The 63,696-nt window shown below is 37.9% G+C and overlaps 2 protein-coding genes across 3 annotated transcripts; one reads left to right on the top strand and one right to left on the bottom strand.

Annotated features, from left to right (window-relative positions):
• Positions 1-23,119: 23,119 nt before the first annotated feature.
• lrpap1 (low density lipoprotein receptor-related protein associated protein 1) lies at positions 23,120-36,825 on the top strand. The gene is made up of 8 exons (XM_032563314.1): positions 23,120-23,400; positions 24,384-24,528; positions 26,811-26,941; positions 27,040-27,160; positions 28,537-28,692; positions 32,369-32,451; positions 32,791-32,967; positions 34,821-36,825. Exons 1-8 carry the CDS (start codon positions 23,239-23,241, stop codon positions 34,887-34,889), a joined length of 1,044 nt encoding a protein of 347 aa, XP_032419205.1. The 5' UTR covers positions 23,120-23,238; the 3' UTR covers positions 34,890-36,825.
• Positions 36,004-59,944, bottom strand: dok7b (docking protein 7b). Of its 2 annotated transcripts, XM_032563313.1 has the most exons (12): positions 59,582-59,722; positions 59,422-59,467; positions 58,678-58,763; positions 57,403-57,553; positions 56,039-56,239; positions 47,366-47,485; positions 44,283-44,393; positions 42,570-43,432; positions 38,855-38,909; positions 38,525-38,656; positions 37,142-37,351; positions 36,004-36,556 (listed from the first exon to the last, which is right to left on the bottom strand). In XM_032563313.1, the coding sequence occupies exons 1-12, from the start codon at positions 59,633-59,635 to the stop codon at positions 36,420-36,422; spliced, it is 2,166 nt and encodes a 721-aa protein (XP_032419204.1). In that variant the 5' UTR covers positions 59,636-59,722; the 3' UTR covers positions 36,004-36,419. The 2 variants fall into 2 exon arrangements, with proteins under 2 accessions (XP_032419204.1, XP_032419203.1); XM_032563312.1 differs by lacking the exon at positions 36,004-36,556 and having other exon boundaries at positions 37,044-37,351; positions 44,283-44,390; positions 59,582-59,944.
• Between the last annotated feature and the right edge of the window lie 3,752 nt (positions 59,945-63,696).

The raw sequence follows: 63,696 nt of genomic DNA on the forward strand, positions 1-63,696 counted from the left end.
ACCAGAGGAGAAAAGAAAAGAAATCTGTTGGACATTTCCTTTCCCTACTAAATTTTTCCACAAAACCCCTATATTTTCAGCAGTAGTATATAATGTGGCATTTCTTAATAAAAAGCATTTATTTGCCTGCTGAAAAGGTGGTCTCGAAGATCTTGGATCAGGGTAAAAATCAATAGAAATGTAACCTGAAACAAACATAATGAAAGTTAACAAAGCTTGTAATGGAGGACATAGCATGGACACAGAAAGACCTGAGGAAGGAACAGTAATGAGGCAGATAGGAGAACCGTACAGCGGGAATGACACGATTAATTACCCAGTATAACACGCTCTGACAATTACAAATGACCAAGAAACAACAGGAAGCAGAGCAAGAACAACACTTCAAAATAAAACAAGAAAAATAGTTAAGTGGACAAAGTTCATGAAATAATTAACCTCTAAAAATGTGACACTGTAATAATACGTGTAATTAATGTTTTAATTTCCTGGGTTCTTCGGAGTCAAATCAGCCCTCGGGGTCTAACCCAATAATTAATGTGCAGACATATTAATGATGTGACTTTTCATGTAACTATTATTTCAAACCTATAAAAGGTAACTGGTTAATTAAACCATCCTTTACAAAAGGTGACTACATAACATTCACAAGATGGTAATAATCTGTCTCCTGTAAGAAGAAAATACCAGGATATTATCTTGCTTGACATTCAAGGCATCTAGGGAGTGGACGAAGCAATAAAGAAATGCTGCCTCAATTAGTAGACATGGATCGTCTATATTTATGTAGATAACACAGCTTCTTTCCAAACATGTAAAATTACATTTGCGTAACATTTATTTGTCACTTTAGAATAACGCCTGGAGAAGCTGCAAGTGACAATCACTGCAGATTCAAATTGTATAGTCAGTGGCTACTGGGAGCCTTCCAGAGGTGGATTAAGTACCCAAAAATATTACTAATATTACTAAAATATACTATTCAACGTATGACTTACTCAAGTAGAAGCAGAAAAAAAAATTCTGTTACTCAGTGATCAGAACATCTAATCAAATAAATAAATCAGACAAAGCAAAATATAAAGTTTCATCCAAATTTGGTTATATTAAATAAAGAAATATGTTATATAAATAACATATTTAGGAAAACACTAATTTAGTCAAAGGCACACTTTTCCAAATCTAATTTAATTTGAGCTTATAAAACTAATGTAGTATTTGATCTCCTAATGATACAACAGATGGCGTATAAACCAGATGTCTCACTTTAACGTAAACTATAGGTTTCTGTTTCTGTCTTATGCATCTTCAGCTAAGATATGTTTGTTCTTCATTTTGCGAAGTTATTCACTCTGGAGTAGCAATACTTCATCACAGTAATGCTCAAGTAAAAGTAAAATATGCAAAGTAGTAAAACAACTTCAGAAATTATGTGTGGTTTTTCTTTTTCATTAAAAATGTTGTGTAGTTACTGCACACCTCAGGTTAATTCCTACAAAAATCAGGTTTGACCAAAATGCATGACTTGAAAAGTCTTCAAAGTAGTTAAACAATGCAGAAATAAAAGCAGCACAAATATTAAAGCTTACCGCATCGTGTGCTCATTAGATACAGATCCTTGCTACTTCACCCCCTCTGACTTTGACACTGAATATTAAATGAATGGCAGACCCTCATTAACCTGTCAGCGACCCTTTATTTCTAAGCACAGTCACACACATTGACCTTTTCACTCAATTAGCTCCTTCACTCCTCCTCCCCCTCTCAGCTTCCTGCTCATCTTCCTTTTGCTGCCACTGCTGCAGTCCCCACTCACGAAGAATCACAAAAAGCATGTACTATAATGCCAATATTAACTCTATGAAGGATATAAAAACCTTCTACAATTTTACTCCTTTCTTTTCTTTTTCATTGTAAAGGACATTCTGCCAAATCACAAAGCCTGACAAATCATTGCATCTCTTAAGCAAAATTTTACATCAGGTCGATTATGTATTTTTAGATAACTTTTCAATTTAAAGTGTAGCAATCTGAACCTTATTCTATCTCTCATTTGATTATTTATTTCCGCTTTGAGATCAATAAAGTATTTTTGAATTTCATACAAAGTCAAAAATGAAAGCTAATTGTTATGTTGCGCTTGTAGATTTAAGAGGTGCCAACAGAAGATGTTATGTGCATTGTAATTGAATAGCAAGAAGATAAATGTCAGATGTAGTGATGTGCATACATAGTAAATTGCTGTTCAATTCAGCTGAGAGTTGACAAAGGTAGGCAGAGGTGATTGCTGTAAATGAGATGAGCTTCAAAGGTGCCAAATTAAATTTGCTTTGTCTTACAACTCCAAGGTTATTGAGCAGAAATAAGCTAACGGCAGGAAAATTTAGTTAGACCGGGACCAGCCCAGGAATTAGCTGCCTTCTGTTTGCACACTTTGTTCTTTGTTTTCATCACATCTTGTTCTTTCTCAATTCTCTGGTGAGCATTTTATTTATTGAAATCATAAAATGTCTACAAAATTTGTCCACAAAATTTCTGGAAACTTGGCTAAATTTGATACGTATTTATATTAAAAGTTACATTTATTTTAGCATGTATAACTGCTTTTAGATTCTTGTTTATTAGATACCTAGACGTAGACTTGTTTTTGCTGAGATCTAATGGCTCAAAAATGAGGGTGCAATAGCCTCCAGTCTTGAAATCACCATAACTGATCCTGTGCTTTTCTAATACCTGACATGAGGGCTAACTATCCATATATAATGTATGAGTCCAGGACTTCGTAAATGTGCACTGTTCAGCTTTATCTTATTTCAATGGTTGCATCATTATTTTCTAAAATTCAAATTCAACTCAGTTCGTCGTCTGTCTCTGTGACATTCTGCCAAGCCGTGTCCTCTATGTGTTCTTCTATGTGAAATTTGGTATTCTTTCTGCATATCCAGCATTTTTTTATGGGACAAGCTGCTTGTGTCCTTCATCTTCTATTGTTTAAGCGGAAGGTAAAGGAAACATTTTCCTTTAAGTTCCTTTCATTTTCCTTTAAAATAAAATTTTCATTTTATTTTAATTGTTTTTTAAGAAAGGTGTGGCTTGCGTTTGTATGTAACACTCTATATTTTGCTACAGCTAAATTTAAGTCCAGTGTAAATAATTTATGTCATAAGTTACTGTGACCATTAACACTAGCATATAGTTGAAACCAAGGGCGTAGGAACAAGTTTATCATTAGGGGGACACATATCGGAAACCTGACAGATCCGTAAATAGCTTGAGGAGAAATGTCAAACAATGTTGTCATCAACGCATTACTCTAATCACACATCACATCCTTGTGATGCGTAATCTAACGTGTTACTATTTACAATCCAATAATCAAATTAAAGTTATGTATCCAACTTACTGTGTGTGACTATATTTGTAATTTTTTTTTAGTAAACACGTATTGTTGCTTTCTTCTTTTTCCTTGGGGAATTACGTGTAACACCAGCGACACAAACGTAAACGATGGAGGGAAAAGAGTGATGGACTCAAACCTGAATCCTCAGAGACACATAGATACAGTTGCAAAGTCAGCCTTTTATCACCTGAAGGACATTTCCAGGATTAAATGACTAATATCCCAGGAAGATTTAGGGAAACCCATACATATATTTATCTTTAATCTCAACAGTGTCTTCACAGGTTTGCCTAAAAAGTCAATCAGACATTTGTAGTTGATCCAGAACGCTGCTGCTCGCATTCTCACTAAAACCAGGAGGATAGAGCGCATCACCCCAGTTCTAAAATCTTTGTACTAGCTTCCTGTAGCTCATATACAGGCCTTAAAATACTGTCGTTGTCTCAACCCTCTAGACCTCTCAGGTCTTCTGGTTCTGGTCTACTCTGCGAACTAGTACTGGAAAGACTGCCTGCTCTGGGCCCTGAACCCCATTGACTGCTGAGACCCTGAACAGAATTAATCAGGTAAAGAAAATGGATGCACAGAGAAATGGACCAATCATGTTTTCTTCATCCTTACTTGTGTTGCATAATCCCTTATGTAAGCTGTTGTTTTCTTTTTGTCACATTCAGACTGCCTCTTTGTTTTCTTATATTTCATGACATCTTGACTATGCATTGACCTTGGTTCTATTTAAAAAAAAAAAAAAAACATTCTGTACGTTTGAAACTTTAGCTCCAACTGAACCCCTCACTACTGTCAAATTCATAACAGGTAAATGAATTTTCATCCCGACAAACTAAAATGACTGGTTGTGCCAAGAGTATAGGTTTATAAAAAAACAATCAGAAACTTTTGCAGAGAAAAGTGCTGTCAGCATAAGATTAGGAGTGACGATTGCTCTAAACCATTTTTCCAAAGGTCTTTGCCTAGAAGAACTTCATGATAATCAAATTCACTCACTCATTTCACTGAGAACCACGTGGTCATTATTGTTTTTGGTGGTCACATGACTTCTTGTGTATGAAAAAGGTTGCCTGTAAAAAGAAAGCTTCAGAAGATGTATTGAACAATAGTAGCATATAGTTCATTTTAACTGAACTACATGTCATGCAGAGCTCATTGAATAGGCTCAAAGGTTGAGAGTGAAGTTCTCAACCTTTGAGGAAGAGTGCTTTGCACAGGTATTCACATCCATTACATTTTAGCACATTACAGTTTCATATACTGACAACTGCAGCAGATGAGGAATATCCCACAAGATCAGTAGCTTACAAGATGCTCATCGTTTCACCGGCTCATTTTCTTTTTTCTAAAACAAACGTTCACATTGTGCCTAATATATCCATTTCCCCAAAACACTAGCAAAAATAATAAAAGTACACAGTTTTACTCCTTGTATGAAGCAGCATAAGGGGAGGGACGTTATTTTTGCAAGGCATTGTGGTAAGTAAAGTTTTAAAGGTTATTATTAGCTGCTCAGCATTACCAGTCACACAAAAAGCAACTAACTGCAATCAGATGCTGCAGACCACAAGTAGTGCAACTACAAATGAGGTGTTGTTGGTTATGCATGTGAGAATGCCAAAAACTTCTGGTGTAATGTGTTGTTCAGTAAAGAATCATTCCCATCGTTTTCATAAAGCAGGATGGACTGGAACGCTCATGAAACAGTTTTTGATCATGTAGGTTTTTGCATGGGCTCGGCCAGGTATCCACAGTCTCTTGGCAAAAACAAAGCAGATCGCCATGTTCTACCTGTAGAAACTAGAGCAACTAAACAGCAGGTACAGATGGCTGGTAGGAGTGCATGGCACCATGCTGCTTGCACACACACATCCATGCAGCCAAACTGAGAGTTTTAAGCTCCACTCTGTAATCTTTTTCCCCAATTAATCTACAAATTCCTGCTTCATTATTAGATTAATCACAGGGAAGCAGAACTAGAGGTAATAATTATGCAAACTATTTAATTATGAAGCACAGACTTCAACAGAAGCTTGACTGTACTTGGTTTCTTACACCCTATTAATCCTACAATGTGCAGAGCAGCAACAGCTTTCTGGGATAAAACATGAAATGTTCATTATAATAAAAGGGAAAGACAGTCATTAAATTAAAAAAGTGCTGAGTCATGTAACTGTAATATGGCACTATAACTAAGTAGATAATAGAAGACGATCATTAAGTTCTCAGAAGACCTTTAGCGTTACAAAACAGTGTCTCCCTTAAGGGCTTAAATGTCCATTCATTGAGTGTGTGGTGTAGAGGTGGGCAGTTCTGCTCATTTGGGGTCAGTGTCCTAGATGTTTGGGTTGTTTTCCTGCCCCAAACAAATTCAAATACTTTAATAATACACAATACTTAATATAATACTTTTAATTATCTCCTCACAACCTGCTGATGAGTTCAAAAAGAGAATTCTTTTGTTTACGGTAGTTCAGGACAAAGTTTTGAGAACCAAAATGCAACCAATCCAAAAGTCATTAAACTTCTAGGCTGCAAGGCAGGATGTGCAATGGCAAAAAACACTTTCTAAATATCAGCAGAGACAAAGTTTAGTTTTTGCTTTGACTAAATTACAAAAAAGTCAAGTTGTCTCTTGTTTAGCATTGCCAACCAGAAAGGAGCTTTCAAACAGCAGTAGGGCCTTTGTAAGTGAGATGTTCATAAGACAGAGAGACTGCTGACAGAATATCTCTGAGAAATGGAGCACTAGTTAACATGGTGACTGAGTTTATCAACTAGCAGCATCCAGGCATTTTGAAAAGTGGAACTGGAATATTATTATGTTGGTTCTGATGTCATTTAGTTTGACTTCAGAGATGCAGCATAATCAGCCATCAACACATGGTCCAAGCCCATTTTTGTTTGAGGTATTTCTGATGTAGCATTATCTTGAACAATGAATGTTTTTAGGAATTGGAGCTCATTGGCTCCTCCATCACAATTAATTTGGTAGTACTTATGTTGCAAATAACAATGAAAATGTTTTTCTGTGTACCACTACAGGCTGACTTTAATTAGTGGCCAGAATGACTCAACATCCCTAACAGCAAATGCTTTGAAATTACGTAAGTCAGCTCAGTTTTTTAAAGGATTTGTCTACGTTGATGCCAGTTTCAAAGCAAGTAAGATGACTGAAAAAATAAAACACATTATGCAACTTTCCCTATTTATAATTTCTCCGTACAGTTACTTTCGTTATAAGAAATACGAAAACATAAAAGCCTTCTTTAGTTTTGCGCATTAAGAGATTGCAATGCTTTGAAAATATTTCCATCAAGGCCTTCATTCAATGCTGTATCTCATTTTACAAATGTTGTAAAGCATCTGGAGTAAAGATTTTTAAAGCCTTCTTTTTAGGCCCAAGTGGAGCTGAACGCATATTAAAGTGCCTGGAGTAAGATCACCTTTTCCAGGCTGTACCCTGGTCTGAAGCTACTAATGAAGAAAGACATTGAGGTGTGGAGCTGGAGATAAGTGAGATTACCAGATCGTTGAAGCTGGATTTTTATCTGTATTTGAGGTGGCAGTCTGCCACTGCCAGCATATTGCCCTGACAAAGCAGTTGACTGATAAACCTTGTGAGTAATGTGTCCTGCTTTGACAGGGTTGAAATTGCATGTGTTGAAAATATCATTGGTTCTCCTGCTTTAACTTTAATCAGTTTGCATCTTTTTTCACTCTTTCATCATGGCTCTGACCTGTCAGTCCAGATAAGGGAAACTTTGTCTTTTTAATTCTTAGCTGCATAACTAACAGAAGTAGCAAACGCTTTTGCACTTTTGGATTTCTGTCTCTTTTTAAATTTATTTAGTTTGTGTTTTTTTATGTCCAAGCAATTGTAATTGATGTCTGAGAACTAAGAAGAATCCAACAGACTTATTCTCACAAGTGGAGCATTACAGCTTTTTGCTATAATATCCCACTTCACTGGGGTATTATTATTTTAAAAATGCTTAAGCATATCTGAGGTGTCCAGGGCTCTGAACCACTCAGGTGACTGTTTGCTTTGAGAATAAGTAATTGGTTTTTGGCAAGACCTTCATTATTATTGAAGCAACCCTTTCCATGAGTGACATGGGTACCAAGATCATCTTCCATTTCCTTAAAAAGTGGCTTATGGTTTAGTTTTGTTAAATATGTCAGTTTAATTTGAGTTGGCAAATCTAGGAGAGACATTGAAATCCAAATATGCAAATTATTTGCCTGCAGTAAGGAAATTGTGGAAAGAACAATTAATTGGAAGAGCTGTAGATTTTAACCAGTTTATAGAATAATCTAGAACTCTTAATAACAGCTTGTTAATAAATTACCTGAGAGAGAGAGAGAGAGTAGTCTGTGAGTGAATGATAGAGAAAAGTAGTACATCATCTGCATAACGACTAATTTGTTCTTGCATTTTATGTATTTAATATCTTTAGTTTTAGTTTTTTAGTTTGCCTAACTGCTGCTGCTAGTTGTACAATAAATGTATCAAATCATGAAGCGTAGAGTGGGCATACCAGCCTGCTGCCACTCTGAATACAAGAACTGGAGAATGTTTGATTATTTATTATGATGCATTCTGCTTTACCTGTAAGGATGAAAAAAATAACTATATGAAGTGTGGTTGAGCTTTTCCAGCTAGAAAGCAACTTTTGCAACTAAGCTGCTTGTGATCATAACAGATACTTGACATTAGTTATGTATTTTTAATTTGGGGTTGAATGCCTTTAATCTAACCCGCCTTAGTCTTTTTTAATTTGTGTCATCTGACGTGAGCTTTCTGCAGTCTCAGTCAGATAATGTGAGAGCATTAACTGGATGATATTAGCTTTTCTAAAGCCCTCGTCTCCTAACTGTCATGATTATTAACTTACAAATGTGACCATTAAACCATTTAATCAATGGCTCAGTGAATTAGTTAGAAATCTTAGATCTGCTCACATTATGTAGCTTAATGAGATGGTAATAACATCTCCTTTTGTTCAGTGTTAAAACTGGGCTGTTGGGATCCTTGCTTACGTTTCATTGCTTACTGAGAATATTAATCACATCAAGCTGCCAGGCAGCATATGGTCATCATGAGGTTGCAAACATTCACCGAGGGGAAGGACAGCATGATGAATCTGAGCATATCTGCAATCAGATAAGTGTATCTTATGACATGTATAAGCAGATCAGCAAGAGGAAAATGTTAATATTTGCATCTGTGTCTATTATTTATATGACTGAGTCAGTTAAGAAAATGATTATATAAACTGGGAAAAATAAACACTTACTACAGCAATGCTTTACAAAGTGAAGTTTTTGAATGAGGCTATTTGTAATGTTTTGATTTACAGAGCCAATATGCAGACAGACACTTTTTTAAGGTTTAATAAAAGAAACTTACAGGTTTTGCATGAGGTAAAATAGGTAAGGAGGTTGGACATGTATGCAGGCAAAGGAACAGAACAATAATTAAGCTGTAAAAAGTTCTGAATATTGAAAAATCAGGAGCTTAAACTCTGAGGCAGCTGGTTTGTAACGTGACAGGAAAACCAGATGAACTAGACAAGGGAAATTTGGTTTAGGGGGAAGAAGGGAAACTGAGGCAGGAGACTAAATAAAGGAAGCTGAACCAAAACCCTTTAGAAACCAAAAAGGAAAAAAAGCCCAACAAGAAACTAAAAAAAATAAATTCAAACACATAAGTAACAGAACAAAAGAACTAATTAAGGAAATAATACCAGAGAAATTAATAGAATTTGTCATAAAATCTAGTAACATGGGAATAAGTATTATTAACATGCTTACTGAAATGAATTCATCACTCAGAAAAGCTTTTTGTTGTTGTTGTTGTTGTTGTGGTAACAAAACACCCCATGTGGTTGCATTAGCTCAGGTGTGATTTTGGTCCATTCTTACACAAATAATGTCTTCCAGTCTGGAAGGTATGGACTTTGATCTTTAGATCTTATTATCATTTTTCAATTGGATTCACAACTGGGGATTGATTGTACAACTTTAGCAGCTTTACTTTCTTACTTTGAAACCAATGGAGACTCACTTGGCTTGTGTTTGACATCAAAAGCTTTCCCCTTTGTTTTACCTCATTGTCTCAGTATATATTTTTCTTTCTTCCTCTTTTAAATTATTTGGAGTCTGCCAGTACCATACCCAGAAAGATAGGCGCTCACCAAAATGTCCCCACCTCCAAACTTCACTGCTGTTTTAGTGATTTTGACCATGATGTCCAATGATTTTTCTCCTCAAGACATCAGCTGACTAAACTATTTTTTTCCAGTATTATATTGGCTTGTCAAAATCTTCTCTCCAGTGGTCTGTTAGCGGTGTTTGGCTCTAGGATAATAATGGTTAAAGCAGCTGGTCATGTCTGGCTTATGGTGAAGCTACTGGTGACCAGTAAAAGGAGACGTATCCACCAGACCCCCTGGCAATCCTGCAAGGACATAAGTGTTGGTTGGTTGGTTGGTTGGTTGGTTGGTTGGTTGGTTGGTTGGTTGGTTGGTTGGTTGGATGGATGGATGGATGGATGGATGGATGGATGGATGGATGGATGGATGGATGGATGGATGGATGGATGGATGGATGGATGGATGGATGGATGTTGATGTGTTCAATGCTTATTTTCTCTGTTGTGATTCTTCAGTCTGCTCTTAATAGGTTTGTACGTATTGTATTATTCGATCTTGTTAACTTTGATCTATAACATAAACACCAGAAGATACATTTAAAGTTATTCAACCCTTTGTAAAAATATATATGTTTTAATTGACACAGGGAAATAAATATGCAGCTCACACTGTTTCATAAATGTTGACAAGTAGAAATATTTTTCTACTTGTTTGCTTTGTGACTTTCTTTTCACCTTTGCAGTTTGTTTTTCTATTAAACTCTTAATTTGCACATGAAGGATGAAAAAAGCTCCAAAGTTAAATGAGCTAAAAAATAAAAAATAAATCCTTCAATGAAGAGATTTTAGACTTTTTGTTTCCTCTGAAGCAAATCTGGATAAAGGAATTGTGAAATGAGTTGCTTAATTTGGTTTATAATTATTCCACCTGCAACCGCAATGTTCTAAAAAGTATTAGAAACCCAAATTGATGAATTTGTTTAGATTTCTGACCAACTAGCAATCAATAGGTGACAGGTAACAAATTCTATTATGTGGATGTTATGGCTATTTATTTGTTTAACTCAGTTTTGAGAAACTGATTCCAATCACTTTGCCCATTGTGAGGGATTGGTAAATACACTTCACTTAGTGAAGTGGTAAATTCACTTAGTTTCTTCTTTTAAATAAATGTTTTCTTGTGCGAACATTGCTAAACTTTAACAAGATGGGGGAAGTGGCATTTTCTAATACATTTTGAAAGAAATAAAAATGTTTCATTTTGAAAAAAAAAACAACTTGACCCTGTAGATTATAAATCAAGCATTCGGCAATCACAAGATTTCTATGGTGTTCATTTTTATCTCAAGGACACAGAACAAAAAAATGCTCTGCTCAGTGCAGTGACTGCTAGATTAGAGATGTTCTTGTATGCTCTGGGTGCAGAAAGCGATTAAATTTCACTATTTCTGTTCAATTTACAAAAAACAAACAAATCAAAATCAGTCTTAATCAATCTTATGGCTAGATCAATTTTTGGTAAATAAATGCTCGTTTTAATTAATTTGATACTTCTTTGGCAATTCTGTCCGAGCTCCTTGTTTCTAGTTTGACAGTTTTGGTCGAGCCAGTGTTAGAATAGCTACTGCACTTATTGTAGCACAAATCAGTTAATTAGTATTGAACCTAAGATATAAACTAGCATGCTACTGATTACCGATTTTTTATGGATTTAATGAAAACATTACTTCTCAAACTTAACGTTGCATGCGGTATAACATAATTTAAATCAAATTTCTGTTGATTTCAGGATGTCGCCGTACTCATAAATTAACAGCAGAGGTGCTGCAAGGTACGGTGAATATAGATAGATTTTTGTGTTGCTTTATAGTAGGTAGCTGTTTGAGAACTTATTATATTAATCTAATGAAACATGAGCACAATAAGCCCAGAGTTTCATCTCTCTGGCAGCAATGCTATGACAATGTCTGCTGCATTTTTAAACAGGCATGAGATGTCATCCCACGGTGTGAGGGGATGAACGTCTGATAAAAGAAATCGGCTTTTTCTCTCAATGGTATTCTTTTTTTCTTCATCGTGACTCACATGCCACCATAAAAATGTAAATGTCATTGCGAGGGAGTTTTTCAGTTGGACATCAAGTAAGTAAAATTTTTGGCTTGTTTCCATTTTCTGGATGTCAAAATGGTTAATTAGTGATTCAAAATTAATGAGTAAATACAAAAAACACACAACAAATATAAAGCATAAAAAACTGCTTAAAAAGAAAAGAAATCCACACATCAAATACTACAATCCCCATTTCTTTTTGCATTAAGATGCTTTTTTCAGCTTGTCTAGTGCCATCCATACATTTCATTGCATAAATGTTCATAGCAAACGTTTCTTTAACATTCTCAAAGTCCCCGTTGCTCTAATCCTTGGAGCTGAAGTTCTGAGTAAATGTACTTTTTTATTACGGGAACTTTGAAAAAGATCCAATTGCCACTTAAAATTATTAAAGCTCACTCTGTGGTTTACAAAGAAAATTGACTCTACCGGCACGAATGCTGCCGGTAGGAAGCCTGCAAGGTCACCCAGTGCTGAGATTGTCCTTGTTTCCCTTTTCTCCAGTTATTTTTCCCTCTGGAGCTCTTTACCTTTTCAACATTGTTATGTTCAGAGATTCCCCCCCACCGCATTCCTGCTTATGAATTAAAAATGAGGTTTTTCAATGTGTCTTTGACTCTCAAAAATACATATCCATCTAATAAAAATGTAATTTTCTCTATACGTGTGCGTCCAAAGGAGAATTTCATCAGCCACAGCCTGCAGATGTAATGAAATTCCATCTAATTTTCTTCTATATGATATCTATGAGATAAACTTTTGAAAAAAAATGTTTGGATTTTTTTCCTGGTACAATTTGAAAACAGTGAAGCCAACAAATCAATGGAAGTGAGATCGAAGCCTGTGTGCTACCTGAATATAGATTAATTCTAAAGTTACTACATTGTATTTGTCTTCTAACATTTGACTTTTTTCAAGCTTCGTTTTACAAGCAATATTTTGCTCTGTGTGTTTAAGCGTGATGCTTTATGTCATGTTTGTGATGGACTGGGAAGCTCAACCTGTGCAGGGAGCATCCAGAATTAACAAGGCACCTTCTGGCAGAAGCTGAAACCAGATATCTGCATAATTTTTACTTTCATAAAAAGACTCAGTAGCTACCACTCTTTTCATACAGACTGAATTCACATCAAACTATTTTTATCCTGGGATTTTTAAGGCCACTTAAAAATGCTGAATTTATTTCTGCTTGATGAAAGCTAGAAAATTTTGAATTTCCATGTAAATTTAGATTTTGCACTTTTAAGTTGACACATGAAGAGGAATTGACAGGAAGCTTGTTAGTCTCTATAGCCAAATTAGTTATAAAGTGGCTTAATGCCAATGTTTTTAGATGTTCCATCACAAACTTTGAGGGCAGAGGTGAAAAGCTGAGTGGAAGCAGGCTGACTGATAAACCTGAATTGTTAACACCTGTCAGGACGAAAGGGACGAAATTCTATCCTAACCTGTAGAGAAAAGCTTCTGGAAGAAACTCAAAATGTCACACTGTTCAAAGAACGCTTTCTCCAAAAACTAGGGAAACATAATCAATCTATTGTTTTTATTTTGGCATTTGTACATAATGTTTGCAATGCTATCTGATCTTAAGCAGTTTAGTGTGACTTAATGTCTGACAGTAAGGAAATTAGATTAAATGTTTATTTCCAAATTGTATGTCAACATCTGGTTTCACCTGTACTTTGTACGGAAGTGTAAAATTTGTTTCCATGCCTGGGTGTCACTGTCTTCGCCTCTCAGTGACAGATCCTCCTGAGAAACTCTTCACAGCTCCCGTCTTTTGTTTATCGTGAACCAGGCGGTCTGTCTGGACCCCCAGGGGCTTTTATTTTGCATTCTCCTCCTTTCAGATTCCAAGGGCACAGTCTGCATTCATTCACTGAGTTTGCACTTGGCAGACACTATTTTGGGTGAATACTCTCACTAGCTGCTCCACGTGACTTTATGGTTTTATCATAATACCTCAGGATTTTGCCGCCACAAAGACACAAAAGGTCGTTCATGTGCAGTGGAACAAAGGTGGCACTGTTTCATTTCTCCCCGGATGCCTGGTCTTTTATTTGGTAAAACAGCCACCAATTCAAAAACAAAGCAAGGGGTTCATTAATTTTATTTATTTATCTTTTTTGTGCAGCTCTATACACTGAATCAATAACTTGCTGACTATTTTAATAGAGAAACATTTCACACGTGCCTCAAGCAGTCGAAGATCAGAACGCTTCCTAACATGATTTATTTATTGCTATGATTATATATACTTGATTTGGTCTTAATTGATAGTATTTTTTTCTTATTGGTTTATAATATAAAACACAAAAAATGACATTTATTTCAGGGTAATTTTAAAAACTATTACTAAGCAAATATTGTAACTGCTTGATAACATTAAAATGTGGAAAGCAGTCTAGACTATAGAATATAAGGAAATAATTTAATGAAAATTAATGTGAAAATCAGCTGTTTGTTGGCATTTTATATTAATCTTAGATTTTTATATGGTAGCCCTTTGACTTTTCATAAATTAACTTTCATGCCTAATTATGTTTAAATGCCATCAAAGAACAATATCCACAGGACACTCTTAAGGTAACTCTCATTATGTGTTGTGATGTTTAGTTAAGATTGTGCGTGAGGTCTATGGAAATGTTCACTATGTTTTTATGCACAGATATATTAACATAAAGCTGATTAAGATAAAGCTCACACACATACATGATTACCATTATTCATATGGAATGCAGATTGTGGCCTCTGGACTTTGTGACTTAGTCGAGTTCACTTCCTGACAGAGCAGTCTGCCAGAGGACATCTGAGTTTGCACTTGACAGACACTTGAAAGTGGAGTCAGGGTGACTGTAAATGTATGTGAGACAGGGAAAAATTGAATGAAAGGCAGAAAATGAGAAAAGGACTTGTGTACGATTGGAAAAAGATGTAGCAGAAGTTCCAGATGACTGCAGTCATGGAAGGGATTTTAAAAAAAGTGGTATTAAAGTTTCCATTATTCTTCAACATACAGTATGTAGTCCTTAGTGTTACTTTACTAGTTTACCTTTGTTCACTATTTTTATGAGTGATTTTATTCATATGTATTAAATTTTTTATCTGGCGTCCTGTCTGCAACACTTTTTGGGCGAGAGATAAGGTACCTCCTTTACAGGCATCCACAGGGAAACACAGACTCACACAATTCAAATGAACACTCAGTCAAACTTTATTCATAGATCCCTTTCTGTGCAGAAAAGCACAATGTTTTTACAGGATGTAAAACCTCCCATGTAGAGGGAATTTTGGAGGGATGAATTAACCAAACAAGAGTATTCTTAGATTGTGTTAGTAAGATGGAATACATGGAAAGACCGAACGCATGCACAGGGAGAACATTCAAAATGTATACAGAATATGGCTGGGGTTTACACTCAAGACCTTCTTAGTAAAAGGGAATAGTGCTAAACAAAATTTATTTTTTTGTTGTTGTAAAAAACGAATTAGTGCTGAAATCTTTGCTTTGTAACAATTTGTTTGGCCACACAAATGGTACAGGTAAAGAAGAGGTTACGGACCAGAGTATTCACAGTTTTTCTTTGTTTTTGTTTTTTTTCCTCAATTTTGTTTGCATAATTAAAGTAAAAGCGATGGATGTAAATATGTTCTTTAGAACTTGAGAAGTTGTGAAAAAGATCATATTGAACAGATTGGACAGCACATTTATTTTTAATGTAAATTTTAAAAAAAATTGAAAGTGACAGAGAAATTTGTGGATCAAATTTGCAAACATCCCTCGTTTTTCACCACCTCTCTGCCACCGTTTTTATTTATTCCATTTGTTTTGATTGTGATATGACAGGTTTTTATTATGTCGATTGTTACTGTGGAGCGCATTCTTCCCAACAAAGAGCTTTCTTCATATGAATCCGAACTTTCTGGGTGAGTCTGTTTGGCTTTCGGTCCAACACAAGCAGCAGGATCCACAATGTAGCAAGATAAACAAGACTCTCACTACCAGGTTTGTGCAGACTGCCCCACAGGGCTCAGAAAATAAATATTTCTGGACAAAGATGCTCCTTAGAGGCTAGAGGGACACTACATTTGTCGGTTCCTGTTTGCTCTGCTGTGGTAACTCTGATTCTAACCTTTTAATCTTTTTTTTAACTTGTGTCTTTTGCTGTGTTTTCCCATGTGCATTATCACAATGCTGTCTTCAGATCTGTAGTAGGCTGCTGTTTTTTTATCTGCTTGCTTTTACATCCCTGTTTTTTCTTTCTTATTGTGTCTGTTCTTTGCCCACTCACTTGCCCCTAGGGGATTTAAAAGAGTGATTATATTCTATTCTACCCACAGCAGTAAAGATATTTGGCTACATGTTAGTGGCCTAAGCTACAAAATTACACAAAGCCCAAGCTTTCTCAACAAATTATTATAATTTCCAACCTAGAAAATGAGCCATAAAGGGAACATATTATTTATAAACCTGCTTTTTCTTGTCAGCATCATCCATTACTTCCCAGTTGATCCTCAGTTACTCCTCCAGCACCGGCAAGAAATAAATCTCTAAACCGAGGTTTGCTTTAAAAAATTAATGTGTCTTATTGAATCCAATGAAGCATGGACTCTGTGAGACTGGAAGGAAAAGGTCAGCAGACTGATAACATTTAACAAAAGTTTAATACATAATTTTGTCTTCATTTTACTCAAACAGCCCCAATGAGCCTAGCAAATGGTTTAATCAGTGAATAACAACCTAATCTCATATGAAAGCTGAATATATACATGAAATCATGGAGATGTGAACATAAATGCTTTATTCTAGCCAATGGTTGATTTTGATACTTAACAGAACATTAAAAGAAGAATAAGAAGTGCCACTCAGTGCTGAAACAGCCGTCATTATTTCCTTGTCCCTACAGGAATACAATTAGTGCTAAATGCATGTGCACAAGTTGTTAGCATACCATGGAAACCATTTCTATGGTGTGGGTGAGAAAATTGTTACTTGCCACAACAAGGGACAAAGCTCCTGCTTGACGATCACTCTTCAGCTTTGAGCAGAGAAACGTTTCTCCCAAGGAAAGAATTAAGAAAAGGGTTAAACTAAAGGGACAAAAACAACACCAGAGCCCTCCGTGCAAACAGAACTAACTAAAAATGAACTGTAATGTTTCTGTGTGTTTTCTGCGTTGTTCGTTAAATGAGCGACTGTTTATTCCAGCATATTGGAAGCAATTATTAATTTAATCAGTTTTTAAAAAGTACTCTTCTTAGACCAGGGCTCAGCAACTTTTATAAAACCCAAGCGCCATCTTTGCATTTGGTCCCGCTAAACAAAAATCTTTTAGAGCCACAAAATCAACACAACACTTCGAAACAAAATAACTTGTTTTTATGATGCCTACATTTATTTTTAAAGTAAGAGAACAAGTATTTTACTTTTGTTTTCAGATTTAATAAATTTTGTCCTATTAAATATGTAATCTTTAGAAAAAATCACATAATAGTTTGCAACTTATTGTTAAACAGGTATAAAATAGCAGGTCTGCTACTGTGAATAGTTTAAAATTAATTCATCCTTCAATTTACTAATGTAATCTGCCTCAAGCCATCTTTTTTTATAAATCCTATTCATGCGAGTGCATTTTTATTGTATAATAACATTTTTTACTTAATGATGAATCCCACAGATTATTGGCTATAAGGTCTGTATCCCACTCAGTTTTGCCACTAGGATCACACTTTTACCCACCTCACAATCATATTAGCATTTTGTTTCTGCACCCCTGGAAGACATGATGCAAAAGGGGAATAACATTCCTGCAAAACCTACACACATAGGTTTTTTTATTATTTACAAGTTTTTCAAAATTGTAGCACATCAAAAGCAACACACAGCTTAAAGACACAGCAGGACTTGATGTTCCATAATCCCCTTTTTTCTTTTTTGCTCATGATTAGATCCACATGACATGTTTTTCAAAATGATACCATACATACAAGATATGAAACAGCATGACACGCACTTAAGTCTCCTCTTAGAGCATTTCACTAAATTGGTGCATACAGAAAGATGAATCTTTGCACATTTTTCTTAGCATAATCTCTATTGTCTCTCCAGAGTCCTAGGTTTCCTCCAAACAAAGAATTTAGTTTAACATACTGAAATTGAAAAGTTCTGTACCTATTTCTTTACATTTTTCATAGTATTGAATGTATTGCAGGGTTTCTCTTCTATTAAGAAGTCGATTTAGTAGTCTCTGCAGAATCAATGAGAGACAAGCAGAAAATAAAAAGAAGTAAATGTATAATTTATCATAATGGTTTCCTGCAGCAAGATCCATAAGAAATAAACTGCTGTTTACATTTATCAGCTGACACAGCAAGAGGATCAGTGGGTGGTCGGATCGGTTTGGACACTTGCATCCACTCATACAGCCTGAAGTAATTACCGTACATTAAAAATCAAGAGTAACAATATGAGGGAGTTAGAGCTTTGTTCTGTTTGGTTCAGAAATTACAGCTAAAAGTCGGGATACATAACTAACAGAAAAATCTCTGAAGGGTAATTTCTTTACATTTCATTCTACATAATATCCTCACACTGTTCCAGGGTTAATGTGCGAAGCACAACTTGTCTCACCAGGATCTCATTAGGTTTAATGAAAGAGAAGAAACTCACAGCAAGCTGCAGTGTGACATTTAACTGGCAGAACATTGGACACAAATAGGTCCATCTTCCAGGAATTAATCAATTGCAGTTCACTTCACACGTTTTAGATTTTGCTATAAACTTTTGTAAACGTGTCAACTGTCCAAACTTTTGTTCTTTTTCATCCTCCCAAAAGGTCTTTATCAATTGCTATGAGGAAAAAAATTGAAGAGAATAGAAACGAAAAAGAAACAAAGACCCAACTGTGATAGAATCATTGAGTAAAATTTGAGACATTTGTCTCCATTTGTGTCTTTTTAATCAGTAAAAAGACACAAAACAGCCTAATAACAACATAATCTCATATGAAATTAGGTTGTTATTGTTAACAACCTAATTCATAGTTATTGAAATTAGGTGTTTCTGGAAGTGTACATTTCCAGAAACACTTGAATTGAAATCCCTTCTTGCCAATTTGACGCCTCTGAGCCGCCAATCATGATGGTCGACTTTCAAGACGTTAATCTTGCTTTGCTCAAGGATTTGAGCCACAAAGCAAGTCTAAATTGCTTAACATATGTTCCCTGTAAGTCCACATTCAGCAGGCTTCACTATTTTCCAGGACTGAATAAACAAAACTTCTCGAGTTAAAAAGTCCCTACAGCCTTACTTAGGAGGCATTGATAGAATTAAATTACACAAGCTCTCTCTGATAATAAAAAAAGAAAGAAAATAAGCTACTTTCCTTATTCAGTTTTAGATTCATGAAAAATAAATAAATTGATGCTTTTTGCTACATTCTGAAATGATGTGATTAGAGATCGTCATTGAAACATTAACAATTTTGAAAAAAAACAACATTTTTACCATTTTGATATTGATAGTAATACGATTACAGTGTCTGCAGCTGGAACTAAAATTCAGGACATTGGAGGCAGGATGAAAGAATAATAGCATTTTAATGAAAAATATAGAGAAAGGTACAAAAACAGAATCAAACAGGAGAATCCAGAAGGAAGCTAATGCAAGTGAGGAGCTTATGTACTTGATTACAGGTGGCTGATGAACAGCTGAGAATGGAGACCAGGCAGGCAGACTGAGGGAGAGAGAGTAATGACACAAAGGACCAGATAAGGCATAAACACTTAAAAAGCACTGATCTAGCAGGAAGTGCAAGAATAGCTAAGCAAAGTATAACTAATAAACAAGCAGAAAATAACAGTCTGAACTAATGAGATCAAGACTGAGCATCAATTAAAAATACAAACACACAAAAAATAAACTCCACCCCCTGGATATGAGAGATGTACTCGATAATATTAAAAGCTTATATGTCAAAAGCTTATACTGACTGGTCTCCTTAACCAGTCAGTATGGGTCCAAGCTGGGTTAATTTTCACCCTGCTACCACTGCTTCCACTCCCTGCAACACCTTCTGCACAGTCATTGTCTAGTAAGAGCTGATAAGAGTCAGATAAGAGGGAATCATTTCCCATTTCTTTAGAGGAAACCTTAATGGCTCCGTTTGGTTGGTTATGTTCTGCTGCAATTGAGTATTGGGACAAAAATGTCCATACAATGTCATTTTCCTTTATATAACCATGCTCTGTAATGACATTATTTTGCTTTCTTCTTTGTTCCTATCATAATTACTGTGCCCATACACTGTCCTGAAAGCCTTTTATGAAAAACAACTATTTGAAGTATAACTGCAGTGGAAATATAATAAGCCCTTAGATTTACCAGCATATTAGACCAGACATCCCAAAGTGTTTATGCCCCTTGAACTTTTCCAATTTTATCAAATTACAAACACAGACTTGGATGCATTTTTTGGGGATTTTATGTAATAGTCCAACCCAAGGTAGTGTGTTAATATGAAGTGGAAGGAAAAAGAAAAATTATATTTTTAATTACAATAAAATCTCAAAAGAGAGGTATACATTTGTAAATAATATCCAACAACCAATTGCCTTCAGAAGAAGCATATTTATCTCTTTAAATAATCTCCATTTGAATGTAATCTAATCATAATTTAAAACAAAATGCATTTCTTCAAACGCAGAAGTTTGTAAGAGAATTTTATTAAACAAACTGCATCATGGATATCAAACAGCACAGGAGACAGGTCTAAGATAAAGTTTTTGTAGTGTTTTAAAGCATAGTTAGGGTACAAAAATATAACCCAAAATTTGAACATCTCAGGGACCAACCATGGAGCACTGTCCTGTCTGTCTTCCCAAAGTAGAAAAAGTGTGGGACAATTTCAAACCTAGAGACATGGCTGTCCATCTAAACTGACAGGGTGGGCAAGCAGAGTCTTCATCAGAAAAGCAGGCATTGGTAGCTCTGGGTGAGCTGCAGATATCCACACCTCAAGTAGAAGGATCAGTTGCACACCATGGTCTTTAAATACCAGAACATTTTAAATTAAAACCTGGTGTTTTCTGACACAAACCTGACTATAAACATCAGCAGTCAATATTAGGTCATTTAGAAGGACAACGATTCAAAATATAAGGCTAAATTAATAAGGAAATGGTCCAACATCAACTCTTCTTTAATGGACAGCACAAATCTTCACACTACAGAAACTTTTAGGTTGAGCTCAATACAAAGGGATGCAGGAAAACAAACAAGACTCTGGATAGTCTTCAGACACACAAAGAGTGAGTAATGTGGGAATTTCTTCTTCAATCAATAAATGTACTTAGACATTAGATTAAAAAATTAATGCGATAGTTTTATATGAATGACCATACGTTTATTTTAAACATACTGATGTGTTGTTATCAGTTGTATTAATTGTTAATCAAATTAATTATATAATAGTGTCAAAACTAACCTGAAAATTTCTTCCCCTGACTGCTGGCTGTTTGTAATTTCTTTTGCCATTAAGACAGCTGAGCAGGGGATTAATAAAAAAATTAAAATAAAAACTAAAGGCCAGTGTATATGTACATATAAATTACATGTGTGCCAGAACCAGGGACACTTCCTTGTTTTTTCTGACCAAATCCCAGTGTTTTTGACGAGGTTACGTTGACCTTTAATGCTCGCCTGCTGTCCTCGTTGGCAGACAGACACATTCATTAGGCACGGCTCCATCAGCCGCAGATCTCTGGCCGACGCTGCTGCTCAATAAAGCAGAAAGCTGCTTTCACGAAGGAGCCATAAACAGAGACGGAACAAAGACAAAGGCTGGTAGGAAGGATGTGGGGTTGGAAAGATCAAGAAAGCTGAGATAGCATCTGGAGCTGTTTGCACATTGAATTGAATATCGCTATTAAACCTGGGTGATAAAAACCAACAGGGACAGGGCTGAACACGAGGAAACTTTTTTTCTAAAATAAAATCCTTATACTATTTTATAGCCCTGGCTGCTGTTTGTCTTTGCTCCCTCTTTTTATGAAGTCGCAAATTTGATGTCGTCTTTCTGTATTGACAGTAATATCCGTAAACAGCCCATGTTAAGGTGACTTTCTTTTCAACAAAGTCATTAAATCTTTTATATCAAGTAGATCTTGAGAAAAAGCTTTATGATAAATGATGGACTGCTGATTTAAAATTACTAAAGAAGATGATGTGGTTTGTTTTGGTCCTATAAGTGATTTATGTGAATTTGTGCAACATAGAATCCCACCAATCCACTGATCGCCTTCTGCTTTGTTCTTCCTCGCACACACTTCAGTTCGATTCAGCTTGAGCTGAATTTAATTTATTGGTATTACAATTTCATTGAGACAGAGAATAACAATATAACATCTTTTCCTCAGCCTGTTTCTTATCCCTACTCTCATTTTTTCAAATTTAATGTTAGGTTTAACTGGGTTTAGGTTGAGTCTTGTGGTGTATTGTCATGGATGCTGCACAAACAACTCCGTCGGATTAAATATTATAAATATATATAAATATTTCTCCTATTTTGTGTCTAAGAAAATGTAATTACCCTGGTTTTCAGATGAGAAATGAATGATATCAATCATAAGAGAGAGTATTGCGTTATCTACTCCATGTGGCCTTTCCAGATTTATGATAGCTTAGCATTTCTTCATCCTAGCTCATCTTTGTTTCAGCGCTCCAAAGTCTTTTTTATGTGACAACGATAAAATATTTAAAGACAAGAGATGAATAGTGCTCATAATGCAAATGGAAAACCACTTTGCTCCATTTAAAATTACATCTGCTACAATATGGAGGAAAATTATGCACTTAAACAGATATTAGATTAAAAAATTAATATGATAGTTCAACAGGAATGACCACTAAACCCTGTTTGTTGTTGTTGTTGTTGGTGGTGGTGGTGGTGTTTATATTTATGAGGAAGGTATGGAAATTTAAAACAAGTACATTCAAAAAAATACAATAGACAACAAATAGCATGTAATTTACGTAACAAAAATGCTAAATAAATTATATTAATTAATCATCACCCTTACTCTTTCACAAGTTATATCTGGAAATGATGTTCATCAATGTTCAAAGCAATACAACATAAAAGTTGTATTGCTTTGTAACATTGCTTTGTGCACTCAGTTAGACTTCATAGTTTACTTCTCTTTTAAAAATAATTTTTAAAAAAACTGTCATTTTGTAGTTTCTTGGAAGATGTGAACAGCATCCAGCGGTGTACACGCGTGGAGGCTTACTATTCGCTCACAGGATTTAAGCTGCTTCGTTGCTTGGCAACTGGACCCCGCGGCATCTTGGAAGTTGTAGTTAATACAGGGCTTGGTCCGTCTTACCAGTCCCAGGAAGCGGGAAAGATAAAACTACATATCCCAGAGTTCTACTGTTCAAGACAAATCCCAGCCCTATTTGAACACATGACTGTGTGCTGGAGTGAGCTACAATAACACTCTGTTGTGCTTCCAGGTTTAGCCTCGTTTGTTGTTCTTTTTTGGCGCGTAGCTGCTCTTAAAAATGAGGCTGCAGTGTTTGGTGGCGGCGCTTTGGCTCGGCGTGGGTGTCATGGCAGGGAAATACTCTCGGGAGGTGAATGAGCCCACGCAGAGTGACGGCGGTGGGCAGACAGCGGAGTTCAGGATAGCTAAACTCAACCAGGTGTGGGAGAAAGCTAAACGGGTACGTACCGCAAGACAGAATAATATGTCGCTATCTGCAGTCATGATAAAGCAACAAATTTCTGCGCTCTGGTGGAAATTAATAAACATTGAAAGGGCTTTAACCTGACGTGTTATTTTTGCCCGTGGATCTCATAGCTGAGAGTATAGCGGTCTCAAGAATCACAAACTCTTTAATAATAATGAATAGTGAAAAGACTTCAACGCTAATTTTAGCGTTGTGACAAAGGGGGGGGGTCAGAATGACATTCCCAGCCAAATTAGCACAGTCTTTAATTTTAGGCTTTTTAATCGTCATAAACGGCTTAGTTTGACACTGACATGGTGTTAAATGTTTAAGGAGCATCCACAGAGGAGTTGTACTGTTCAGTGGTGTTATTAAAGTTGACTGTCATCTGTCTTACATCGTTCACAGACAGACTGTTGTTGACTTTGCATCAGACTTATCACCTGCACTTCCTCTCTATATGCTGATCTGTCAATCTTACGGATGAGATCCGCCGTAGTGTGTCGTCATCAGCGACCCTGATGATGCGGTTTAAGCATCACCAGGTTTAAGCAGTGTATGGTCATGATCAGCAGGAGACCGAGTACACAACCATGAGGCGCTCCAGTTCTCATTGTGCTGGAGACGCAGTCTGGGCTGACGTCTTCCGGTGGGAAAGTATGGCATCCTGTTGGGGAGGGGAGATTGCACAGCTTTCCAAGCCTGTTGTTCATATTCTCAAAGCTGCAGTGAAACGGATCCAGAAGTGGGATGATGGCGTAGTTTGTTGACTAATTGGTTCTAAAGGCAATGTGTATTTAGCAGGAAGGACAATACAACCAAACTGTATCTGTCATACACTTCGTCTGTTTTTTTTATTGCTACTTTCACAGTTTCTTTCTGGACTGATGGAACATTAAAAATAGTAACCAAGCAAACACACTTCTCCTCTTCCTATCAGAGTAATCCTTCATTTTCTGCTCCTTTTGTGTTGACAGATGCAGCTGACACCAGTGCGACAGGCCGAGCTGCACAGTGACCTAAAGATTCAGGAAAAAGATGAGCTGCAGTGGAAAAAAATGAAGGTGGAAGGCTTGGATGAGAACGGGGAGAAAGAAGCCCAGCTCAGGCGCAACTTTAACGGTGAGAACAGCCTAAAGTGAGAAAATAAGTCTGTTCTTTTTTTATTTTGGTTTTAAGAAATTTAAATGTGTATTTATAGTTCAACACCATTGACAGTATTTAACACCAATAATAAATATGGACAGTTCAAGCTGACATAATCCTGTGCAGGGGAGTTGAGCGTAGGGCAGATTTAAATTTACTAAGAAATGCTTAATCAAGTTAGGATGGAAACAGGAGGTGATATACAAGCACATGAAAGGATGTTCTCCTGCTAAACTGCAGGTGATGAAGCAGCCGCCCACATAAGTATCTGATGCTTTCTGCCACAAGCAGCAGGTGGACGCCCTCTTCCCTGTAGCACCTCTGGCAGCAGCTCAGAAACAAGACGCCGTACCCTCTCCAGTGATCCCATTTAAGTCGATTTTCACACGCAACAAATCACTGAAACACTCTTGCTATAAATGTTGGTCTTCGGAGACCAAAAAACATACAAAATTTAGAGATTAATTTTTCATTTTTGTAAGGAATTTGGCCTGTGTTGAGAGGGAAATCTGATTAAGGTTAATCAGTGACTCCTTGGGCTGGGTTTGAATTTCAGTCGGTCGACAAGCATTGTTGGTCAAAACCCTGTTTAGAATCACTGCTATTTGTTCCTAAGCTAATTTTGCATCCCATCCACCTTGGCTTCATTGAACCCATGTGTTACATAAACCAAAAAAAAAAACGGGATATGCTGTGAAATGTTAAGACGGGGTAAAAGGTAGCTGTTCACTAATAGAAAGAAAAACAGAGCTTCGCAGTGTAAAGCAAAAATATCCTCATCACAATATTGTTTTATAATAATGTACATAATTGTTTGCCATGCAACATTTTTTGGCTATTTTCAAAAAATATATTGTTGATGGGGATTTCTGTATTTCTGCTGAGATTTGATTAAACTCTCAGTCTCAGCATCTCTGTGTTTTAGGACTTGATTAGTGCAGTACATTGTGCCTTCATATAAAGTTGATTTTGTCTCTTTTTTGTGGACGATCTCTCTCTTCCTTTCCTCTGTGAACCTCTCTCTGGCCTCCCTTTCTCATCCACACTTTTTTTCCAACTACTTTCAATTGTAAGAGTCTTTTGCTTATACATGAAATGCAAATATTACAGGTTTTGTCAGCTTGTGCAATACATTCTTATTTTTATTGTGTAAGCACTTTAATTTCTCCACATTTTATACAACTATTATAGATCAAAATGTCTAAAGATTGTTATCTAAGCTCCTCATTACTCTCAGTGATAGAGTAGCATTTCTGCACCAGCTCCAGCCACCAACTCTCTGTTCTTGCTGGCCAACATTTTTTTTTTTAACAAAGAGCTCCTGTAAACATTCATCTAAGCCATGACTTCTTTAGCTCTTTTTTAAATTTAAAAATATTTATTTGTCTCATTATGCAACACCTCTCGTAAAACTCACTGCAAGAATAAAATCTTGCTTTACTGTTTGAACTCGTCGATTGAGTCAAAAACAGCATCTCAAAGAAGTACAGAAGTCCATCAGCGCCATAAAATATTATACTACTGCTTCTATTCTGTTTATTGAAAAGATAAAACAACCCTGTGTCCCAGCTTGATGCATTATGGGTTAATATGTCACATATTGTTGCGAATATGTTGCTGAATAAGCTGCTGAAACCCATTTTACTGGAATAGAAAAGTGAGCACAGACTTTCTGAGGGACTAAAGTTCAACTTTATACACTGCAGGAGTATAAAATTGGTGGCAACACTATTTGTTACATTCAGAGCAGAAGAAAACATAATGTTCCATGATCAGATTTTTTATGGATTATTAGTTTGCAAGTAAGGTTTTGATTGTGAATATTCAAGTAAATGGGTTTTCTTTCTCTCCATCATGTTGAATTTTAAGCTGTTTTTTTAATGTTCCATGAAACGCAAGCATTTTTTTTTTTAAACGCCCACCTCAAGGCGTTGTCAATATAATGACAAAAGTTTATTATGCTTCATCTGCCTTCATTACTACTGATTCTTCTTTGCTGTTATTTTAAAAATGTTCGCTGTCTTTGTTTGGACTAAATGACTTTATCTCAAAAGGTTCATTAATCCATCCATCCATTTTCTAACACTCTTGTCCCTAGTGGGGTCGGGAGGGGTCAAAAGGTTAATTAATGGACATGCAAATCAGATTCATTTTATGCTGCTACCAACAACAAACTCTGCTGCCGCCATTTTTACAAAGCAAATGGCGTGGCTGTGGACCACAGATTGTAATTATACCATCCTGGTTTTGTTATGCAGTGATCCTGGCCAAGTATGGCATGGATGGGAAACGGGACATGAGGCCGATGGAGACCAACTCCCTGAAAGACCACGAGGCCAAAGACGGAGATATGTTCGATGATCCCAAACTGGACAAACTCTGGAACAAGGTTTGTGCTCAGATGCAAAGGAGAGAGGAAAGGCGACACGGAAAACTGTTCTTGGTAACTTTTGAAGCACACTCCTCTCTGTTCTCTTTTACCAACAGGCCAAGAGCTCTGGGAAGTTCTCTAACGAAGAGCTGCAGAGCTTAAAGAGGGAATTCCAGCATCACAAAGACAAGATCCATGAGTACAACATCCTGATGGATACAGTCAGCAGGACCGAGGGTGAGCTAAATGTTTCTACTGAAACAAACTGCAGTCCATTCTGCACTTATTGACCCTTCATCTGTGCTCACCATTTTTTGGGCCGGTTTGAGATTGTCATAACAAGACAACCTTGATTAAAAATACTACAGTATTACAATATTTACACACAAATTTAAAATTGAGAAAATATATTGATGAAATGATAGTAGTATTATAAAATGTATTTATTTTGATTTGCAGACTTCAGCAAAAACTAGTTTTTATGTATGCTTTGCATAGAAGGTGGTGCCTTTTTGATATTATCTGGATAATAAGTTGGGCTGTTTGTTTTCTTTTCAGCCGTAATAGGCTACATGGCAGACATGTTTCTAATAGCTTATCACTTGTAATTGTAAAATGTCAAACTAACAACACTTTCCAAACCAGCTCTTTGTGTGTCTTTTTTTGCAATCAGTGTTATTTCCAATTAACAGATTTATTTATTGTGTAAGTAAATGATTAGTGCAGTAGCCTTTTTCCAGCCAGCTGATCAGAACCACGTTAACCCATCGAACCTGTTTCTTAGTGAGTGGTAGTTGCTGTAAACTCAAATTTATTTGGACCCTGGTTTTGCTGCGTAGCACTGATTTTATCGACCTTTAGAGTTCTAAGCTTCTCGTTGAGTTCTTCGGTCCGGTGGCAGGTATCAGGCAGGGCAGGTTCCCGTCCACCGCTCTTTACTCTGTCACTGCTCATCATGTCAAACTGAGAGATTTAAGCAGAGCTGGCAATCCCCCACAGTGTTTCATCTAGACGTGGAGAGTGGATGGGCGCATCTCTTTTGGGCTGGACTGACACTTTGCTGCCGTTTCCTTTTTTTTTTTTTTTTTTAAATCTCCACAGCATCTATGTCGCTGCAAGACAAGCCGGAGGGTTTTTTTCTGCTTGTCTGATGCATTTAAATATTGAGCCAATCATATGTTGCCTGCAGGGCCTGAGGCTCTATCTCACCACTTTGTCTGCTCACCGTCTGTCTGTTCCTTGATTTTCATTTTTGTTTGCCCTTTTTTTCTCTTTTTGATCCAAATGTCAGCTGGTATTATTATTATGGCCTTTGTTTGCGTTTTTCCTCCTTGAAGATGAGACAGACGGGAATCTCATAACCTGATGGCGTTAGTCAGTTAAGTCCAGACTTATAGGTGATTCACGGCTCTTACAGAAGAATTGATTTTAATATCACAAGATCAGACCAATTGTCTTTCAAGGCTATGTCAGAGCTTCTGCAAAACTCTCATCAAACGCTTGTTTGCTTTAATTTCTATCCCTTTGTCATTTCTTCATCTTTTGACTCGTCTCTTCTTGGCCTCACTCCCAAACACCTTCTCTCCCCCACTTGTCTCCTGCCCTCTCTTTAGAAATTCACAAGAATGTGATCTCCCCCATGGAGGGCGACACCAAAGAGCACCTGCTGCAGCAGAAGCACACGGAGCTGAAGGAGAAAATGAGAGACCTGAACCACGGCTTCCAGCGCCTCCGCAAAATCAGCCACGAGGGTTTCTCTCAAGACAGCGGTGAGGAGGAGGAAAAACACATCTCGCTTCTCATTTACCCCGACTCTTTATTCACAAAGACTTGTAATCATAGTAACGCTCTCCTGTAAAGGTAACACACTACAGGTGTCACACAAATGTTTCTTTTGGCTTTTAGTTGAAATTCAATTTGGTTTTCAATAGGAAACGATTGAGGTTTTTTAAAACTGCTTTCAGAGCTAAGTTCTAGCGTTGACGTAAATCAGTTTGTCCTTGTTCCAGTTAGCGTTTTCATTTCTTTTTTTTCCTTAAGATTTGCAGCTTTTTCATCCATCCTCTTCTCACAGAATCCATTGTAGTTTTTTTCTTTGCAAGCTTCAGTTGCCTGACGGATAGTTTGGGTCTTTGCTGTTGTAGTTCTGGTCTCGTGTTCCCTTCGACATTGGTCAGTATTTTCTTTCTTCTCCTCTTGTTTTGTTAAAGCGAAGAAGTGTGCACAGAAAACTCAATCCAAGCCTTTGATCCAAGGTGACTAAGTAGCCTTGGAAATCACTTCTGCATAAATCCATAATAAAATGAAAAAGTTTCTTTTATGATCTTTATTGATGTTTGCCAAAGAAATGAATGTGCAGCCTTTGAACAGAGTCATGTGCACAAATTTATGGATTCAGTTTTGATGAGGACTGTTAATTTGCCCCATACTACAACCTGCAAAAATCATTGGTGTGACTTTAATAAGAAGTCAGTCGACTTTCAGGAAATGTTGGTCAGTGTTTTAGGACTTAGTTTTATGTCAGCTCCCTCCAGTGCACAGGGAGTTTCACTTGGTTCAGCCAATATAATCTGGTTTATTTTCAGTGAGAATCCTCTTTTGAAGTGTGGATTTATATCTTTTACAGAAAAACAGAGTGTGTAAGTATAAACATTGCCATGAACATGTGACCTTGTTGTCACTCAGGGTTTGAGTTTTTGCATCTTGTGTGATTTTTGTTTGTCTTTACGAGATGAACTGAGGTAATCCTTTCTCCCTCCGATCCCTTACGGGGAAAAAGTGAGAATCGCCATGACAACCAGGAACATGGAGAAAGTCTCTTCCTATTTTAATGTTATTACAACTAAATAAGGATCCAAATCCCTAATGAGCCTAAGTCAGTGATTATGCGAGGCTTTAAAAATGTGACTAAATAGGAGTTCAGGTCTTCATGGATTATTGCTGAAGTAGATTTAAAATTCCTAAACCAGTGATCAACAAAAGAGTCATGTTAGACCTTCAAGACTGGTTTCACCAAAAACATTTTGTGTATGTCAGCAGTTAAATTTCTGCAGTAGACTAGTGATAAGAGGATTGTTTCCTTTGGAAATAAGGCTGTTCTGTCTTTCATTATTTTGTATTTATAAAACTAGATTCCACATTACTAATTTACCTAAACCAGGTGTGAAAAAGAGTGATTCTGTTGGTTTTTCAAAACAAAAGCTCTACTACGTTTTAAAATCAAGGTCTTACTTTTCTATGGTGTAATTCTTAGATACTCCTGGATTTCTAATGAGTTTTGAAGACCAACTAGGATGCAGGTTGGTCTTATCTTAGTTATAAAACTTTTATTATGGTACTGAGCGATAAGCACTAAGCTTCCTGTATAATCATATTTTCTTTTTCTCTGTTCTAGCTTCTAAAAGAGATAAAAATCTAATAAGATTTTAAGATTGGTTATATATACAAAACAAGGACATTGTCACAATGATGCCCTCTTTAGTTCCTCCATCTGGTCTCAAGTTTATTGCTTTAAACCATCAAAATGCTGTTTATTTATTTTTTGTTGTTTTATTAACATATATAAAAGCTTGAAAGTTTTCCTTTTCAATCGTTTGGGGTTTCAGCCCAAAGATGGGGAAAATATGTAAAAAAGCGTCAAAGGAACAGACTGAGCACAAAGCAGTCAAGAATGTAGCCCAAGGTTCCCGTTCTCCGACATCAATACGGAACACAATGTGCCTTTTTAAAAGGTTACAAATAGCAAAGTGTCTCTACAGTAATGAGGTAAAGATTTATATGGCACTTTGTTAGGAGAAGCATATCAGGAAAAATGTTGTTTGAAAGCAGAAGCTAGAGGCCATAATGAACCTAACGATATAAAAACACTGGCATGTAGCAGCATGTGAGAAAAGTTGTGATTAAAGAATTACCGTAAAACTGTTGCAACATTTAAGCAGTTTTGGGCTGCGCATTTGGTACCTGGGCCTTCAGAGTGACTTCAGTTTAATCCACTTTATGATGTTACAAGTATACAAGCCACCACCACCATGGTAAACAAAATTAACAATGACTGGTATTACAAAGGTTCGTTCAGGCCAGGCGTCAACATCAGTATTGAGTTGTTGGATTTGAAGCGTCCTGCTCGAAATGCCTCATTCAGATCTGGTATTTAAATGCGTCCTGAGTGACCACATGGATCCTACTCTGTATCCAAATAAACACAGACGAGACTCTTATTTCCTTCTGAAATTTTTTTTTAATATATTCTCCATTTTACTGCAACAGCATGTTTATGAGGAGTGCGTGGAGAGACGGAGGAAGGTGGAGAGCAAGTGAGAGGGCACTACATAATTTACGCAGCGCTGTTTAATAATTAGTTTATAATTAATTATGAGCGTTTTTTCCTTAGCACCACAGTGGAGACATTTCCAATACACTTTTAATTCAACAACTAAATTTATTTACTATTTTCTGTTACTGTTGTAGTAAATATGTCCGGCAGGTAGCTTGGCAGCAGTTTGAATCTCGCATAAATTGAAGAAATGATCTCCATTTATAAACCGAGGCATTCATCACTAACCTTTATTGGCCTTTCTATTAAACTGAAAACAGAGTGCACTGAAGTACATTCTGATATATTTATTTGCTAAAACTGGCACAAGTTCTGAGTTGTAATTCATTAAATTTGACCTACCAGTCATTGATCAGAACTGATAAAGGGAAAACTCATCAGCTTCTGATGTTGATTGATCAGTTTCATCTCTAGTAAAATAATAAAATCTGTTTATGTTTTAGGGCTGAGAAGAATAAATGGCTGCTTGCAATATATTCTCAATAGTTGAAGTTGTATAGAACATTAGAAATACATTTAGGATAATAAAGAACTTTACACTTTGTACAGCCACCAGCAGTAACTTGAGCTTCATTGTCCTGGAGTATCTGGAGGTGATATTGAGGGAAATGTTAATCCCTTCATCAGCAGGAAGCCTGATATATTACTTGAAGGATTTTTACAACCTAAATTATAATTTCTGATCAATAAGAGTTGAGTTTACCTGATCGATTCATCTCCATATACTACTACAGAGACAGAATGAACTAGTAAAATGGCAACATCTTTTCCCATTCATTTTTATTTCCCCATTAACAAGATGTTAATTTTGATCATTTGAGATGATGGTTTTATCCCAGCATTGTAAATTAACAGTAAATGTTGATATTTGCAATGGAGAATGGATAGAAATTTTACTTCTTTTTATTTTTTTCAGGTAATGTCTAAATTTGTGAATTGGAAAGCATTTGGAAACATTGTTCATTCATTGTTTATGTGAAGAACAAGTGAGAAGTGGGCTATGTTGTTTGTCATATTAAAACGGCATTTGTCTCTGTTTCAGAGCCATTGTAGCTCCAAACCGTCTCCTTAGTTTGTCTCTTCCCCTTTCTGTGTGTGTCGTTGCTCTGCAGTGTTTCGGGAGCCGCGTGTGATTGAACTGTGGGAGGCTGCGAAGAGGGCAAACCTCAGCAAAGATGAGCTGGAGTCTCTCAAGGTGAGGCTCACAGCACTTACTGAGGTTGCTTTGTGAGGATTTTGTCAGTCTGCCTCTTAGAAACTTTTTTCTTTTCCCCGTTCATTTTAACTCGAGAGGTTCAACTTTTAACTCAAGTGCTGCTTTAGTAGAAGCAGGATTAAATGCATTACTTTGCCCTTCACTTTGTATCGAAGCCAAGATCAGATGGATCACAGGGCTACATTCAGCTTGAGTTTGCAGTGACATTTCTGCTTTTTCTGCTGCTTCAAGTGTTTATCGGATCCACTGTTCATGTCATTGAAGGCGAACTCGCTCTGCTCTGCTCAGTTCATATCCATCTTCTCTCCGCTCTTTCAGGAGGAGCTGCATCACTTTGAGACCAAGGTGGAGAAGCACCACCACTACCAGGAGCAGCTGGAGCTGTCTCACCAGAAGCTGCGACATGTTGAGTCTCTGGGAGACACAGAGCACATCAAGAGGAACCAGGAGAAGTACAACACACTCTCTGAGAAGACCAGAGAGATGGGTTACAAGGTAAGACAGGAACTTCTATAAAATAAAGAGATGCTCTTGAACCTCTGCAGTCAGATCCGTTTAAACAAAGCAGTTTTCTGTTTTGTTGTATCTGATGTTTACTTTATAAACCTTATGTTTCAAACAAACTTATTATGATAAATTATTCACTCAAGATTCCTGAATTTAATACCTTCAATTCGGCTTGCAAAAGTAAAAAAAAAAAAAAAAGACAGACCCAGTTTTGTAAGGTCTAGATGACAAAGCAGAAAAATGGTCCCTAAAATTTTTTCTCTATCAATAACAAAACTGATGGCTTTATAAAACCTTTTGTTCCCTCCAAATTAATTTTTTTATTTGTTGTTTTATCTTCTTAGGAGTAAAAACACAAATAAACAAAATTACGTGGGCTTCTGTAAAACCAAACTACTAAACAGAAATAACACAAAAGATTAATTTAAAATCTTTCATCTCAAACAAGAGATTTGAAATAAACCTAAAGAAAATGTGAAAAATAGATAAGTAATGTCTGAAAGCTCAGTGTGTTAAATTTAAAAAGTTTCCGAATGTAACCTGCTGTAACCCATATAGCAGCATCAAAGTAGCATCCATGTGAACACCAGGGGGCTGTTTCCCACCAGAGTGTCCATCCGGTTGCCTGTCAGCAGTCAGAATAGAAGAGCTTGTCTTTTTTAATACTGTGGGTATTGTTTTGTTAGAATCCTGACATTTTCATTCCCAGACTCTATAGAAATGGATGTGATTAACCAAACTTTACCTTCTGGTCTGTTGATTTTTGTCACCAAACTGCATTATTTAGACTAATTTTGCAACTAAATAAGTCACCTCCTGTTGGACATTATAAACTACACAGATTTAAGACTACTCACTATTGTCTTTATCGTTAGCTCCAGAAAAAGAGACGAATGTAGCATTGTCTTGTAATAAACGTCGCTACATGAATGAACTCATTGTATTCCAGGGTGCGTTCTCCATTACAAGCGTACATCATTCTGCTTAATGAGCTACTAATTAGATCCAACAGCAATGCTGGTGGAAAACATGCAGAGACCCAAGAAAGCTGTAATTGAAAGTCTGGGCTCTCAGTTAAAGCATTGGTATTGTGGTGTTTAAACTGGTTTTCTTTGCTCCAAGTTCTGAACATTCTACATCTTATTTTGATCATTTGTCATGTCCTGAAAATAATTGTTCGGAAAAACAAATTTTCTCTCTGGATTTTGATAGACATATTGTCAGTTTATAGAGAAAAACATTTTTTATTTTAATCACATTCTTCTAAATTCTAAAAAAAAATGAAAAGTTATCTCAATCTTTCTTGGAGCTGGACAGTCTGATTTGGACATAGTCACAAGTAACTACAGTACAGACCAAAAGTTTGGACACACCTTTTAATTCAATGAGTTTCCTTTATTTTCATGACTATTGACATTGTAGATTCACACTGAAGGCATCAAAACTATGAATAACACATGTGGAAATATGCACTAAACAAAAAAGTGTAAAACAACTGAAAATACCCCTTATATTCTAGTTTCTTCAAAGTAGCAACCTTTTGCTGTGATTACTGCTTTGCACACACTCTGCATTTTATTGATGAGCTTCAAGAGGTAGTCACCTGAAATGGTTTTCACTTCATAGGTGTGCCCTGTCAGGTTAATAAGTGGGATTTCTTGCCTTATAAATAGTCATGAAAATAAAGAAAACCCATTGAATTAGAAAGGTGTGTCCAAACTTTTGGTCTGTACTGTACGTGGTAATAACACAATAAAAAGAGAAGTTAGATTTTTATCTACTTGTAAACTTGAGTGCTGCAGACGTGAAGCATGTTGCAAAATGTGTGCCTCTGATTTCAGATGAAGAAACACATGCAGGACTTGTCCAATAAGATCTCTCGTCAGGGTCTGCAGCACAATGAGCTGTGAGGTTCAGCTCCTGATCGCCACCACTGGAGGATCATGAAACTGCACCCAGCTTGAACTGTGGGACTCAATCCTGTCAGCTACTGAAAAATATGATATGGAAGGTTTTCTTTTTTACTGTGTGACTGGCTGAATGATTTATACAAAGTTTGCAGATCGGACGGACAAACTTTAACTTTTTTAGTAAACTGATCAAATGAAATGAGTTAATGAAATAATTTAATTACTTAAATGTTCTGTTGTAATTGTATGATAAATCAAGCAAATGTGGAAAACCAGTTTTAGTACCTAAAGCTGAAAATGTGGCATTACTCCTTTACTTCTGCCAGATCTGGTTGGTGAAATAAGGGCAACAATGTTGTGTTTTTCTGCATTTGTCTGTAATTAATTGTGAAAATTAAATATTTAGACTGGTATTTGTGCTGCTGCCACTGTTGGCAGTTGTACGTCAGTTTATTGAAATGATACAAAAGTGTTAAAATGATCATTCAAAAATGTAGAGAACAAGCAGTTAATCTTTAATTTTCACAAAAACATGCCAACATACACAACTGAGGTTTTAAAAATATATAATCTCTAGTAAAGGTTTTTTTTTTCTTGGTAAACAAAGAAGCAGCTAATATTTACAAGACCTACAGAAGTAACATTATTATATGTTCATGATAAATCATCTTGTATTTTCTTCCACAGAGACATTAGGTAGAAAACTGTAGCTGGAAAAAGAATTTGCTAAATATTGAATCGCTTCTTATGTTAGAAAGCAGAGCAGCTGAAACCCAAATGGTGCTTTTCCACTTTAGCAGCGGCTCCCCTCCGAGAGCCACTGCAGCAGAATCATTGATTGCTGTGATGAATAATGTCAGCGACCAGCTGATTACTCAGCCGTGTCCTGCTCAGGCCACATGGGCTCCGATTAATGTCATTTGCACCGGGGATCCAACTTTAAGCCGCTTATTTCAATCGAGCGCTTTGCCACTTTGATGGGGAATGATAGCTCGGCGAGTTGGGACTCTTTACAGTCGATTGTTGGTTTCAGTGCAACGAGGAGGGCTTGATCTCATTGTGAGATCACATCCTGCTGCAAACTCAAACGGCGGCTGTTTATAAATGTCATTTCAGCTCAACACATCATGGCACCCTGTTTTTTTTTTTTTGTCTAAATCAATCATGACTTTGGTGTCGTTCCTTCCTAATTAAGTAAGTTTTTACTAGTGCGCCAACATTGTGTAAAAAAAACAAAAACAAAACTTTACGTTTAGTGTCATGCAGTGAAATTTGTGTCAAACACTAATTTAAAAACAAGTTGCACTTTACAAGATGACAACAGCAGAAAGACCTCCCACACATTTTCTTACTTTTAGTGGAATGAATTGCTTGTGGAAATGACTGCGCTGGTGAACCTGTGGGTGTGTGTAAGTGCAGCAGCGATCGGTACGGCCGACTGGGAGCAGGCCTTCCAGCTTACTGAGATATTCAGAGGGGGCTGCGGTAGAAAACCACTCTGAAGTGCTTCTGGAGTTGGGCGTCGCAGAGTCAGTTCGGTGGCCCTCGCCACCTGCTCTCCAGCTGAGTCAGCCTGTCCTCTCTGCCCTGAACATGCTCCGCCCCCAGTCTCTGAGCTGTTTCCATGGCAGCGATGTCGAGGTGGGCGTACCTGATGGCATCATCTTCTGGGGGGGAATATTTGGGTGTCATTTCACAACATCCTTTAACTTATTGACAGACAAATTTAGAGAAACATGCATTTGTTTCTTCACACTTGATTCATGATTCATTAAGCTGGACTTCTGTTCTGGTACTTAGGAAATAAATGTTTCCATTTCTGTGTTGATTTTTGAAATGACTTCTGAATTATTGCATCTAGTTTCACCTGTTGTAAAAAAAAATAGTTTCACTTTAAATACTTTTCTCTTTTGCTATTAAAACAGTATTGAATTTCTTCTTGTGTTCCTTGCTAATTTGACTTAATCATCTTTTCAACATGATTTTTCAACATGTACCAAAAACTTTATTTAACATGTATTGACTTTTAGTCAATGAGATATTGATCTAAATGGAGTTTAGGGTCCTTTTATAAACAAGTGTAGAAAATAGTGGGGGCACAATGCAGTTGTTGCTCTGTTTTACTATAGCTGACATTTCCTAACAAATCAATAATCAGTTAACATCCACATGCGGTAATGTTTTGCAGGAAAAGGCAGGAGCAAAATTGTGCATCCAGAAAAAGGGGGGAAAAAACAGTGATTTGTTCTTACTGTGCCTGTAGAGCTGCAGGAGATCCCGTCTCACAGCTCTGTATGGACTGGACTCATGAGTTGAGCTGTGCAGGTTCAGCTGTGAGTACAGCAGCTCTGTGGTCGTGGCCTGAAGGGCAGTAGTGGGGATATTAACGTAGTTGCTACCATAGTCTCTGTGAAGGCCAGTGGATGGAGACGGATGAGATTCTCGGATGGACGGGAACATAGCTGAAAAAAAACAACAAAGTTTGCGTCAATAATTAACTTACTAAATATTGGGTTGTAGATGTAGTAAGTCAGGAGGGAAACCCAGGCATGCTCTCCAACTTCCTCTGGGAGTTCCCAGAGTAACCTCTGATCAATCCTGGTCAGATGTCCGAATCACATTAACTGACTCCCTTCAATGCAGGGATGCAGCAGCTCCTCAAGCTATCTCTGATGCTGAACCCAGACTGGGTTACTGCAGAGAAAACTATAACGTCTCCATCCTACCATCACTGATGACCAAAACAGCACGATATCTCAGCCCCTCTGCTTGACGCAAAGTCTCACCCCCAACCAGACAGAGCAATTACCCTTTTTCCAGTGTACCAGACCAGCTGATGTCATTTAAACCACACAACATGCTGCACTGAATAGATCCAATACATCCTAGGTTGTGGCTTGACAACACCAAAGAGAACCACATGTACCAAAAACTGAGAAAACTCAAGGACAGGAGACAGTTGCTGAGGGAATGAACCAACATTGGAAACAGTCATCTTGGTGCCAATAATCCAGAAATATTTCTTTGCGTATGCCAGATAGTTCTTAAAGATAACCCAGCCCCTCCGTAGTCCTATAGCACCCCATAAAATAAATCAGGGAAGATTGTCATAACACCTCTCGAGACCTACAAAACTCACATTGAACTGACTCCTATGACTCCCTCAGCAAGGGTTACAAATAATATCCTCCATCTGGATCATCAACCAATTGAAACACAGCCTGGGATGGTCCCTTCTTTCTCTTTCTGGGTCATTAAAACAGTTTTCCAGGACTTTTTTTGGGCTATACAAACATTCCATAGAATCTCTGAATTCCTCCCATACTCGAGCTTTTGCTTCTGCAACCACAGTAGCTACAGTCCTTCCAGTCATGTAGTATTTTTCTGCTGTTTTGTGAGGAAAGGAAAACCAAACCGCAAAGGCTTCCTTTAGGAAATGCTCCATTTCCTAAAACTGACCAAAGCAGCAGGACTCGGCATTAGGGCTCTGTCTGGTGCAGGTCATATTGCACCAGACCCCGATGTTCGTCCCTGGAGATTTTCGGTCTCACATCGAGTTCAGAGAGCATTTTATGTCAGAAAATTAACACAAAAAATATAATTTTCATTTAACCAAAAAATGACTTTTTACTTACCACATGCTGATATCGTTCTGAGCGTACTAAGCGTCAGGGGAGGAGGCGGAGGAGGAACTGAAGGTGGTGAACCAGACAACTTCCCATTCAGACCTTTGACCTTAACACTCTCACTGTCTCCGAGTTTCTCTCCTGCACAAGAGTTTGGCAACAGTTTATGACATTCATTTGCATTGAGGTCATTGAACACAACCATGAAATAATAAAAGGTTTTTATTAAAATGAAGTGCAGCTTTTAAAAAATATTTTCTCTTAATATAATCAAAAACTAGTAAATATGTCAGAGTACATAAACAGGAAACAATTAGTCTTACACTTCATACTACGCACCTTGTGTCTTGGTAGAAAAGACAGAAGAAAGATCTGTTAATAAAGAGCCATGTTCCTAGAAGAAATGGATTGAGATGAAAAGAAAAACATGTTAGAAGAAATTAGGAGAAATATGCATTATGCCCTCAACAGCAGGTTCCACTGTTTTACAAATAAAAATCTCAAAAGTGTGGCATACACTTTTATTACGCCCCTTTTCCCCCTGATTGCCCTAAGGGAATTTCAACAACATATCACTTTCAAAATATTATTACAGATAATCTGAAAAGTGTGTAGCTGTATTCAACCCCTTTACTCTGATGCCCCAAATTAAAATCCACAGAAACCAAATGCCATTTGAAGTAATCTCTTCAGTAGACAGAGAATACTTGTTTTGAGTAATTTAATCTGAGTGAATGGATCCAGTTGTTCTTTGAAGGCTTCCAAAGTTTGTTAGATACAAGGTTCCCAAACTTTTCCACGCCTTGGCCCCTAAATATCATTGGCTTCTGCCCAGGGACCCATTTGCAAACCCCACCAAACACCTTCCTTCAGTAGTGATTAGGAGGATGGGAGAGTAAAGGACAACTCCATGTTATAAATCAGAACATATTTATTCCTTTGAATGGTCTAATCAAAGTCCAGAACTAAATCCAATTGAGAATTGGTGAGGAGACTTGAAGGCTGATGTTCACAGATGCTCTCCATTCAATCTCGCCAAGGTTGAGCTATTTTCCAAACAAGAGAAGGTAAAACTTTCAGTTTCCAGAAGAAGAGAGTCAGAATGTAGATCTATATTAGTTTTGTCTCAGGGTATGATACCATTCAGGAAACATTAAAAAAAAAACTGGACTAAGCTCTGTGCGATACTTTTCTACTTGATGGACTCAATGGTGTTTGGGCCTCTGCAGAAAAGCTTTTTGACTTTGTGTTCTTGAGTTTTTTTGTTTTTATATGGCTCACATATTCTGTCTGAAACAAAGTAAATAATGATGACGAGTCAGAGGCCTGAAGTACAGGCTGCACAATGTGCAAGAGCATCTTTCATCATCATTTAGGGTGATTACTTATAAGAGCATTTTTTACACTCTTTGAAGCTGTGGAGTAATGTAATATAAACCAAACAGAGCAGACAGACAAGCACTTAAGTCAAGGCAGTAAATTGTTTTTTCCTCATACTCAGTCGGCTAGACGGACAGTAGGAGGGAGACAACTGCTGTAGACAAAGAGGCTTCAAAATGAATTAATAGAGGAGCAACAGTGAGGAAGAGGAGGCGAAGAAAAGAGGATGCTACGGAGTTGAGAGGCAGCGCTGACATCTTCAGAGGTGGCAGACAGGAGACAAAAGGGTGGCGGCCTCCTCCTGGAGAAGTGTCTGACAGCGAGCCAATTTCACCATTTTCTCCTCCCCACAGCCTGTAATAAGGCAACCAACCAGGTCTTCAGTTACATCATGTGACACAGTTTATCTTTAGAGACGTTATGCTGGTTATGGAGTCAGGATGCCAAGGTTTGTTTCATTCCGACAAAGTTCTGACACTTGAGGAATGAGAAACAAAAGTCATCTGTGTTTCATTCAGCAGGACTTTTTGGCAGTTTCATCACCTGTCATTTACTCCATCAGTCACCTTTTGCTTCTCCTCACACATGTTCAGTTTAACGAGCACAAACGCACGCTCATACAAGTGATTAGCAAAAAAATTAATGAATTAAAAAACTCGCCGCTCCGATGAGTTTTCCCAGCAACAAGAAGAAGCCTCTGTTCACAAACCCAGCGGAGAATTAATTAGCCGCAGAGCGGGGGATGTCGTCTAGGGGCTTTTCAGGTTTCAGACAAACATATCAAAGAGAAAACAATACGGACCAGCAGGCGGGCTGGTGATGGACACCTATAATAATAATAATAGGCCTCTTACTTCTGTGCTCCAGCTCAGTTACCTCAGAGCTTTAAAAATACTTGGCTTTGTTTTACTGTCACCTCTGTGCGGAGCTTGGATCTACTCAGCATGTCTCTCTACCCACGGTTCTGTGACCAAAGACATCCAAAGTCATTCGGACCAGATAGTTGTACGTCTAGACTTTTAGTGTGAGAATCAAAATCTGTAGAAACAGCTTAAAGAATGTTAGCATCAACATCGTCCTTGTACTATATGAACAGTAACCTGTTGTGTATTATCTCTAAACAGGATCCCTACACAGGGATCATGTCATAATTTCAGAAAAACCTGACAGGTGGATGAATGAAGTGGTGAAATGATAGACTGACAGAGGAATGGACAGAGACTGAGAGACAGATGGAAAAGGGAACCAAGAGATGGATGAAAGGACAGACATAACATGTAGACAAAGAGACAGGCTATCAAGTCAGGAAACACAAATATTTGCCACTTCCCGTCTCTTTTCTCATGTATTTCTTATCCCGACCTGAAATCAGACAGCAGAGTGACACTAAAGAGTCACCCCTGTTTTCTCACAGCAGATAACATGTAATCTGTGTTTCTGTTTTTTGGAGCATTGGGACTACTTCAATATCTAACTAAATGCTGCTCACGCTGCTAAAACATGCACTCCACCACCTACAAGATGTTTCAGCTCATGTTTACTCCTCTGAATTTCTTACAGCTGATCTGATGTTTGAACTTATTGAATCTGATATTGAGCTGGCTGCAGGGAGTATAGGTGATGGTCATCTTTAGTGATTATTGCATTTTAGCTTTCATTCCTACTTGTATCAAACGATTCCGTTAAAATAGCAAGAAAGGTCACTATTGTTCAATTCAAGGATTTAGCTTGTTGAATGTAAACAAATGACTGACGATTTGTTATCTTGAATGGTAGAACAGAAACCAGTTGCCTGTTATTTCTTGTTACTCAAAGATTTTCTTCTCTCATATCAAAGGCTTCTTCAATTCTGGTTATTAGACCCGAGTCTCACATGTCTTTGACTCGTGAGACTTCAAGCACCCATTTAGTGCAACGGGAGTGAGGGGGATATTTTTTTGCAATAAAAGGGAAGCTGATCAGAGATCAATGGAGCTAAATGCAGCATAATCCTGGTTAGAGGCTGCAGAAGACTTCAGACTAGGGAAGAGGTCCACCCTCCAGCAGAAGATAGACCCTAAACAATGGCATGGTCAAAGAATGTACGTAGATGTTCACTGATTCCATCCAGTCTGACTCACTGAGCTCGATATGTGATCCAGAGAAGAAAGAAGAAAAACTTCAGCCTCTAAATGTGTAAAATAGGTAGAGACCAGACCAACGTACTGAGTTAGAGGGGTTGAATACAAATGCACTACACGCTTCAGACTGTGGTTAGTCAAACACTTAAAAATATGTAACATATTTTTCTTTCAAATGAATGCATTTAATTCAACCATCATATAAATATTCCAATTAAATGCACTAAAATTTGTGATTGCAATGTGACAAAATGTGAAAAAGTTCAATAATTGTCCAAGGCCCTGTATTATTGTGATGTGTAAGGACAATGGTGAATGCAAATGAATACAATATATAGAAATAGTTTAAATGGCTTTTTATGATTTTCTTTTTCTATCCTGGCTTACTCATATTAATTTCGCAGCGTCTCGTGAGAAGCAATCTCCGGCTCATCTACCGGGTTCTCCTTTTTTATTAACATCCTAAGAAATAAACGGCTGGCTTTGTTTTATCGTTTAGCGGCAATGCAAGAGTAAAGCGGATCTCAGAAAGAGAAGATGAGAAAGTTTGGTACCTGCGACTCTGCTGGAACCGAGCTGCTTGAGGCCGCCTGAGCCGTGGGTGTGGACTCTCCTTCACTGTCCACAGGGGGCGCACTCTCACTACCCCAGGAGTGTGAGCGCTGCATCATCCACTGACACTGAGCCCTCAGTTTTCTGGGACCTCTCACATCTAACCTCTGTTCCTGACCACCGCCTCCGCCGATGAAGGCCTTGCCTCTCAGGTCTGGTGGGGCTTTCTGGGCGGACGATTCCCTCAGCGTCAGGGCCTGAAGAAGACTCCTAGGGGTGTCATACCACCGTCTGAGCAGGCTGGGGATCTGGTACTCCGCGCTGCGTCTCTGAGATGCTTGGGAGGCGCACCTGGATGGGCATTTGTGCTCCGGAACAACCGTGGGGTGAAAAGGTGATGGAGGCATTGGAGGAGGTGAAGAAGGGGGATTGAAAGGAGCAGGAGGGCTGACCACTGACTCATCGTCCTCTCCTCCTCCTCCTTGTTGGCTGGCCATGTCCAGACTCCCGTTGCATGAAGAATAGCTCCCAGAATACGATGACTGACTGCCTGTCGCTATTCCAATCCCACTGTCTAAGGAGCTCTGGCGGTCGCAGTCATTAAGCCCTCGAGGTTGGCGCTGTGCAGAAGACTGATGGCTCCCTGAGCCGTCCCTGGCAGCGCCGTACAGTCTGTCGTCTGACCGGGTCAAAGCCTTCAGCGTGGAGGAGCTAGACGACATCTCATTGGAAAGGTGCGATCTGACCGAGGGCTCCACCCAAAACGGAAACCTGTTTCCGTAACTTGCATCCGACTGACTGGATGAGGAGCTGGAGAAGCTGTGGTCGTCCCCGGCAACAGATGTGCTGCAGCTGTAAGTGGAGGCTGGAGAGGAGAAGAAAGCCAACAGGTTTTGATGAAAAGGTGAGTAACCACACCGACTGAGAGAAAAGTCAACAGAACATCTATGCTGTTCAAAGGACTGATCCTGCAGGATGAAGTTTAACTGCTGTCATTTACACACACGCACACCCACACACACCTACACACACACCCACTCACACCCACCCACACCCACCCACACACACACACCTACACACACACCCACTCACACCCACCCACACACACCCACACACACCGGTGTTTAGATTCAGGTGTTTGTCAGATACACACCGAGTTGGGCTGCAGTTGCCGCTAAATACATTTTGCATTACCATGTACCGATATCTTAATATATACAGTACATATGTTTGTAGTTGTGGTTTCTTGTTTTGTTCTCTTTCTGCAGGTTTAGAAGCAAACTTTGTCCATTACATTTCAGATAAACTCAAAGAAATTTCTATTTTAAGTTTTATCAAGCAGACCATCATAGCAAAAGCCATAACGCTCCGCTTGTGAAAATAAGTCTGTTGGGCCTCACCTTGACACAAAAACAAAGTACCACAATGCCAGACAGGATAGGTTAGAAAAAGAAAAAAATCTAGAACTGCCGTCATTTGCTGCAGTGACTTATAATTTACCCCCTAAACTCTCACTGCGTCTCCAGAGACAATCAGTGCAAATTAATTGTAGGACCTCTTCAGATTTCTGACTAACGTACACATATTCCAGACAAAAATATCTCCACAGTCTGTGGATGGACAGATGATAAATGGATTAGCAATATGTAGAACAGCATCATGAGCGATGTGCTGTTGGTTTAAAACCCAAAGGGAAGGTTTATAGCAGGACTCACATGAGCTACTGGCCAGACTGCACTGAGACAACATGCTGAGTCTCTTCTCCAGCTCGCAGGTCTCCTGGCTGATCCGTTTCTCTGCAGAGGCGGGGTCTGCATCCCGACCTGCTGTTTATACAGTAAAAGAAAAAAGAAACAACACTGATGAGAAGAAAGGTCCAACTAATACTGGACTCTGGTCTTTGGGTGCTATTGGTTTTTTTAGATGCTTTTCTGCACACCTGGAGCAAATGAACAGCTCATCACCAGACCTCTGCACAACAAGACTAATGCAGAGGATATAATTAAGCCATTTGATTCATGCGTTGGGGCGGGGATTCATCAAAAAGAGGCAGGAAGACCACAGTTGGTAGCTGCTGGGTTAGAAGCTGCTAAAAAGTCTGGGACTGGGTTCAAAGTTCACCTTCTGGAAAGTTAACTTCACCAAACACAAAGGAATGATTGAAATCAAAGCACAATTCCACAGTCTGTGGCGAGATGGGAAACTTCAAGTCCACTCAAGAGCTGTAATAAGGCGGGATGCCAGGATGGGAGAAAGTTCAGTCTCTAGATATGCAAAACTGCTAGATAAGTGTTGACACAGGGGAGCAGAAAACGACTGGATTACATTTTTTGAAAACCATGGAGTCTTCTTCTTTCACATCACAGTTATACACTAGTTCATCTTGGTCTCTCACATAAAATATAGATTAAAAAGCAAAAAAAAAAAGATTGTAGCATAGCAAAATGTTTAATGCAGGTTCTTGCAAAGCACCATATGAACCACACTAAAGCAAAATTGAAAGGATATTTAGCACTTTGCTACATTTAAAAAAACTTAAGTGACTAGAATGAAATGTTACCACTGCAGTCTGTATTACAACAGTATGTGGCCACAAATAGACAGTAAATGTGAAGAAATATTCCCTGACTTTGTACTTTGACTGTAGAGAGGTTAGGGTTAATCCTAACCCTCACCTCTTTATCATGTATTTACCATGTATTTTTTCTTCTTTGAGAAAATCAATAATTTTTTCCCAACATATTAAGTGTTTCAATAAAGTTAAGCCTGAAGTTGAGTTGTTTATTGTGTTGATGACACCATTCTTTTAAAATATTGGTCCACTGTGTGTAAATGTGACATCTACCAGTTGTCCCACCTAATAACCATCTGATTTAGACTAAAACTTGAAGTAAAACCCAACTAATTAGACAACTAAGCCCTGACACACACACACACACACCTACACGCTGAGGTGTGGCTGTGAGCTCATGCTGCTGCAGGTCACAGAGCGTACGTGTCATCAGCCTCCTGGATCTGTGCCCCTGCATGGCAGCTACTGCTGCAGATCAGATGCCAGGTTTCTTCACTACGCTATGCGCGGGGTCGGGTAACATCTGCTAACTTCGATGCTTAACGCTAATTATAGGTTATTCTCAGCACCGCGTGATGTAGGATTCAGAGAACACTGATTCAAGGTGGGTTAACACTAAAATAAATGTAGAATTAGAGTAAAATATTAACTCTCTTTGGAAGTTTGCTCAGCTTTTTTTACAATATTCAAAATTGCTGAGATAATTAATTTTATGGTTTCATTTATCTGTCAGTTATACTTATCAAAAATAAATATAAGGAATAAATAAATACTTGAGACTAGATGCAAATGCTGGCAATTTGAAATTTTTCACTCATTGTGTAATGAATCTGTAAATATAGTTTCAGAACTATATTTACTTTATTACTTTCAGAAATAAGCACCAAAAATATGGAATTTTCTAATGACGTTTCCAGTAGTTTGAACGGCACCTGAATATTTCTAAATCACCCTGCAAAGTCTGCATGTTGTTTGTTTGTTTGGCTGAAGGGGGAAAAAATCAGTTTGCAGCAGTTTGATGCTGTGTTGATCTATTACAAGCAGAATAAAATACATGTTAAAATACATGGAGCACAGTCAGCACTCATTTTGGATTGAAAGATGAAAATTTTACTATTTGACTTTTCTTTAATAAAGGAAAAAAGAATAGTTATCAGAAGAAGTAAAAACACCTCCTCTGTTGCTATTTAGTTTTTGTGGGTGACAACAAAACAACTCCAAATACCTCCTCAGACCTTGGGAGCAAATTGAACCATCTGTGTGTTTATTTCTCCTTAAGATGCTCAGAGCAAGTTTAGCACCAAAAACACTATAAATGCTTAAACCCAGGAAGGTAGATTGTAACACATAGTGCTAAATCTGTGCTGGTGTCACCATGGAGCTCCTTAGTGTGTCAATCAGCTCCTGAGCCTCCCTCCTGTGAAATCAACAATATGTTTCAATTGCACATCAGTCACACACAGAAACACAACCTCTTAATCTCCCTGCTGACACGCCGGGGGTAGAGGCATGTTGTGTTTCCGTTTGCATGGCGCCTCGACACAAATGCTACATGCGTGCAGCTGAACAGGCAGTAAACCTCCGTCACAGGACACATGAGGTTACATACCGAAGTAACTGAAGGTTTTTAGCAAGAAAGTGTATGTTTCCCTGTTAAAAGCCTGTTGTTGTTTTTGGGGTTTTTTTTGGAAGAAATGTATTTCCTTCAGCATTTATTTTATAATTTGAAGTTATATCACCAGAATCCAAAGGTATTATTAACTGAATCACTTCCATTGCTTGTGCCTCACCTATGGTTTACACATTAGCACCACTGTTTCTGTTGTTTGCTTTTGAACAGCTTTTGTTTGTTTGTTTGTTTGTTTTATTTTTGCTTGACTCTCCTAAATGTATAATTATGATGATGGGTGTTCCTGGAAGTGAGCTCCCAAAGGAAGAACCTCTAAGGGCCTCATACACAGTTGGGCCAGCATTGGGTATGCATGTTTCTGCAACATTTTTGTGTTTGTGTGTGTGTGTGTTTACAACTTCCCCACATTAGATTTGTTTAAATCTCTATGTAATTGTGCAATGAATTAAATGTGGAAGAACCACTTTTGAGATCTATTGCTAACAGTTCTTGCTGGAAATTTCACCTGCAAGGATTTACTCGTAAATTTTGGACCACTTTATTTTCTTCGTTAGTAATTTGTGTTTTATCTGAGTAGGAGATAATTCAATGCTCACCTGGCTGGTTAGTCGACACGCCATGCAAGGCTCGGCTGGGGGCGATTCCTCTGACGATGCAGTCGAATAAGAAACTGATCTGCTCTCCTTCTGAGCAAGACAGGAAGAAAACACCGGCCCCTGGGACACAGAGGCAGAGGTACACGCATGATGAATAAAAAAGAGTTTTTGTGAAGGTTAGGTTGTGTTTTGAGACAGCAACAACCCTTCCTCAGAAAGGTTGAGCTCACAGGCTGTCTGCTGAAGCCCACACAGCACAAACTGTCTAGGAAAACTGCAACGAAAACGAACAATAAACAGAGCAAGAGTAAAATAAAAATCATGACGCGTGGAAGTAGTGCATCAAAGAAACCAGAGAGTGAGTCACAGAGTCAGCTCTTACTCTGTAGATTAGTTAAAGATAAATATATACCCATAAAACATTGTTTTTGTAAAGCTGCTTATAATGGAAAAAAGAATCTCAGATGGGAATCGTTTTTTTAAATAACATCTCCGTCATGCTTCAGTGGTGCTGTTACAGTCAGCAACTCACGCTGTAAACTTTAGATTGAAATTGCATCAAAGCCGACCGAAATATGTTTTCAAAGGTCAGAGTTCAATGATTGAGTTTCTCACTTGAATCGTCGCTCAGCTTTAATGTGGTGAAAGTGTATCTGATTCATTAGTTGTTCAGTTTATTGAGACGTTGAAACTGCTCAGCATGAGCAAAAGGCTCAGTGATTTAGAGTAACATCCAGTTTTAGCTGTAATGAAAGAGACGTATCTATGATGCGAGACCCTGTGACAATCACATGAATCCTGAAAGAAATTAAACATAGCAAATGCAAAACAGACAATCCAGTAATGACTCTCTGTGAAGCAGCTGTCATCTGATTACCATAGCTTTTGCTAATATTACACGATGCTCCAACTCTGAATAATTTTTAGGTAATGCCATTGAGACATTTGAAACAAAAGCATCATAAGACATCTGAAAGAAAAAAATAAGCGTATCCAATGGAAAAGTCTGTTTTCTGCTTTTTCGTCCAACAAGGTTACAGATTTATTCTCACGAATACATCAAGTGAGGAAGACATAAAATGGTCATAAAACGAAAAGAAAATACAAAAAGAAAACCAGAATTTATGCCAACAATATGAACTTGAAACAATGTTAAAGTTAAAGGTTTAATATTTTTTCTGTGAGGTTTAATGTTGTCTGTGGCCTCCACGCTTATCGATACAAACAAATAAATAAATCAGCATTTTTTTTTACAGTAGAATAATCTTATATTAATCAAGGAGTTTGGGAGTTTTTCTAACCAGGATGCTAAGAGCTTTTGTGTCATTTGTCAAAGATTCATCTGAAGATGAGCTCTAGTTTAGAGGCTGCTGTCTTCCATCCATTTTCTGAATTATGAAGAACATCAAACATCGAACTTATTTGAATGGCATGTTTTCTTGTCTTTTCTATTTTGAAGAGTGGCTAAGAGAAATGTGCTTCAGTGTCACCACACACACACACACACACACACACACACACACATATATACTGTATATATACAGTTCAGACCAAAAGTTTGGACACACTTTCTCATTGAATTCAATGAGAAGGTGTGTCCAAACTTTTGGTCTGTATTGAGTACAGACCAAAAGTTTGGACACACAGTTGTGTCCACACTTTTGGTCTGTACTGTATATACTGTGTATGTATATATATATATATATATATATATATATACTGTATATATACTTCATGTCAGATGGATTTCAGAATGACATAGTCGCTCTCTGTGGCGGTGAAACTTGTAAGCTCCGTTGTTGCGGGAATGTCTATGTTGTAAAGTTAAATTATCATGAGTTTATTATTTGGGTATAAAGGGCCCGGTCATTAGCCCCGCCCCCCGGCCCGACGCCGACATGCTCCGCTAGTGCACCCCATATTGATTTCTGAACTCATTAGTATTCTTGTTTCTAAATGAATATGAACCTGTTTTCTTTGCCTTATTTGAGGTCTGAAAGCACTGCATCTTTTTTATCATTCTGACCATTTCTTATTTTCTGCAAATAAATACTAAATCTTTGCTTGGAATTTCAGAGACATGTCAGTAGTTCATAAGAACAATGTTCATTTTACTCAAACAAATTCCTACAAAAGTAAAATCAGATAAACTGATCGTTTTAAGTGATCTCTTAATTTTTTCCAGACTACAGAAATCTTTGGATGTGCCACAATTCAGGACAGAGCCAAATTTGTAGGCTCAAATATTTCATAAGACTGTATAGTTTTCTCCCTCTGTGGAGCTTTTATTCTGAGGTTTTGCCTCTGCAACAAAAGATGAATCTACTTCATGGCTTTTCATCTTTACCGAGGGTTCCAATAAATGTGGAGGGCGCTGTGCGTAATATTTTTGGCACCCAGCAGATTTCCTTTTTTAAAGCCAAGCAGCCTACAATAGAGGAAAAGCTACAAGTAAGAAGCACATTGAGTGGGAGGATTTAGCGTTTTGCCCATTCCACTCCAAAAACCAACCAAAAAATTGATTTACTGGGAATTATTCTTGAATTATTTACTTGACCTTATTAGAATATTTTTAAAACAGTTAATTAATACAACATTCAAGACATAACAATAAGTCTTAACAGAACTAATATATTTATCTGACTCCTTGACGTGGGAACTGGTTGAAGAAGGAAATATATTTTGGAGTCGTTAAATATATAAACACTAGCAAATCATAATTAGCCGTTGTATTGTTTTTTGAAAGAATACGAGTAATTTTAACAACTGCTTCTTGACAATAAACATAATTTTAATAGCTAATTTTCTCTTTAAAAAAACAGCGAGCACCAAATATGGATGATGACATTTCATCTGGAGGCATCATCAATGCTGTTCAGACACAGGCTGTTTTCTAAATCAAATAAACAGTTTCTTCTATTCTGAATAAGCCTAATTGATGTAAAGCTGCATTTTGTGTTGCCATATTAATGGATGCAGTGAGCATTCACCCTTTACCATCTGTCCCAGTTGTGCTGTTTAGTGAGATGCATGAAACTGAGAAGAAGAGACTTCTCCTCACCCCCCACAAATAGCTTTATTGGTTCCAAACACTTCCTGCTGGGAGACCATGTAACAAGTTGCAGCCTCGGCTTCAAGGGAAAGAACAACATGAAACTGAGAGACACAGATACCACACAGTTCAAGCACGGGCCACTTGTGTCTCAAGCACCAGACCAACATTCAGTAAACCACGCTTTAGTAGTGCGGAAAAGTTTCTTGAGCAGTTTTATAAAATGTTTTACATGAGAGCAAACATCATCTCCAACAGTGACCGGCTGCTGCAAACATAAAATATTTAGGGTACTCTTGTGATTTCCTTTTATGTGTGTTGTGCTTCACATTTTGAGTGAACTTTATTGGAACCAGTTGTTGCTTTGTTTGTCTCTCCTTGTCGCTTTAAAATGTAAAGAAACAATAAAAACAATATCATGGTCATGATACAACCATTAAAACCATGGAAACTACAAACAGTAAATTACTGTGTGCAGATGGAAGGAGGTCGCTTCAGCTGCAGAGGGAGATAGAAACAATAACCAGAATGGCAGCATGGTGTCTTTAATTTAGAAATAATGTGTTGCTTTGCTGAAAATCAGGATTTATCAGGAACAACAAAATACTTGTGCACTTTGAAAGTAAAAGAAGGATTTAAATGCAGTTTTAAACCAAGAATATTTAATATTTGCTGTGATCCTGAATAATTTAAACCTTTATTAGAAATGGACGACACAAGAAAGCTGGAGCTTGTGGAGTCACTGAGAACTCAGACATTTTAAAGACGGTATAAAATACTTTTCAAGAATCATCAGAAGCTTTAAGTTTTTTGCATCTTCTGCTTTTTGCAGTCAGCACAACTTCACAGCAGCACAGTGGAGTAAAAATAAAACATTTCTTTCTGAAAAGTGTTGGAATGCAAGCATAAATTGCCTAAAACTAAAATCCTTGCCAAGCACTTAAAAAAAGATGACTTCAATTCTTTCTTTTTTCCGAAATGCATTCAAGTTGCATTTCTTTTCACCCACAGATGCTATAACATGCATCTCCTGCAATTTAGTATGAATTAATTAGCATTTAGGATCTATTAAAGTCGGGTTTGTGTTCAGCATGCTTCCCCACTCAAGCTAGCGCCAGGTGAACAGCCAGACATTACAATCTTTGTGGGTCACTCACACTTTAATATAACCTGGCAAGAGCCGGGCTTAGTTGGACTTAACTTGCAGATACCATCTAAATGACGCTAAATATACAACACACAGGAGGAACAATCTCACACGTGCAACAACGTACGACCAGAGGAGGCATGTGTGTTTACACCTGCTGAGGGACACACAAAGGCTGCCAACTTTGCATGGAAGCTTTGAATGGCTTTTATCTGGGGCAAGGAGCTGGATGGCTGTCCAGATTCTGCGGATGATTGTTTATTACTGGGTCAGCATGTGTGTGCTAAAAGCGTTTATGCGTTAGAGGGTTGAAACGAGCACATGTGGACCCCATAACCCGGAAAACCTTCATCGGGTCGTTACAGAAGAACCTGAAAACTTCTAAGAGGAGCTGATCACAATCTGCACCTACTGGGGTTTAGGTGATGCTGAGAATATAAATTTTAATAGAAAAACCCTACCATTAATCTGATTTACAATATAACCTATAGAATTCAATTAATAAAATATGTATAATATAATGTGATTATAATTTTTTTTAAATGTGGCAATATTTGTTACATTTTATTCGAAATTTAGTGCTGGTCTCTAGCTAATTTGTCAAAAAGCCGTATTTCTTCGGACGAGGTAATGGCTTTGTTGGTTTTGGATGCAGGAAAGTGTCATTTGGAGCCGTCCATCGTTTTATTGTGTCGACCCATTCTCAGGTAAACTGTAAAGTACCTTTAGAAGACACCTGTTGTAAACTGTGGCTACATAAACTGAAATGAAACTTTTATGCGTTATTATGACGCACATCCCAAAAACACCTTCATTGTTAATTACACATGAAATCAGAGATTTCACAGGATTAACCAAATGTCCGCCAAAAATTTATTTTACTTTTTTTGATTAAATTATGTCAGCCCCTGGCTGACCTGCCTGGCATTGCCCAGCACATCGGCTGGCCAGTCCACCTCAGGGTGTGTGGATACTTCTGACTGCACTCTACTGATGAAGAGTGTTTGGATATGATTGCACTACCAGAAGGGCAAACTTACATTATGACCCTGAACTCTTGTGTTTGTTTATTTTACAACATAGCAGCCTTCTCTCCCACGGGGCCGGCTGAATCGCTGTCAGGAAGTTTATGCATGTGTTTGCATGTCTCCATAGCAACAAAAGTGATAGTGATGTCACGTTGGCATCGTCTTCATCTCTGATGAAGGAACAGAGGGGCAGCTATTTTTTTTTTTTATAAAGACCAGCTGCAACACAAAGTACAGCAATGACACAGAGACTTGCTTACTTTGTTGGAGCAAATGAGGCCTCAAGGGAAATTAAAAAGCTGTGAAATAAAATGCTCAATAATAAAGAACTTTAAGTTAGTTTAGTTCTCACTTTTTGGATCAATTGGTGTGTAAATAAACAAGGTGAAACTGCACCAGAATACACTGATTTATCAAATAATTTACATGAACATCAAGGCAAAGTTGAGAAAAATGATTTTCTGCTCGGCCTCCCAGGCTAAATATGATGAATTGGTTGTACAGAACCACAGCATACACTCTGTTAATTTTTTATGACTTGCAAAGCGCAAAACAAGGACTTGCGTCTTGCTATGCAAATTTGCTATTTGGCTTTTACAGAAAGTCATTTTGCACCCGAGCACCTTATTACTTTCGAAACGTGACGCCGTTATTGAAGATATGCAAAGCAAAATGTCAGCTAACACAACACCTTCCTTGCAAGCTATCATGCAAGGAATGTCACTTTCAGACTCAACTGACACATTTCTTCATCTGTCCCTCTCCACTTCTGCCGCCATGGCAAGAGGACCTCAGCCCCCGTGTCTGCTGGGTAATATTCTGATGAAAAGAAGAAGGACTCTGCGGGTGCACATGCGACCACAAAGCTGTTTGTGATTGGCTGAGAGTCCAGCACTGGTATTTATAGATGTCTCTCATGAGAACATTGTAACCAGAGACTGAAAACCTCATGGTTATTCTCGTATTCACTCACACTTAAACTCCCTCACTGGAAAAGACGGGCATTGCAAAAATGCAAACGCTTTCTAAATCTCTAGAAAAATCCGACAGCGAGGAGAAACATTCCTATTTCATCAAGAAACCATAAAAAGTAAAACTCAATCATTTGAAACTTCAACCATAGTACAGTACAGTCATTTAAAATGTGGTAAGCCGGTTGACATTCTTCACATTCATGACCACCATCAGTTTGACATTCAGAAGATTCTCAAACCCTGACAAAAACAACATCCGCAGCAGGCTTTGGTGGACTCGGAAATACATTTCTGACATGCAACGTGTAGCTATGAATATGACTGCAGTAAATTACTGGTTTTACAGTCTATTGGCACTGGTGTCACAGGTCTGAGAGCTATTCAGATATCCGAATGTCAATCTGTTTACCCAAGATAGAGCTTTTATTCTGATAATTGTACTTCAGTAATTTCTACATTATAAAAACAAAAAGACGTGTGTAAGTCTAAAAATTCTGATATTAGAGTTTTACTTCTAAACAAGGTTGACGTTAAAAAAAACGAGTGGTTTGGGGATGTTTTGCTCACCATCATGGAAACCACCCACAGTTCTACGAAGTATCAGAGGGTGTTTGAGGAAAATGCGTAGTGACTCTGCGTAGTGACCCAAAACATACCAGTACATCCACCAGTGAGTGGCTGAGAATTAAGGAATGGAAAGTCCTGGGCTGAGCCAAAGCTTGGATTTTGGTGATGCTGTGGACTGATTATTTAAAGCAGACTGTATATGCGAAGGAACCCGTCAAACATTTCACAGCTGAAAGTGAGGATTTGGGCAAACTTTCCTCAGATGATGTCAGAGACTGGAAGATGCTACAAGAAGTGTCTTACTGACGATTATTCAAGTAAACATCCAGTTTTAGGGGAGACGATGGTCAAATTTTCCTTTAGAATACATATTTATGTTGATATCTTTTCTTTAATGAGTGAACATCTTTTTTTTTGTGTTTATATCTTAATAAATCACTTTCTTATGTTGAGATGCATGAAAAAAGACACAAAAAGATCAGAACATTAATTGGTTGTCATATTTCTTTCTCAGGATTGTGAATACAATTGTCATTTTGAACTGAAGTCAGAAAATGTGTAGCACTCATAATTTCTAGAAAACGAAGTGAACAGCTGCTTTACACATTTTCTTTTCCATGGAGCTTAAGTGTCATGTTAATAAAGTAAAGGTGTTGCCTAGTTGGCAACACTTTAATGCCAAATAGGTAAGTTTTGTATACAAAAGGAGCTGATTTAAATGAAGTACAATGGCAAAGTCTACAAAACAATTTTTAAGAAGGACTGAAGCTATGAGAAAAGTCTGCAGATCGTTGACATAGTGCAGCCGTAGCTTCACAAAGATAAAATCCCAGCAGTGGGTTAGACAATCTACTAATGATAAAGACACAAATATGTTTTCTTTTTGCTCAGTACAATGGAGAAACTATTCAATTAAAATACCTCTAAAACTCAGCAGACGCAGCATGTTTATCAGGAAATGTTGCACAACTTTGAAAAGTGAAACAATAAATGCCAACAAAGATGGATTGGGTCACCAGAAAAGCAACAGAGTGATTTTCAACCTCATCAAATAAAGGCGACAGAGGTCACTTCGCTGCTTCAGCTGAGGCTTGAAGTCCACAAGAACAGTATCATTTTTGTTCAACTTCACCCCGATAGGGCCAGTTTCCCACCAGGGATGTCTCCCTGCTTGAACACACCTTATTTACATGAGTGCATCACTTACACATCTAAAACATCCCCTCAAGGACCAAAGTGGCCCATCGCCTAAACACACAACAGACAACATGAGTAGGATTTAGTTCAAGTTCCAGTAGTATTCAGCAATTTTTCATTTAATGATCTCTTTTACAAGAGACAACAAAACAGTTAAAATGTTAATGTTGATAAAAAAAATAATAATACATGATCATTCTTTCAAAAAATTTTGAGTCCTAAATGGCCCAAAATGTAAGATCTATGGCCTTTTTTTTACCCAAGAAAAATGTACAAACACGGTAACAGATAGACAGCTACTGGACAACGACAAGTGCTTTGAGATCTGTAAATGTTGCGACGTGTTTGACCTCCCTGCATCCTTACTGGTCCCATCACCGGAGCTCTAACTACTACAATATTGTCATCAGACTGCATCTGAAACCCGTACAGCTAAGTCTTAATCAGTGGACCTTAAGGGAAGAGATTTCAATTCCTACTTTTGCTCACCGTGCTTTCTTTTCTCTGTCTTCTTTAACAAATTTTACCAACGTTTTTAAATTAGTTTTAGTTCATCCAAGCATAAAAGGAACTTATGTTGTTTTGAGAAACACTCAGTGGTTTTGCATGTTTAAATCAAACAAATTCCTCTCAGTAACCAGGTTTTAAACCTACTTTGCTAGTTGATTTGACTTGCCTCTCTCATCCTTAGAGTTAGTATTTACTCACAGAATCCACAGCGAGTCCCTCCCTCAAACACAAAGCCATGAGGCACGGCACCGTATCGACGCAGCGCCGACAGTTTCCAGTGACCAATCACCACCGGAGGCAGGCCTCTGCTGAGGACCAACAAGTTGTTGCACAGATGAAGGGAGGCAGGCCCACTTTCCAGTTTGGTGCCCGGTTCCACGCTGACAAAGAACCTGTGAGCTGAAGAGACAGAAGAACATTTATATTTTGAAAAGCCCAACCCTGAGTTGTTTTTATTCTCATTAAGTCATAATGGCTGCTGGGTAACTGAAGTCATTAATCACAAAGAACAGGAGCCACACAATAACCGTGGTGGAGCTAAAAACAGATCCTAAAGTTTGAATGTAAAGAAGTGATGGTGATGATTCAGCAGGTCTCTGGGCTCCACTGGCCTCAATTTGTCACAGTCCTGTTTATGCAGACGTTACACTACATTTAACACACACAAACACACACCTACACTCAAATGCACCCATACTCTCAAAGGCTCTTTATTAGGTGCACCTTGCTAGGATTAGCTTCCTCCCTAGACGTAGATTGAACAAGGTGTCTGGAGATCTTGGTCCATAGTCATAGTCTCTGATTTTATCTGGTGATCTGGTGATGTTGGAGGTTCTTAGAGTATAGAACTTGATGTAATGTTCAAGAAGCCACTTTGAGATTATTCGACAAGGGTCAGGACTTTAACATGTTAATTTTGATTAATTAATTACAGAAATTTCAACACATTAAAAATTTTAACGCAATTAATCACATATTTATTTATTTTTTTTACACTGAAGAGTTCCATCTGGAATCTTTGTATTTATGCATTTCTGGTATGTCCCTAAATCTGACACACAAGCAGCATCTGCAAACAAAAGCGATGGACAGCAAATGTGCTTCTCTTGGTCCACTAGGGGTTTATTTTTGCTTCAAAAATCAAACTGCTGCGGTGCTGGAAAAGACATGAGAGGCTTTCCTGACAGTAAACAGCAGTGAAAGAAAACTGAACATGGATCCGGCACATTTTCTCCCTGAAACGTATCTGCTTTATCCTCAGTAAATTATTGACTCGGTGTTCTTCCATTTTTGTATGCTTACGTCAGTAAATAATGACTATTCAATCCCCTTTTATTAGTTTAAAAAAAATATATAAACATTTTAACATAGCATCTGAGAGTGATTTTTTTCCTGTGTGCCACAAGAAACAAAATATGGTATACTTGCAACTCTATGTGGTTTTCTTTATCAATTCCTTTAATTGAAAATTTTACAAATTCTCAACCTAAAAGCAACATATTCTTAATTTCCTAGAGTAACAAGGCAAGACTGTGCTTTGGGCATGAGGCCAAGCCACTGACCTTCACCCAGGCTGTAGCGGATCCGAGCATCCCAGCTCAGCAGGGCGTCTCTGTTCTTAAAACCCAGGATAAGGGTTCTTGCCAGGCAGAGGATGGACAGAGTGTAGGGCACGCCATCATACCCGGTTCCTGGCTCCACACCACAAATCCCCTGAAAGAAGGAGAAAATGATACTAAAACTTCAGACCAGACAACACACAACGTCCCCTGATAAATTAGTCACAATAAATTAGTGTGAACTCTGCAGTTTCTCCACTTTTTTCCCACTTAACTACTCCTGCATATTTTCTGCTCTTTGAACCATTCAACTTTTCCCGCATTCTGCTCCTTTAGGACATTCCAGCTATAGCTTTTGGTATTGACTCATTCTACATTTTATGAAATATTCAGCATTTTGTGATCACCTTTGGCCCCATTGAAATGAATGGAACACCCAATCAGTCCAGAAAAATTCTGTTAAAACAAATTTACGGTAACTGTGAAAGAGCGTAACTTACTTTCAGCTAGCAACACAATTCAAACATTAAAATGTAATCATGTCTTTAAACTACTTCTGTTCATTTCAACTTTTTCATATCTTTTACAGATTCCATGAAATCGATCAAGAGTTTGCTCGCAATATGCTCAGAGTTCCTCTGGTCGCTAAGAAATTGAGCTACACTGACCCACCACCTGTGAGGGTTCCCAATCCTAATTCAAATCATCCTTCTAACACTTTATTTGCAAAAGAAAAAAAAATGAAAATATTGCATTGTGTTGGTCGGTCTATGTGACATGAGGTTTTTGTTTTGTTTTTAGATTTGAGGGTGTGAATACTTTTCCAAGGGTGTGTAAATGAGTAAGAACTCAGTGTGAAGGAAACAGAGCTCATCTGTGACACCCAGGTTCAATAAACCTACAGATATTTGTCTGTAAGCTTAGAATTAAAGCCGATGCTGCTTATGATCTGTTCCACAAATCTTGTGGTGTTTCATTATATACTTTCTGCTTTCATTAGGTAGAACTATATTTGAAATATTTATGTGGGTTCACTTTACTCCTCCGTCATATGTTTCTGCGCAGTTAGGGTTAATGTAACCCTATCCCTAGCCCTGCTTCCTTGCACCGTGCTATAAACCATCTGTGAGGTATAGCTTCATATTTCTTCAATCTGAATACTGAACTTGTGTTTTTGAGGCAGCAAACATGCTGTGTATGAAATACTAAAAAAGAGCTGAAGGAAATGTTGGACCAGGGATCAGATGGAGCAAGGCTTTGATCCGCTGCTGAACATACCTCCAGTGTTACATTCAACCTCTCCTTGTGTCCGCTGCTTTTCCCTTTCTTCTTCTTCTCCTTGCACACAAGCAAAGTCAAGCCATCTAAGGGAAACACAGATTTTTTTGCATTTACTGTGTGATAATTGGGTTTGTTGAGAGATACCCAGTGTCCCCATGTCTATCCACAGCACATCTGTCATAAGAAACCCCCAAAATAACGAATTGATCCACTTGCACTGCCGAAAATAAAAGTTGAGCTACAAGTAAGCTCACATGGTGCAATGCACACTTAGAGCATAGCAGAGGAGCTCAGATTATTCCCACTACTCTTGCCAGTTTCTTCAAGGACGCAGGCAGGGCAGCGGGTATCTGTGCTGAAACATTTGCAGCCTGTCATAGCATCTCAAATTATTCTCAACTCAAAAGAATGCAATCTACAGTAGAGTACTACCCAGCTTTCAGCGCAAGTCTTTTAGCAACACTTCAAAGCCAGCTGCCATTTAATATCTGAATCCATCACCGAGGAACACATTTTATATGAAACTGGAAGGACCACAACCAAAAATGAATTCTGTTCATTTTCTTGTTCAGGCTTAGCTTAAACAACATCCTCATGTGTTAAACCCTGCGGCATGCAGCCAACAGACAACTGGCAAGTTGTGCTTAATTTAACAGCAGAAAAGTTTTGAGATCGGTGCTGGGTGAAGCAAATGAGAAGATCTGTGCTTGTGATGCATAAATAGAAAGTGTTAACTCCTACCTGCGACCGGGGAGGGCTTCTGGAGAACAACCCAACGAGTCTTCCACTGTGGAGAGGTTTGTTAAGACACAATAAATCACACAACATTGTCCTCTGGTGGGCAGGGAGGAAGGAGAGCATATTTCGAAGCAAAAAAGATAAGAAAAGCTGTAGAATTAACCTTTTTTCCATCTCTAAACTTGACTTGTCCCTCTGTGACAACTGTATCCGTCATCTTCTGTCATGGTTTCTAGCAGCTGTGTGTGTGGGCATGTGTGTGTGGGTGTGCAAGAGAGAGTGAGAAAGAGAAGGGGCAACTTTTCAAAATAGCCTTTAGAGCCCAGGATCCAGACAGCAGACACTTTCCCTCCCCGTCAGTAAGACCCTAGGGCGGGGGGAGCCACCAGCCCACTGCCAACTTAGTACAGTTGTCAACCCGCTTCAAGTGCTTATTGTCTGCAATGTAGCTAATTTGATTAAAAGCGCATAACTTGCGCACCATTCACTTAACTCCTGCAACATTTTCTCAGCCGGGTGTTAGACGGGGATTCGTGTCGGCTCAGTGCTGATCTTCTTAGCCTCAGCTCTGTCTGTGAGAATGAAGGTTAACTTGTGAAAAGCTGGAAGAAGATACAGCGATAACCAGGTAAATCATTAGAACATTTAGTGAAATGTTTTATTAAAATAACCATTCATTTGACCATCTGCTTCTGCATTTCGTATTTATTCCTCAAGTGATAAAAATAAAAACAACATGGCCTCGCTGCAAATCATTGTTCCTTTCACAGCTCTTGGCCAAGCCTTAAATGAGAAAAGAAACGAGAATACGTGTAGTGAATAAGAGCACTGAAAATGTCCCATCTCAGATATGTTTTTGGGTCCCTCAGCAAAATATTTTCTAAAAAATATTTTTATTAAGACAGAATTCTAAACTTAAATGTTTGTTGATTGCCTTAGGTGTGGAAAAAAACAACAACAATGTAGAACTAAAGATATTTTTGAAAGTAATGTTTTAGACAAAGTGTCCCTAGACCTGTACAGACATCTCTTTTCAGCGCTGTTTAAGGTTACCCACTAGTTGGTTTTAATTCAACCCAGAAAAATACGTTGAAATTTTGACATTTTTAGACAAGTTCGGCGATTTTCTGTTGTAAGTCATTTTAAGTGAGAAGATTTACAAGTAATTTAGGAAGTGACACAACCAGAAAGTGCAGTGCCTTTGTCGTTTACTTATACGAGCTCTTGGTGACTTGATTAAAAATCCCATGATCATTTTTACCCTTTTTCTCAATAAGTTTGTTCAAAAATGATGCATATTTTTTAATTTATTTTAAAAATCAATAAATATCTTACCTTATCAGTAATATAAAGGAATGAGATAGCTGATGCTAAAACTCACTTTAATGGCTTAATTAATATCACCATAATATTAAACCATGTTGTTGTTTTTTTTTATTATTTAAAAAGACATCACCTTGGTATGCAGCAAAAGCTAACTTCAATTAGCATAACAGCTAAAGAAACTTCAGCTAGCTTACAACTGGTTCTTGGTGGCTGGTCTAATTTCTCATTTATTTTCTTTTTGCCATCTTCTAAAAAAATAAGAAAACATACCATATATTTGGTACAATATTACCAAAACGATTTTAACCAATTACCAGACTAACATATAATTTCTTAAAGAGTTACTTTAGAAGGCTAACTCTTTTAATGGTGGACTAACTAATGATAAACAAGATGTTTTCTCTGTGCAAATACCGCAAACTACACGGATACTGTAAGCAACATAGTAGACATAGCTTATACAATATACAACCTCATGAGGAAAACCAGCTCTTATATAATGGTACTTGATTAAAAATAATGACCTGATGCTTCGTTGCTTAAATCACATTTAAGTCAAAGTTGTTGGTTTTTTTTAGAAACAATTTGTTTAATTTTTCAGACCAAGTCGCCAAATAAACTCTTCATAACGTCAAGTTGAAGCCAAGCATCTTCTAAAAAGATGACTGCATGCTAATTCTGTAATTGTCTGATTAAGTATGTTTCTTTATAGTTCTGCAGAGGAAAGTGTTACAAGGTAGTAAAGTTTTGTTAAAAAATTGTGTTTTAGTTCAAATTCATTTCCACCTTCGAGTAATAAGTTTGACCATATACGGAAGTGGAGCAAAGGTTTTGATTAATCTCTTCCTGTTGCCCGCTAATAGCAGCTTTCAGTGGGGAGTCTGCAACCAGCTGCACAGTTGTTATTGCTGAGCTCTTTGCTCCAGCTTTAAATCAAGGCAATACATCAGCTGTCAGTGAGTCAGCCCATCAGTGTCGTCAGAGTCACAGTCTGTGAGTCAGACCAACATCAGGGTTTTCAGACAAAAGTGGCTTTCAGTTTGCTGCGGTCTATCTGCCCTCTGCTATAACCCTGGTCCAGCTGTTTCTTGGCTTTCACCATGGAGGGAAGATTTGAGGTCTGGTACACCGCTGACCTCATCCTGCTGCCACGACACTGCAGCTCCAGGGCAACACCCTCCCACTTCCTGTCCAGCTCTGAAAAGTGCAGCCCCCGCAAGTCTCGGGACCCGTTACGAGTTTTCCTGAGGTCCTCCGACTTTGAGCCGCCTCCAATTCTGTCCACGTCCAAGGCTTGTTTCGGGCCTGCGTGATTGTAGCGGGATGACGGCGACTTGGATTTGCGACGAGAGCGAAGAGGGGGGCGTGGAGGAGGCGAAGGCGGGGAGGAAGGGATGGGGTTCAAAGACGCTGTCCGTCTGCTTGTCGTTTTCAACCCGCCTCCACCACCCTTCTCCCTCCCTCTCCACCCAACTCTGTCTTTACCTGAGGATGAAGAGGATGCTTTAAATACACACAAAAAGGGATGTGAGGGGGCACTGTAAACACGAGCAAACATCACAGAGAAACACACAGTTCACCGGATCTTTAGGTGAGATATTAAAGTCAAATATGTCCATAAATATCAAGCCTGTAGCCAAGTGTAAAAACACCAGGGGTACAGTAAAACTCAAGTACACACACATACAAACACACAACCAGACCACAAACAGAGAGCGGGAAGGCAGTAAGAAACTAATTGGACATGACAGATATTCCCATGCTGGTTCTTGGCTCCGCTATCAAGGGACAGACAGTGAGATAGTGCTGGTTAGTGTTTATCCTTGTACAGACTGCTGCCATCTACTGGCTGATAGAGGGAGGCTTAATAAACTCACTGTTTTCTCAATTTTTGTTGTTTGTGTTTTGCTAAATTTCCTTTAAGTTTTACAACTTTCTCTTTTCTTCTAAGAGAATTATAACATTATAATTAAAGCAATCATTTACAATTCCTAAAGTGAAGATGTATGAAAACAAGCTCTAACTTTGGTTTAAGGGATTTCTAAAAAAAAAAAAAAAAAAAAAAAAAAAAAAAAAAGGTCAGAAGGGATTTGGAAGTACAGCTGTAGGTGATGATAATGTCAAGAATTTTATATACATTTGATATAAAATTCTATATTTTATATCAAATTCTTCTGGTATAAAATTTGTAGATGGTTTGATCATGAGCTAGAGTTCCCATTGTTCCTGATGAGAAGACTCTACGTTATCAAACGATGCATTTTATGATGTAATATTCTTCCAATATGTGGTCTTGTGGTTGGTTCAGTTTTAGTGTTGGGAACATGTGAACGAGAAAGGAAAGGAAAGGAAATAAATTATCTGTTTATATCAACACATGCAAAAAAGGCTGACATTTTATCTCAGTATTAATACTTATAGCCATGAAGCTTTGACATGGCAAAAACACAGATGGCTGATAGAAAACAGGTCAAGTAAAATACTTAAGAGTCTGTAGAGTGAAACTTTGATTACAGTTCATTTGCATTCAAGTCTCCCATTGGGATTAATTGATGCAGAACAGGCCAGCAGTCTCCTACAGGCCACATCAGGTGGTGCAATGGCTGACAGGAAGAGACTCTGGTCTGCTTTCAGCTGCCATCATCATCATCATCATCATCATCATCTCCACTGTAACTTAAAGAATGAACTGAAGACAACAAAAACACATTCCTTTTAAAGTTTACAACGTAATGTACAGTAAAAGGCCAATGAACTGGAAAACTGTTTGATTAAGGTGTAAAAGAAAAAGTCACCTTAAATTTTTATATAGAGCCCTTTTTTATTTAATAACTTCATTTGAGGTGTTTTATAGGGATATTTCTGTAATGTTATGTACATTCAGCAGAGTGATATCTGCAACTGGTGTATCACAACATCCCACTGAAGTACTACAGAAAAATGGGGTGAACT

This window comes from Xiphophorus hellerii, chromosome 5, assembly GCF_003331165.1.
Source record: "Xiphophorus hellerii strain 12219 chromosome 5, Xiphophorus_hellerii-4.1, whole genome shotgun sequence".
In the NCBI taxonomy this organism is placed as follows: domain Eukaryota; kingdom Metazoa; phylum Chordata; class Actinopteri; order Cyprinodontiformes; family Poeciliidae; genus Xiphophorus; species Xiphophorus hellerii.

What these genes read in the sequence shown, in the direction of transcription:
- lrpap1 (XM_032563314.1), top strand. Translation starts at nt 23,239, where the DNA reads ATGAGGCTGCAGTGTTTGGTGGCGGCGCTTTGGCTCGGCGTGGGTGTC. An exon ending in TGGACAAACTCTGGAACAAG is followed by an intron (nt 26,942 to 27,039) that starts GTTTGTGCTCAG and finishes TTTTACCAACAG; the next exon opens with GCCAAGAGCTCTGGGAAGTT. An exon ending in GGGTTTCTCTCAAGACAGCG is followed by an intron (nt 28,693 to 32,368) that starts GTGAGGAGGAGG and finishes GTTGCTCTGCAG; the next exon opens with TGTTTCGGGAGCCGCGTGTG.
- dok7b (XM_032563313.1), bottom strand. Translation starts at nt 59,635, where the DNA reads ATGACGGATACAGTTGTCACAGAGGGACAAGTCAAGTTTAGAGATGGA. An exon ending in CGTGTCGACTAACCAGCCAG is followed by an intron (nt 44,394 to 47,365) that starts GTGAGCATTGAA and finishes CTGTATAAACAG; the next exon opens with CAGGTCGGGATGCAGACCCC. An exon ending in CAGAACGATATCAGCATGTG is followed by an intron (nt 37,352 to 38,524) that starts GTAAGTAAAAAG and finishes GTTTTTTTTCAG; the next exon opens with CTATGTTCCCGTCCATCCGA.